This window comes from Cajanus cajan, chromosome 4 (assembly GCF_000230855.2).
Source record: "Cajanus cajan strain Asha chromosome 4, NIPB_CcT2T_4, whole genome shotgun sequence".
NCBI classification, from domain to species: Eukaryota; Viridiplantae; Streptophyta; class Magnoliopsida; order Fabales; family Fabaceae; genus Cajanus; species Cajanus cajan.
In genome coordinates, this window is record NC_138520.1 from 59,915,373 (window position 1) to 59,987,461 (window position 72,089).

The window sequence follows — 72,089 nt, forward strand, 5'->3', positions numbered from 1 at the left end:
TGAAATATATTTCATATGAGGACAGTGTAAGAGACAAGGGTACCAAAGGTGAGACTTGGCAAAATGGCAAGTGACTGAGGTGGGGTCTCCGGTTGTGTGCATATGCATGCTTCGTCCTTGGTGCTGACATTTTGAAAATTTAAGCATGGAACAGTTAAGAGTCCATAAATGCATGTTGCAGAGTGTCCAATGCCTTGTCTCTTTTGGACTTGTCATCTCTGTCAACATTCCTCTCCATCTCAACCGTTCATTTTCCAATTCCCTCACGTCATCAAATTCTGGATTCTGTTTCACTCACCCCCATCAAGTCAACCACAAATCTCATACCAAATTTTTATTTTTATTCTTTCATCAATCTCATATCCAATTATGAATCACTAAAAGGTGTGATATGATTGATATATGATCTGTTTCTTAAATATATTGTTAGATATTCTATTTATTTCTTACGCATGTTATTAGATATTTGATTTATTCATGTACATGAAATGTTTTAAAAATCAGATCGGTCATCGAACCGGTTAAGATACTGGGTTAATGGGTCAAAGGTTGAACCGGTGGGTCACTAGTTGAACCGCATGACTCAATTTTTATTTATTTTTATTAAAAAAATATCCATATTAAACATATTTTATACTTATAAATTTTAATAAATTCATATCTTATTTTAAATTTCAATTTTTCTATCTTATTTAAAATTATTTTTATTTTTATTTTGTAAAAAAATACATAAAAAATACATGTTAAATTATATATTAATACAAATTAAAAATATAAATAATATGTACATATATAATATGCTTGTAATATCTACATAGATATTATATTATTAAATATATAATTTAAAATTAATAATATATTATAAAAGTTATTTAAGTTGTATATATTACAAACAAATACATTAGAACAAGTAGTCATTGTTATATTTAATAAGACTCTTTGCTCTTTCATTAAGAGGTTCAATTTTCATTATTATTTTTGTGGTTTATGGTCCCTTAAAAAAATTAAAAAAAGAAAAAGAAAAAAAAGTGGTTGAACCGGTTTGACCCACCGGTTTACCTGTTGAACTGAAAAATTGACCGGTTCAATCCGGTTTGAAACGGGTCGACTGCATAACCGATCCAACTTAAGATTCGGACCGGCTGGACCACCGGTTCCCGGTCCAACCGGTCCGACCGGCCGATTCAATCCGGGTTTTAAATCATTGCATGAAACTATATTTGTTACGAGATGTTAACACTTAAATGAACCTAAGAATATATTTTGGTACACATTTAAATCTTGTAATCTTAATTAGCTGATCTTGAATGTAATATCTATTGTTTGACAATTTTATTTATTTTTTGTTGAATTTTTTTTAAAAAAAAATAAAATTTCATTCAACAAGTAAGAATTCTTTTAATCACAAGATCAAAGCATAATGAATAATACAAAAAAAGAATCACATCCCAAACTTTACAAATAGATGAACTACCAGAGATTAAGATCTCATTTCTTTTACTAGACTTTTATTACAGTAATCTGGTTGCATAAGCCCCTCATACAAAGAGAACGCTGAATTTTTGTAGAGACCTTATTAAACCCATGACCAAGATTTTTGCAAGGCTTCTTGTCATACTAACTCCATATGGAATGATCTTCCTTTGAATATAGCCGCATTTCTTGTTGAATCTAAATTATAAATAAACTTCAATCGAATAAAAAGTAAAAAAGATATTTTTTCCCTTTAAATTAGTTTGAAAAGCTAATTTCAACTCAACTTAATTTTTGAATTATAATCTAAATAACACTCAATAGGTCGAAAACTTAGTGTTTAACTTTCTGTCTCAGAATATAATGGTTAAAAAAAAAGGAAGAAGGCCACTCATGCTGTTGTTACGTATATCGTTACTCGTGCTATACAGTGTTTTTGTGTACTATAGTGTTATGAAATGTCAATGGTTTTTAATTAAGTACTATTTGGGGTTGGCTGAAGTTACACAGTATTATAGCTTTAAATCACCGTGATAAATCAATGTGGGCCATTAAATCTTGGATCAATTTTGAAAATGATTGATCATGCAAAAGTCTGTGCTTGTCCACTTGTGATGTTTTCATGTTTGTTGGATAAGATTGAAACATTTTGTTCCATGGTTTTACTTTTATTTGCATGTTGTTGTATGTGTTGTTTTTCTTACTATAATGTCTATTCTAATCGACTTTTTTATGTTGTTGCAAATTAGGTTTTACTAGTATTTATAACTTTACTCATTTAAGTTTTAGACTTTGATTTATTAGCTTTGATTTTTCTGAGATCAGTGTGTCAATAAGTAAAAAACTGTATAAATTAAAGATTTATTATTCATGAAAAATAAGAAGTCAAAATGAGTTAAAAAAATTCAAAAAGAGAGAGACGATAACCAAAGATATATATATATATATATATATATATATATATATATATATATATATATATATATATATATATAAATCAAAATTCAAGCGAATTAGAGTTATTGGACTAGAACGTCATTTGCTTTTTTAGTTTAATTTTGGCATATTTTCAGTGAAAAATAGTTTATGTTAGTATGTATTTTTAAATTAAACTATATTTAATGGAAATGTCAACTTTTATCAATATGTTTTACAAGAAAAAATTATCAATATTTATTTGTTGTTTTGAAGAGTTATATTGACTTACACTATATGTGTAATTAATTAGTTAGGAACTGTGCTGAGTGATGATGAACTATGGTTGTTCAGTTCCTATGTTATTTTTAGTTAAAGGACAATTTCCAATTTCAATGGTTCAATCAATTGTTTTTAAAATATTAAATAGTGGACCAATTTTAAGTTCTAAATAAGTAGAAGTACAATATGCTGGACAGTTATCAAGGTTTATGAGATTTGTCGTATAAAATAAAGAGTTTATTTTAAAAAATTATCAGAAATTTTAATTAATTAGAAATTAATAAAATGAAATTAATAAATTCACAATTTCGATGTATATTTGTTTTGTTTTATCTTAATGTCTTTCTAATATATAACAAATGACAAATAATGAAAGAAATAAAAAAAATAGAAAAAAAATAGAGAAAAAATAACTTCTCTCAATTAAAAAGTTTAATATAGATAAGAAGATAAAGAAGAGTCGAAGAGAATTTTTTTTTCCTACAAATAGTTTTTCTTTAAATGGGAGTAAAATAAAAGGAAAAAATAAATAAATACAACTTAAAATTACAAATAATTATATTTTATAGTTGTAGTTAATGTTAATTACACTTATATTCCATTTTCTTCTTGTTTTTTTAATTTTAAAAATTATTTTTTAAAACTGTTTCATATTATTCAACAATTAAGTCCTCATCTAAAATCTATTAAATTTTTTTTAAAAAATCAAAACAAATGCTTTAAAAACTTAACTAAAAATTAATATTGATTAACACAATGATGACAATTTATGTCTTTTAACTAAGTTGTTTAAGTTTTAAATTTTGACATTAGACATAGATCAGACTATGTTGCAAAGTAAATACACACCTTGTGAATGTTCAAAGTCTATCAAGAGAATTAGTCACCACTTTTATATTACTTTTAAAATTAAAATTAAAATAAAAAATAAATAAATAAAATAAACTAATAGCAGCTAAGAGATGTCTTCTCGTTTTGTTCAACATTTCCCACAAATCTACACTTTATTTTGTGCCTTCACAGCTATTCACTAGTAATTTAAGCGACCTTGTTTATTTACATTTTAAAAATTAAAAACAATTTACAAATAGAAGTCAAAATGCTTTAATACTTTTTTCCTTCACTGTTTATTAGAGGTATTTAAAATTGAATTAAACCAATTATAAAAGATCAAAGACCGATAAAAAAATTTGATCAAGAACTAAAAATTAACAGTTTTGTTTGATTTTTTATTTTACTAAAATGTGTAATTCAGTTCGGTTTGTAGTTTGACATTGTAAAACCAATCCAAACTGCAACTTATATATTTTAATATGTTTTTAAATATTTTTATTTTATTAATTTATCGAATTACTAATTATTTTCGCCCTCTAAAATATTAGTCAAAGTTATTTTCTTTGAAATGGGAAGTCACACGCAAAATCTTTGCCAGACTATCATAGAGTTTTTGTCTAAAATGGTTTGATCTTTCACATTATTTTATATATTATGTGGAATGACTCTAATAATGCCTCAAAACAATTTTTTATGTCCCGAGGTTCAAAATTTGCAATTGTGATATTAAATCGTTCAATAACCAATATTAATTGATATTAGCCGGTGAATCTCGAAGAATAAAGATTTTAATTTTCTTATATCTTCTTTTAGTATTTTTTTTAATAATACAAGTGAAAGTTATTAAACCGAATTTTAAGATGAAAAAATAAGTATCGATTATATATTACAAGATTTTAGCTAATTTTTTAAAAAAGAAAAACTCAGTACAAATCAAATTATAAAAGTTTAGTTTGTTTTGGCTTAAGTTTCATAATACATTTAGATCCAATTGTCACTAGTGTAGGGGAACATTCCATGATGGATGTTTTGGATATTTTATGATGACTTGAGACACGATATAAATTTCAACAACACAGAATGTTTAGATATTTTATGATAGGTCAATACCCGACATAAAATGCACAAACATTCTATGATAGGTCAACACTTAACATAAAATGTTCACTTTCTATGTCGAGTGGTCAACTTTGTCATAGTAAAGGTATAAAATATGTTCATATGGGGCTTTGGACCTCTGATACCCACATTCTATCACGGTATTGATGTTATCTATCATAGAATGTGAAATATTTTATGGTGGGTGTTTAATATCTGTCATAAAATGTTGATTTTTTTAAATGCAAGTCATTTTTTGAATTTTCCCACTACTATATATATATATATATATTTCAGTATATTCTAGGCAATTCAAATAAACAAATTATTGTCCATTTCAATACAAATGTATATAATATACAATATCTATCATTTAAATTGAAACAATGTATAAATTAAACTTCTCATAACAGTTCGTATAACGTATAAGTTAATAATAAGTGTCATTAATAAATAACAATGTACACAATTCAAACTAAAACAATGTATACTAATATATATAGATACCAATAGGATAAAAACAAAACATAGATATCTAATTAATGTACACAAATAAAAGTAAAACAATGTACAAAAACATAAATCATTCCTTTTGAATTTCCTCAAGAAAAAAGATGTTCATCTCTTGCGGATATCTTCCATGTCTTCATATAAAAATGGATAGGGATTTTTGAATACATACATAATTAATTCAAAATAGAGATAATTCAAACATTAGTCGATCATTACACTATTGTAGAATCATTTAAACTAAATTTGATTTAAAAATGTACTACCTCTCTCCATAAGTCACTAATGTAGTCGGTAATGATGGTGAGCATAACATGCACTAATACAATACATACAAACATTTTAAATTAAACACCTTACTGGTTTTAAGTCTAAATATTCTCCTACAATTCTTCATCGTTCTCATCACATGTAGCATGCATCATCATTTTCATTGTCTACATTCAACCTAGGCATGCGTGTGGAGAAGGAAATAGTCTGACAAATGTCAAGTGTTGAATCTTCATGGTCATTAATACTATGCAGGCTTTTCCCTTGTAGAAAAATTGACCAATTTTTGTTAGCAGGATTAATAACATAAAACACTTGTGTTTGCTTGGTTTGCCATGATGAATGACTCATCTTTAGAATCTTCCTTTTGTAAGTTAACCAAGGTAAAACCTAGATCATCAATCTTGAATCCAATCTTACTGTCAACCCATTTACACTTGAAAATTGACACCCTAAAACTTTTATAATTGACCAACCATATGTCTTGAATGATCCCAAAGTAACATAAAGAGGTTGTAACTAGGTTAGGGTCTTTAGAAGTTAAGAAATGTTGTGACTCAGCCACCACCATAACCCCACTATTGCATGGTACATTCTTCGATCTTCCTTTTGGGTAAAGAACACGTAGTTATTGATATCATACCCACTCTAACATATGAAATCAAAGTTAGGCTCTAGTGTTAGTCATTTCAATATTTTAGAAGTTGTATTGTCATTCTCAATTTGGTGTTTGAACCACTTTGAGAATGTTCTATTATGCTTGTTGGTCAACCATTTCTCATGCGTTTGTGGATAATTTTTTTTCACCAAGTCCTTATGAAAAGTTAAGTAAGGTACAATTTCATTGATGTTATTCAATATATACAAATGTGTTTGCAACACTTCTTATCATGTGTAACTCACAATTTTTGCACTTCTTAAACCCTTACCAAAAAATCTTCCATGATGATTATACTTAGGTACCCCTATAGATTCAACTTCCGATAGGTACTCGGTACAAAACTCAATAGCTTCCTCTATAATATATCTTTCAATAATTGATGCTTCTAAAAGGTGTTGGTTCTTTACATACCCTTTCAATATCTTCATGTATTGCTCAATTGGGCACTTCCATCGTAAGAACATGGGACCACAAAATCTAACTTCTGTGACTAAATGCACAATTAAGTGAACCATGATGTCAAAAACTGATGGAGGAAAATATATCTTCAATTGGCACAATATAAGAACTGCTTCATTTTGTAATTCATCCAACTTCTTAGGATCAATCACTTTACTAAAAATTGTGTTAAAGAAGAAACATAATATAGTAATGACATATCTAACATTTTTATCAACTACAAGAAATGCAGTCAACTGAAATCTTATTAAATTTAAAATGAGACATAACCTCTTTCTCTATATATTAATCAACTATAAAATATATATATCTTTCCAAATTGTCCAAACAAACAATTCAAGATTCAATATAATGATTATGTATTAATTGTGTAATCATTGTATTCAATATCAAATGACAAATTAAAGTTCACTAAAAATCAATCAATTAATAGTCCTAATAGAGCAATATAAATTATTTTAAATAAACCCAAATCATGTTATGACATTATTTAACTATGTACATTATGAGTATACACAAATAACATTTTTAAATTTTGTTAAATATAACTCAAATATACTCAAAAAGAGTAATATAAAAGTCCATTATAGCAAATAAATAAGTTCTCAAATGAGTCCCCAAAATATGTTCATTATCTTGCAAAAAAAATAGCCACATTAATAATCTATTATAATAAGCACCAAAAAAATCCAACACATGCAACAACCCCACAACAGTCCTGTAACGTAATTAGTAGATTGGAAAGGGACGTTCCAGATTTGGAACGGGCCGTTCCAAACTACTAAAACAAGGGTGATTTAGTAGCCTAGAACGGGTCATTCCCAAACTGGAACGAGCCGTTCCAAGCTACTAAATAGGCCTATGAAGCTTGGACTGGAACGGGTCGTTCCAAAATGGTCATTGTGAGTTAAATTTCCCTCTAGAACGGCCCGTTCCGATTTTAGAACGGGCCATTCTAGACGTGCCAGAACAGGTCGTTCTGGTTTTAGAACGGGCCGTTCTGGTTTTAGAACGGGCCGTTCTGGTTTTAGAACGGGCCGTTCTGCATGTGAATTTTACACATAATGAAGGAGCCTAGAACGAGCCGTTCTAGATTTGGAACGGGCCGTTCTGGCCAGTTCAGACTTCTATAAATAGAGGTGGTGGGCAGTTGAGGAAAATGGAGGGTTTTTAGAGAGAAGGACTCTGAATTTCGAAGCTTGCTTTGGGTGGATTGAAGTTTCGGGTTGAGCTTCGGAAACGGGATTCCGCTTCTTCTCAGTTCTTGGCTATTTTGAGCCAATCTTTAGGTAAGGAAAGCTAGATTGTAAAGTTGTTGGTTGTATGTTAGTTGGGAACTCATTTGGGTACTTAGGTTGATTAGTATGAGTTGTGTTATGTGATGAAAATATTGTGTGTTGCTAATATATGATTAAATATTTATTAATGATGTTGTTGGTGATGCTTTCATGACGAAAATGGAATGTAAATGAGATGCATGTTGTAGTTAAGTTGTGAAGTTGTTTACAAGTTGTGTGTTGATCTATGATATTGTTGAAGCTAGTTGAAATTAAGTTGATAAAGTTGCTATATGTTATGTGTGGACATGTATATGTTGTGAAGTGCATGATGATAATATTGTTAAGTTCTTAGAGAGGAGTTGTATGTTTCTATAAAGGTGTATGTTGTGCCATGTGTTGAAAATATATTATTTTATGATGATTGAGTTGATTGTACTGTTTAAAGTTGAAATGAGATGTTGTGTTGTTAAAATGTGTTGTTAAATAACGTTGATGAGTTGTTGTGCTGATATACCATGTTTAAGTTGAAAGTTGATTAAGATGATGAGTTGAAAAGTTATACGTTGTTTAAGTTGTTGAGTAGAGTTGTAAGTTGATTAAGCTGTGATGATAAGTTATTGATCACTAGGACTAGAGGAGATGTTTTCGAAGTTTCTAATCCCATTGTGCGGATTGAGATAGTTGTGGTGCTCTGAGAGCCCAATTTGTTGAAAACTCTCCTTGGGATGTTGTCCCTTGGAGTGGACGTTGTGTTGTTCTCCTCTAGGACTTAGTTGATCCTGTGTGTGGGCAAAGTTGAGACACACGTGTATAAAGCGACCACAGTATAGGGGCCAGGCCGAGCTATACCGATTACAAGCGGCCAGATGTCTATTGTTGTAAAGTTGGAAAGTTGGAGACATATGGTGAAGATATTTGTCCTATGTTGAGATACATAGTACTAAGGTAATAAGTTGAAAGTTGTTTTAAAGTTGAATCCCTTAGTACTGTGTAGGCGACATGGAAATAGTCGATCCATGTCATGGTTGAATGACCAATTTGAGTAAGGTATCTAGTTAGAGATATAGTCTTTGACTAGGTACTGGAGGGTGCGTGGTACTTGGAGGACAGTGGGTGGGCTAATTCCATATGTTAATTGGTGATGCTAGCCAAGGCCGTGGTAGGCTCATACCCAAACCCTTCTGTCTTGACAGTAGTACTGGACCTTCGAGTCTAAGTGGCACACCTGAGAAATCGTCTATTGTTGTCTATACCTGGTTCTCTTCGGAGTTCCTAATGTTGTTCTATACCTGACCTGGTTGAGATAGGGCAAACGTTGGATTTGGTAGGGTTTATGCCACCTAGACTGCTCAAACCTCAATTGTTAGAGATCTCCGAGTTGAAATGCGTGACGACGTATAAGTTGTTGATGAGTTGATTTGTTCTTGATATGAGTTGTATATTTGTTGTTGTGTTGTTAAGCTGTGATTGTGTTGTATGTTGACCTTGTTGAGGATGATGATAGTGTTGTTATGTTATAAATTGAAATGATGTTAAGATGTATAGTATATATGTTGTTTGTCTCATGTGTCGAATGCGAAGATGATTATATAGTTGTTATGTTGCATATTAAATTATTATGAGTTGTTTATTGTCTCTAGCTTACCCTTGCATGTTTCCATGTGGTTTAGACTGCGATGATCATACGTTGTATGGGAGTAAGGCAGGGATAGACTGGAGATAGCTGATATAGGCCACAGGAGGTGCCTGGAGATGGATTTTTTTTGTAGGCTACCTTATAGTAGTATATTTTGTTGTATATAATTGGTTGATGTTGGTTGCTTGATTAGCAACTTGTGTTGTAAATATTTTATTATACTATTTTAGTATATATATTTTAGTAGTGTGTAGTGTTGTTCGTAGTGTGACGGTCATGGCGGGTCGTTACACTTTTATGGTATCAGAGCAGTTCGAGTCTAGTGGACACTCTATGGGGGTGGTTCCTTTAGGCTTTTGTTGTGTTGAACTCTGTGTTGTGTTGAATGTTGTGCTGATTTGTGTTGAGTAGTTGAGATGTAATGTGTTGAATGAGTTGTTCATTTTGTAGAAAATGCTTAGAACATGAGCAGATAGCCCATGCCATGGAGATGATGGCTATGGCTATGCAACAACAGAATGCCTATTTTGCTAAGATGGATGCTGAGAGAGTTGTGACTAGTGTCGCAAGACCAGTTAGGTCATAGGAGAGTCGGGTTTTGGCTGAGTTCAGGAAGTGTAGTCCTCATTAGTTCAGAGGTGATGCAGATCCGGAGGTGGCTGACCACTGGATTTACGAGTTGGAGAAGATATTTCCAGTTCTAGGTTGTTCAGAGGAGCGAAAGTTCACCTATGTAGTGTATATGTTGACAAGGGAGGCACTGTATGGTTGGAGAGGTACTAGTCAGATGTTGATAGACCGTGGAGTGGTTTTGGACTGGGTGTGCTTCAAGAGGGCCTTCCTCGAGAAGTACTTCCTAGAGAGTGTCAGGCATGCTCGGGGGGTAGAGTTTATGAGATTACAGTAGGGGAGAATGTTGATGACCAAGTACGTCATAAGATTCGAGCACTTGACACACTTCTACACCCAAGCCACCTATGAGGCTTGGAAGTGTAGGAAGTTTGCTGAAGGCTTGAAGTCTGATTTGAGGAGAGTGGTGGTGCCTATGGCCATCACAGAGTTTCTAACCTTGGTAGAGAAGGCGAAGGTTGTAGAGCAGCTAGAGAGCATCGGCAAGCCGACGAAGATTGTTGGTGGGCCAGTTGGGTCCAAGAGTGATGGTGGTTCTCAGAGGAAGCCTTATGATAGGCCCCAATCAGAACAAGGGGGTCCTGTCACAAGGAAACCTATTGACACAGCTAGGAGTGGGGGGTCAGAGTGGAGCTACTACTCAGATGTTGCAGATGTGGTGGACCTCACTTCATTCGTGATTGCCCTCATACCGAGAGCAAGTGCTGTAGGTGTGGCCAGACGGGTCACATGTCGACTAGTTGTCCTGCAAGTGCCAAACAGACCAAGAGTGCCCGAGGGGTGATATATCTATTGCAGCTGGAAGGGTGTTTGCCTTGACCGGAGCCGAAGCTTCCACTTCATCTGATCTAGTGAAGGGGAAGGGTAAAGCTACTGGTAAGGATGTGATGATATTATTTGACTTAGGGCCTCCCATTCATTTATTTCATATGCATGTGTTGAAAAGTTGGGTTTGCTTGAATGCAATTTGGGGGTTGAGATTGCTTGTGTCTACGCCTGCTTATGTTTCTATTGTTGCCTCTAAGATGTGTGTTGGTTGTCCCTTGGAGGTGTGTGATAGGAAGTATAAGGTGAACTTGATCTGTTTGCCTTTAGTGGATATTAACATAATCTTAGGCATGGATTGGTCATCTGCCAATCACATTCTTATAGATTGTTCCAATAGGGAGTTGATTTTTCCCTTAGGGGGGAGGATGAATTATTGATTTCAGCCAGCCAAGCTGAAGTGATGTTGAGAGATGGAGCAAAGTGTTGTATTTTATTTGCTACTATGAGTGTGGAAACTGAGAAGGTGATCAATAGGTAGGAGTTGTGGGGGAATTTTTGAAGGTGTTTTTGGATGAGGTGTCTGGGTTACCTCCTACTAGGGAGATTGAGTTTAGCATTGATCTAGTCCTTGGTGTAGGGCTAGTGTTGGTTGCTCCCTATAGGATGGTCCCAACAGAGTTGGTTGAATTATAATGTCAGGTGGAAGAGTTGAAGAGAAAGATTGACTACTTCTCCTATGTTGGTGTTGCCTAATCCTAATGAGCCATTTGAGGTGTGTTGTGATGTTTCTCACCTAGGGTTGGGGTGTGTGTTGATGTAGAATAGGAGAGTAGTTGCATATGCTTTAAGGCAATTGAAGAGTTATGATAGGAATTACCCTACTCATGACTTAGAGTTGGCAGCAATTGTTTTGTCTTAAAGGTATGGATGCATTATTTTATAGTGCAGGGTTCAACGTCTTTGGTGATTATAAGAGTTGAAGTACTTGCTTAATCAGAAGGAGTTGAACATGAGAAAGAGACAGTGGATGGAATATTTTAAAAGATTATGAATTTCAGTTGATGTATCACCCTAGGAAGGCCAATGTAGTGGCAGACGCTTTGAGTAGGAAGTCCATCCACATGTCTAGTCTGATGGTAAAGGAGTTGGAGCTAGTTGAGAAATTCAGATATTTGAATCTGTATTTGAAGTTGGCTCAAGACCACATTAGCTGTGGCATGATTACCATTGCTAGTGAGTTCTTGTAGCAAGTTGGTATGAAGTAGTTGTAAGATTCAGAAGTTGTGAAGGTTCTTAATTTGTTGGATACAGAGAAAGTAGTTGGCTTTGAGATGAGTGAAGATGGGATTTGAGGTTTAAGGGTAAAATTTGCCTACCTCAAGATTCTGAGTGTAGAGAGACATTGTTGAATATATGGTGGCCTGTCTGACCTGTCAGAAGGCTAAGGTTGGGCACCAGAAGTCTGGTGGTTTAATTGTAGATGATGAAGATCCTGTAGTGGAAGTTGGATAATATCACTATGGATTTCATTGATGGATTGCCTAAGTCGATTAGGAATAGTGATGCTATTTGAGTTGTGGTTGACAGATTGACCAGTGTGCACATTTCTTGTCTGTCAATATCAAGTGATCCTTGGAGAAGTTGACACAGCTGTATGTGAAGAAAATAGTACAGTTGCACGGGGTGCCTTCCAGTATTATTTTAGATAGGGATCCGAGGTTCACTTCTAGATTTTTGGCAGAGTCTACACCAAGTCTTAGGTACGAGGTTGAGATTGGGTTCTGCTTATCATCCACATCGGATGGTCAGTCAGAGAGGACAATTCAGTCCTTGAAAGATTTGTTGAGGGCTTGTGTGCCAGACCACTTGGGGAGTTGGGAGGAAGTCCTACTACTGGTGGAGTTCATGTACAATAATAACTTTCATGCTAGTGTTGGGATTTGAAGCATTACATGGTAGGAAGTGTAGGACTCCTCTGTGTTAGTATCAAAGATGGTGAGTCGGTAGTTGCAGGGCTAGAGTTAGTTTATAAACTATTGAGGAGGTGAAGTTGATTCAAGAAAAGATGAGGTTTGCCTAGAGTAGGCAGAAATCATAAGTTGATAGAAGGCAAAGGCCTTTGGAGTTTTCTGGGAGGGGCATGTGTTTCATGTTTCTCAGTTAAGGAAGTATGTCCATGACCCAAGTCATGTAGTTGAGATGGGTGAGATTCAGGTCAAGGAGAACCTGACTTATGAGAAGAGACCGGTAGTTGTAATTGATTACAAGTTGAAGGAGTTGAGTGGCAAGTCCACGAGATTGGTGAAGATCTTGTGGGATGCAATTACTGGTGAGACTACTTGGGAGATTGAGTAACTGTGTAGAGAGTAGTATCCTTCTTTATTTTCAAGTAAGTCTATTTTCGGGGACGAAAATTCTTATTTGTTGGGGGGTATTGTAACGTAGTTAGTAGACTGGAACGGGGCGTTCCGGATTTGGAACGGGCCGTTCCAAACTACTAAAACAAGGGTGATTTAGTAGCCCAGAACGGGTCGTTTCCAAACTGGAACGGGCCGTTCCAAGCTACTAAATAGGCCTATGAAGCTTGGACTGGAACGGACCGTTCCAAAATGGTCATTGTGAGTTAAATTCTCCTCCAAAATGGCCCGTTCCGATTTTAGAACGGGCCGTTCTAGACGTGCCAGAACGGGCCGTTCTGATTTCAGAACAGGCCGTTTTGCATGTGAATTTTACACATAATGAAGGAGCCCAGAATGGGCCGTTCCGGATTTGGAACGGGCCATTCTGGCCAGTTCAGACTTCTATAAATAGAGGTGGTGGGCAGTTGAGGAATGTCGCCACCCGCCGAAACGGACCTTGGCAATCGCGACGATGGTTGGACTCTTTTTAATGTTTTTGAAAGTGGTGGATTGATAGAACGACTTATTCTCAAACTGAGACCTTGTCGAGCTACCAATTTTATTAAATGATTCACCAATCCATATTAATCCCAAGCGGGACCCTCTATGGATTAGTGGTTTTCGCAAAAATTAGGGTTCTTGGAGTCGCCACCAATGTTTTACTCAAAACATTGGAAAAAGATTTAAGGCAATTGATTTTTATAAATCAACTTTGGCCATTACAACCAGAGTTGGGTAAGGGAGTCGGTTACGTGCGGGGAAGGTGTTAGCACCCCCACAACGCCCCATTAGGGTTCCCTATGACGGATTATTTTATAAATAACAGCGTAAAATTACTAAATTACCCCTATTTATTATAAACGATTATAACTTAAATATCTACATGATGACAATTTTAAATATGCAGTAATCAGAAAGCAGTAAAAGAAGGGATTTTAGAAAAGAAACCTTTGAAGCGTGCTTTTATATATTTCAATGAAGTCTAGGAGGCTTTTTGGCGCTCCCTCCCTCTACAAGCTCGCTCGCTCCTTCCTAAAAAATAATTTTTGACTATGGAAATCCAAAAGATTTCCCTTCGACTAAGTTCGAGACTCAAGCAAATGGCTCGTGACTCAAGGACTTCGTCGAATTGACTCTCAGAGCGATTTCTAGGGCAGAACACTGCTCAAAAACCCCAGAATACTCAAGGAGAGAGTCAAAACTGCGTGGAAAAGTCAAATGACGTCCAAATGACGTCTTATTTATAGGGGTGAGGCGCGGTACGGTCCCTGGGGTCAATACGGCCCGTATTGAAGTTTTGAACTTCAATACGGCCGTATTGAATTCAATACGGCCGTATTGAGGTTCAAAAGCTTCAATACGGCCGTATTGGTTTCAGTACGGCCGTATTGCAGTTCAAAAATGCAATACGGGCCGTACTGAGCTCCAAAGAGGCCGTATTGAGCTCCACTCCTTCCACTTTCTTATTTTTTTGCTACTCTAAGACCTCTAAACCTACAGATTGTCATCCCACGGTCTTCTAAGAGTCCCTTTGGCTGACTTTCCTTTGATCTTTGAGAGTCTTCGAGTCTTATTTCCGACCCGGACAATTTTAGGGGTCTACAGCTGCCCCCCCTTTACTTAGTCAAACGGCCTTTTAGTGTACCGGTTGATAAGTAAAGGAGTTGACCCAATTGTCCGGGGAATAAGGCCATCCTTCCGACTTGTAGTGTCTTCCGGTGGAAAATTGCTGAGTAGCCTCTCCAGGTTTTGCTTCGCTCGTCGCCCGAGCTGGAAGCTGCATACCTCCGTGCTTCTGAATACTCTGGTAGCGTGAGTACCGCCTCTCCAGGCTCAACTTCACTCGACGCCCGAGCTGGAAGTTGTGAGTACTGCCTCTCCAGGCTTAGCTTCGCTTGCCGCCCAAGCTGGAAGCTGTGAGTACCGCCTCTCCAGGCTCTGCTTCGGTGCTTCTGACATCCTAGGCAGTTGAGTTTGCCCTCTCCAGGGTTAGCTTCGCTTGCCGCCCAAGCTGGAAGCAGTGAGTACCGCCTCTCCAGGCTCTGCTTCGGTGCTTCTGACATCCTAGGCAGTTGAGTTTGCCCTCTCCAGGGTTAGCTTCGCTTGCCGCCCAAGCTGGAAGCTGTGAGTACCGCCTCTCCAGGCTCAACTTCACTCGACGCCCGAGCTGGAAGTTGTGAGTACCGCCTCTCCAGGCTTTACCTCCGTGTTCTTGACAACCTCGGGGTAGTTGGATACCTCCGTGTTCCTGACAACCTCGGGGTAGCTGAGTACCGCCTCTCCAGGCTATACCTCCGTGTTCTTGACAACCTCGGGGTAGTTGAGTACCGCCTCTCCAGGCTATACCTCCGTGTTCTTGACAACCTCGGGGTAGTTGCATACCTCCGTGTTCCTGACAACCTCGGGGTAGCTGAGTACCGCCTCTCCAGGCTATACCAGCGTGTTCTTGACGACACTGGCAATGTGAGTTTGCCCTCTCCAGGGATCTGTGATGGTTTTGTCTCCACAGTCCACGATGCTGCTTTGACAGTTTGTTTTTGATATTGATGCCGCTGAGGGCTGGATAATGCAGGGATCCGTCTAGGGGATGTGCAGTTATTCATAGGTTCTTGTGTCCCAACTTTCCTTTGCGTAGTTGGTGCCCATTGAGGAATTTCTGTTTCCTTGGGGTGTAGACACGAAGATGCTCTTTCTGATGTGAGCGATGCCTTATGATTGGCTGACGTCCTTTCGACGATGGTGGAGTATCCCGGTTATCCTTATTCGGGTGACTCTTTTTGGTTTTCTGATCTTGTTGCCTCTGTGTAGGCTATCATCCGCTGGGGGATTTTGTCGTTTTGTTGTGATTAGCCTCTTCTGTTAGGCAGATCATCTCGACGCTTGATGTTTGGCTGAGAGCCGGATTCCACTTGGGGAATGATTATTTGTCTTTTGTTATTTTTCTTGAAGGGGTGCCTCTGAGTAGGCGAGTGAGGATTTAAAGTTTATATATCCCAGAGTATTATTTAGAAAGCCTCTTCAGGCTTAGCTTCACTCATCGCTTGAGTTGGAAAGCTATCCTCCACTGAGGAGGTCATAGTCCTTTCGACTCGGATATTCTGTTTAGACTATCAAGCCCTCCTTGGGGAATCTTGCTGATCTTGGTTTGATAGCTTTCACTGGGGAATTTGGCCCGTGAGTGGAAGCTGAGATATCTCTGGGGAGTATTATTTCGGCGAGCCTCTCCAGGCTCAATTATTCTGATGAGGGAGTATTATTTCGGCAAGCCTCTCCAGGCTCAGTTATTCTGAGAGAGTATTATTTCGGCAAGCCTCTCCAGGCTCAATTATTCTGTGGGAGTATTATTTCGGCAAGCCTCTCCAGGCTCAATTATTCTGTGGGAGTATTATTTCGGCAAGCCTCTCCAGGCTCAGTTATTCTGTACGAGTATTATTTCGGCAAGCCTCTCCAGGCTCAATTATTCTGTACGAGTATTATTTCGGCAAGCCTCTCCAGGCTCAGTTATTCTGTACGATGCGATTGATTTTCTAAATCTTTTGCCTTTTTTGTCGTTTTTGGCTTTTTCTGTATTTTTGCCTTTTTTGTCATTTTTTGGCTTTTTCTGTATTTTTACCTTTTTGTCGTTTTTTGGCCTTTTCTGTTGACTGTTGTCATACACAAGCAATTTTTCTATTTTTCTATTTTATGCAATTGCCTCATGATAAGGTCTTTGAATGTGCAACTAATGTGTGTGTGATGCAAAAATGCAAGTTTGATTATTTTTATTAATGTTTTTTAGAAAAATGAATGGCTCTCCCTATCTTCCTTTTCTTGGAGGAATTTCTGTCGTCGACGTGAGGGAATATTTTTGTGAGCCTTTTATGCAGGAGATTACGGATTTTATAGGAACCCCTCCAATTTTTCTTTATTGACCGATTATTAAAGGAATTTCGTACAATTTTTATGAAATACCAATTTAGAGGCATAATCACATGGTCAAGAGAGAAGAGAAATGAATAGATATTTTATTGATATTCACAAGTGTTTTTACGGAAAGATATACAGAAGGAATTTCTGAAGAATGGCTGGCCAGGGTAAGCTATATACATTGGGCTTAACAATTATATCTGTAATTGTTGCTCTTTACGTTCCCCTAGTCGCTTCGGGTGAGATGCCTGAGCCAGGAGTGTAGATGTTGCAAGACGCTTGCTTCTAGAAGATAATCACTTGAACTGCCTTTCGGTTTTCGGTTCAAGTGATCGTTGCTTGCTTTGTTTTTGTGTCTTATTCTTTTGCCCCTGATTTTTGCCTAGGACGTATCCTAGCGGGGATAAATTCGCCTTTGTTTTGCCTAGTACCCTTGTACTGGCGGGCTTTTTATGTTGCCCTAACTTTTGCCTAGGACGCCCTTTTCGGGTTTTCATCCTAGCGGGCCTATGCAAGCAACGTCTTCAAGCATAGTACTTCTTTACTACGTCAGCGTTGACTAGGTATTGAAGTTCTTCTCCATCCATGTTTGTGAGGATCAATGCTCCTCCTGAGAAAGCTCGCTTTACCACGTATGGTCCTTCGTGATTTAGGGCCCACTTTCCGATTTTGTCCTTTTGAGTTGGTAGCAATTTCTTCATTACCAACTCTCCCTCATGGTAGACTCGAGGGTGGACTTTCTTGTCAAAAACCTTTTTGATCTTCCTCTGATAGGCTTGACCATGGCATATGGCGTTCAGCCGTTTTTCTTCAATGAGGTTCAACTGGTCATACCGGCTTTGAACCCATTCTGCTTCGGAAAGTTTTGCTTCCATGATTACCCTTAGGGAAGGTATTTCGACTTCGACGGGTAGAACTGCCTCCATCCCATAGACGAGGGAGAATGGAGTAGCTCCTGTAGATGTGCGTACAGAAGTCCTATAACCATGGAGAGCGAAGGGTAGCATCTCGTGCCAGTCTTTAAATGATACAACCATCTTTTGCACTATTTTCTTGATGTTCTTATTGGTTGCCTCGACTGCCCCATTCATCTTCGGCCGATATGGGGAAGAGTTGTGGTGTTGGATCTTGAATTCTTGGCACAGTTCTTCCACCATTTTATTATTCAGATTAGATCCATTTTCAGTGATGATTTATTTCTCCATGCTTCCACTAGATTATTCTAAAATCGTTTGGGACAAGAGAGAAAAGAAAGGAAAGATATTTTTGTTCTGAAGTTTGTGTTTTAGAGGGGATTTATTTTTCAAAAATGGTTTTTGTAAGAATGGTTGGCCAATGTAGGCTTATGTGTTTAGGCTTGTTTGATTAAACGCTTATGAAGTTAATAAAATCTTGTTTATTGACGTTGTGATTTTGACAACTTGGATAGCTTCTCTTGAACCTTTCTTTTTGAATTCGGTTCATGGTACCATCATGGATTTCTTTTGTTTTTTGATTGTCCTTATTTTTGCCTAAAACACCCTTTTGTGGCGTTTTAGCGGACTTTTGTTTTTATTCATTTTTGCAACCCTAACTTTTGCCTAGGTCACCCTTTTGTGGGATTCCTAGCGGGTCTTTTGCTCTTATTTTTGCGCAGCCCCCCTTTTTGGGTTTCCTGCCGAGCTTCTTTTATTTTAAAAGATTTCTTGTTACCCATGATGGCACTTGTCGAGGCCAAGGGAAGGTGCTCCAAGTTGTCACACTCACTTCCACATAAAAATGATGCGGGTTTATTATTATTAAGATGATTTTAACCTCATTCATGTTTATTCAAACAGGGTTAAAAATAATGTGGTTTAGAATTTTATTATAAGCAAGAAAAGAAGCAATGAATGATTTTATTATAATCATAGCGGAAACATGTGTCCTTATTTCATCACTGATATGGGTCCCAATGTTGACTCTTTTTTTTTTTATCTCTCGGCCCTGCCCCCAAATTCACAGTCTCCAATTTCTCTTGACACGGTTGGAGTATACGAGCTTTTTGATCTAACAGTCTTTGCAGATCCGGAGAGATGGCCTCCTCATCACTGTCCAGCTCAACCCATTCATCCTCAACTTCCGGATCCCGGTCAGAGCGAACAATTACAGACATAATTATTTTATTGGTTCTGTTTTGGTTTAGAATTATTAATATTAATAAGAGAAAGAGAGAAAAGAACAAAAGAGAGAATGATATGTGAAAAATGCCTCTTTATTGATATGTATTAAAATTTGTACGAAGACCCTTATTTACATGAAAAGGTTCTCATGATCTCGGGTACTGATCATGAGTCCCTAAAAGAAGAATATGGAGGGGCCCTATCGTGGCTTGATCTTCTCTTTACTCCTGCTTCGGCAGAGGATTCTTGCTCACGTCGGGCGCTGTCGAATCGAAGGTGACCCACCCGGCATCAATAAGGTCTTGGACCTTGTATTTGAGAGCTTTACAGTTCTCCGTTGAATGCCCTGGTGCCCCCGAGTGGTATAGACATTTATCTTGTGGTTTGTACCACTCGGGGTAAGGTGGATCCATCTTCCTTGGCGGAACATAAGCTAGAAGATGGGCTTCTACTAGCTTCGACAAGAGGTCGCTATATGTGGTCGGAAGTTTGTCAAGCTTCCTCACAGGGTTATATTGCGACTTTCCTGACTTCGAAGTGGAAGAAGATGAAGAAACGGTTATGGCGTTGACTCCTCCTTCTTTCTTCTTCCCGAAGGTCTTCTTAGCTTCAAATGGTTGGGAAGGCTTAGCTAGCTTCCCACTTTTCAGCCCTTGTTCCACCCTTTCTCCAATGGTGATGATGTCCGAGAAGAGCGTTGTCGTATTCCCTATCATTTTGTCATAATAGGGACCGGTCAACGAATTTATGAATAAGGACACTGTCTCCTTATCCGACAGCGAGGGCTCTATTTGTGCCGCCAACTCCCTCCACCGTTGGGCGTACACCTTGAAAGATTCATCATTTGTTTTACTCAAGGCTTGAAGATCAGACCTATCGGGTGTTAGGTCGATGTTATATTTATAGCGCTTGAGAAAGGCGTCGGCCAACTGTCTCCATGTGCACACTTGATTTCCATCCAGCTGCATATACCAATTGAGTGCGGTTTCAGCCAAGCTCTCTTGAAAGCAATGAATTAAGAGCTTTTCATTGGTAGCATATGCAGCCATTTTTCGGCAATACATGGTGAGATGACTTTTGGTGCAAGTCGATCCCACATATTTTAGGAAATCTGGCACTTTAAATTTGGGAGGGAATTGGATGTCCCTCACCAAGCACATGTCGGCGGCATCTTTGATGTCAAAATCATGCCCCTCCATAGCTCTTAGCCGATCCTCAAGAGCATGGAATTGTTCCTTTGAAACCTCGGGCTCTTTAATCATGATCCCCGCCCCAAGGGGTACAGCTCGTGGAGGTTCTTCCTCGTGCTCCTCTTCCTCATGATGATGGGACTCATGGTCACTGTGGTGAGACCCATGTACATTATGGTGACGCATGAGTTCCATCATTTGCGCCATTTGTTCTTTGAGCTGTGAGAGCTCGGCTGTAAGCTTCTTATTTTGGTCCTCCAGCGCTTCCATCTTCTTGATTTTCTGCGCGCGTGTGAGGACAGAGAGATGACCAGCCACTTTCTAAAATGAATGTTTAATTAGTTTATTTATGGGATGAATACGCTCTTGACATGGGCTTGATAACCCTCCATTTTTAAGGCGCTGCCTTTTTAAAACAGAGTGTTACCACCCTCCTTGACTTATGATCCCTCCCCAACGGAGAATCTCGATAATTATGGGTCTCTTTTACTCATGTCAAGAGGTATTGGTGAACCTAAAATGCATGGTTTATGAGGATGCATGATGTCTTATTGGTAATGATGTACATGTTCCTTACTTTTATTATATTTTCACACATGGTTTTTCCTCTCATGTCATGGTATTTTCATGCATGGGGATTATTCTTAGACCTTATCACGAGGTTTTATTAATGCACAAACAATATCACATAAACCTATACACAAACAATTTACTCATCCACGAACAGTCACGAGCGAATCACGAGGTAGGGGTATCCTGCAGAAAAGTGCATATTCAAGGAGGTTCTAACTGTTCTCACTGGTCTGAGGCCCCCAAGGTGCCCCCATTATAGGGACCCAATCCCTCTCGTCGTAAGTCGATGGAAAGTTCCAACGCACTGTCGGACTTGAGTTCATGGTTATCACCTTGAGTGATGTTTTCCGACAACGGTCTACGGGCACCTATAGACCCATTCGACAACCGGCCGTACTAACATCCACTCCCTATGGCTTTCCACTCATGCCCCCGGGTATAGAGGGAACTGTTGTGTGCAAAGGTTTGTGTGCAGTTTTTATTTCAAACAATTGCGAAAATTTAAACATACAACAGTTATTAAAGCCAAATAGGTAAAACGTATTATCATACAAGTAAGGGGTAATGAAGTAATTTTAATAACTATTATTTTGAAAAGAATCCATCACTAAATGGGACTGACTCTCGAGGCTTCCCCAGTGGAGTCGCCATCTGTCGCCACCCGCCGAAACGGACCTTGGCAATCGCGACGATGGTTGGACTCTTTTTAATGTTTTTGAAAGTGGTGGATTGATAGAATGACTTATTCTCAAACTGAGACCTTGTCGAGCTACCAATTTTATTAAATGATTCACCAATCCATATTAATCCCAAGCGGGACCCTCTATGGATTAGTGGTTTTCGCAAAAATTAGGGTTCTTGGAGTCGCCACCAATGTTTTACTCAAAACATTGGAAAAAGATTTAAGGCAATTGATTTTTATAAATCAACTTTGGCCATTACAACCAGAGTTGGGTAAGGGAGTCGGTTACGTGCAGGGAAGGTGTTAGCACTCCCACAACGCCCCATTAGGGTTCCCTATGACGGATTATTTTATAAATAACAGCGTAAAATTACTAAATTACCCCTATTTATTATAAACGATTATAACTTAAATATCTACATGATGACAATTTTAAATATGCAGTAATCAGAAAGCAGTAAAAGAAGGGATTTTAGAAAAGAAACCTTTGAAGCGTGCTTTTATATATTTCAATGAAGTCTAGGAGGCTTTTTGGCGCTCCCTCCCTCTACAAGCTCGCTCGCTCCTTCCTAAAAAATAATTTTTGACTATGGAAATCTAAAAGATTTCCCTTCGACTAAGTTTGAGACTCAAGCAAATGGCTCGTGACTCAAGGACTTCGTCGGATTGACTCTCAGAGCGATTTCTAGGGCAGAACACTGCTCAAAAACCCCAGAATACTCAAGGAGAGAGTCAAAACTGCGTGGAAAAGTCAAATGACGTCCAAATGACGTCTTATTTATAGGGGTGAGGCGCGGTACGGTCCCTGGGGTCAATACGGCCCGTATTGAAGTTTTGAACTTCAATACGGCCGTATTGAATTCAATACGGCCGTATTGAGGTTCAAAAGCTTCAATACGGCCGTATTGGTTTCAGTACGGCCGTATTGCAGTTCAAAAATGCAATACGGGCCGTACTGAGCTCCAAAAAGGCCGTATTGAGCTCCACTCCTTCCACTTTCTTATTTTTTTGCTACTCTAAGACCTCTAAACCTACAGATTGTCATCCCACGGTCTTCTAAGAGTCCCTTTGGCTGACTTTCCTTTGATCTTTGAGAGTCTTCGAGTCTTATTTCCGACCCGGACAATTTTAGGGGTCTACAAGGAAAATGGAGGGTTTTTAGAGAGAGGTTTTAGAGAGAAGGACTCTGGATTAGGAAGCTTGCTTTGGGTGGATTGAAGTCCCGGGTTGAGCTTCGGAAAGGGGATTCCGCTTCTTCTCAGTTCTTGGCTATTTTGAGCCAATCTTCAGGTAAGGGAAGCTAGATTGTAAAGTTGTTGGTTGTATGTTAGTTGGGAACTCATTTGGGTACTTAGGTTGATTAGTATGAGTTGTGTTATGTGATGAAAATATTGTGTTGCTAATATATGATTAAATATTTATTAATGATGTTGTTGGTGATGCTTTCATGATGAAAATGGAATGTAAATGAGATGCATGTTATAGTTAAGTTGTGAAGTTGTTTACAAGTTGTGTGTTGATCTATGATATTGTTGAAGCTAGTTGAAATTAAGTTGATAAAGTTGTTATATGTTATGTGTGGACATGTATATGTTGTGAAGTGCATGATGATAATATTGCTAAGTTGTTAGAGAGGAGTTGTATGTTGCTATAAAGTTGTATGTTGTGCCATGTGTTGAAAATATATTATTTTATGATGATTGAGTTGATTGTGCTGTTTAAAGTTGAAATGAGATGTTGTGTTGTTAAAATGTGTTGTTAAATAACGTTGATGAGTTGTTGTGCTGATATACCATGTTGTTCAAGTTGAAAGTTGATTAAGATGATGAGTTGAAAAGTTATACGTTGTTTAAGTTGTTGAGTCGATTTGTAAGTTGATTAAGCTGTGATGATAAGTTGTTGATCACTAGGACTAGAGGAAATGTTTTCGAAGTTGCTAATCCCATTGTGCGGATTGAGATAGTTGTGGTGCTCTGAGAGCCCAATTTGTTGAAAACTCTCCTTGGGAAGTTGTTCCTTGGAGTGGACGTTGTGTTGTTCTCCTCTAGGACTTAGTTGATCCCGTGTGTGGGCAAGGTCGAGGGACACGTGTATAAAGCGACCACAGTATAGGGGCCAGACTGAGCTATACCGATTACAAGCGGCCAGATGTCTATTGTTGTAAAGTTGGAAAGTCGGGGACATATGGTGAAGATATATGTCCTATGTTGAGATACATAGTACTAAGGTGATAAGTTGAAAGTTGTTTTAAAGTTGAATCTCTTAGTACTGTGTATGCGACATGGAAATAGTCGATCCATGTCATGGTTGAATGACCAATTTGAGTAAGGTATCTAGTTAGAGATGTAGTCTTTGACTAGGTACTGGAGGGTGCGTGGTACTTGGAGGACAGTGGGCGAGCTAATTCCATATGTGGATTGGTGATGCTAGCCAAGGCTGTGGTAGGCTTATACCCAAACCCTTCTGTCCTGACAGTAATACTGGACCTCCGAGTCTAAGTGGCACACCTGAGAAATCGTCTATTGTTGTCTATACCTGGTTCTCTTTGGAGTTCCTAACATTGTTCTATACCTGACCTGGTTGAGATAGGTCAAACGTTGGATTCGGTAGAGTTTATGCCACCTAGACTGCTCAAACCTCAATTGTTAGAGATCTCCGAGTTAAAATGCGTGACAACGCATAAGTTGTTGATGAGCTGATTTGTTGTTGATATGAGTTGTATATTTGTTGTTGTGTTGTTAAGCTGTGATTGTGTTGTATGTTGACCTTGTTGAGGATGATGATAGTGTTGTTATGTTGTAAATTGAAATGATGTTAAGATGTATAGTATATATGTTGTTTGTCTCATGTGTCGAATGCGAAGATGATTATATAGTTGTTATGTTGCATATTAAATTATTATGAGTTGTTTATTGTCTCTAGCTTACCCTTGCATGTTTCCATGTGGTTTGGACTGCGATGATCATGCGTTGTATGGGAGCAGGGCAGGGATAGACTGGAGATGGCTGCTAGAGGCCACAGGAGGTGCCTGGAGATGGATTTTTTTTTGTAGGCTACCTTATAGTAGTATATTTTGTTGTATATAATTGGCTGACGTTGGTTGCTTGATTAGCAACTTGTGTTGTAAATATTTTATTATACTATTTTAGTATATATATTTCAGTAGTGTGTAGTGTTGTTCGTAGTGTGACAGCCATGGCGGGTCGTTACAAGTCCTAAACCAACACATTATATGGAACACCCATTGCACAATATTAACAAATTATGCACCCAAACCATGTCAACAACATCTCAACAATACTTGGTAGCACAAGAAAAATCATACAAATAATACCAACAACACAAACCTAGAGTCAACAACACTTAGTAGCATAGAGTGACTAAGCAAACAAGAGAACAAACTTCGGAGTGTGGCATTGGCTGCACAAACAAACCTGAATCGAGCAAGCACATACTAAATGACTAGAACAAAGGGAAAATAAACAAGAACAAAATGCATCACATTACATTTGAACAACATGATGAAACCCTAAAATAAGCAGAAAAAGAAGAAGAAGATGAACTTAAATGGAGCTCGCGTTAGCTGTGTCAAACTGGGTTGGGAGAGAAAAAGAAAACAAGCGGGCTTGCGATGGTTTCCAAAAATAGAGAGCTTAAAGCTTCCAATGGTCGTCGAAAACATGGAGAAGACTACAACAGTATGCACAAATAGGTTCATCGGAGAGAATGAAGAAGATGAATAATGAGAGCGCAAATGGGTTCGCACTCTTGTTATAAAATGTATGAGGTCAAAGGCTAACTAACAAATTCTATGGAGTGTTGACTTACTCATCATAAAATGTTTTCGTATATTTACAAAAACGGCTCAACACCATTTTCTACGTCGTGTGGAAGGACACTTGACATAGAAAGGGCGTTAGAGAAGTCCATTTTTACACTAGTGTGTATTTAGTTTTCTTGTTTAATTTGGATAATTTTTAAGTCAAAAATCGAATCAAACCACGTAACAAACTACTTTTTATATACTTTATTATGTAAAATGTTAGAACAATATACCCTTTTTTTTATTACTTCTTTATGATTAGAAAAAAAATTATTTAAAATGATAAAAGTTCATGATTTCACTTGAAAATCTTATAATTGTCAAGAAATTTTAATCAACGATAAAGAATATGTTAGAAGTGTTCTAAAAAATTTATTACTAACACTCTTAATAATAATAATAATAATAATAATAATAATAATATTATTATTATTATTATTTATTTTTGTTTGGCATATGTTATAATATGTTATTTTTATCACTATAAGGAACATGACTTATTTATCTAGATATTTTATTTTTACATACATAATAATTATGAATAAGATTAAAAATTATTTTTACTTATAAATATTTTGTTTGATAAGCTGGCTAAAGCTTATAAACTATAACTTAAAAGTTAAAAATTAGAAACTAACTTATTCAATTAAAATATTTAATAAAATTAGTATATATATAAAAAAGATAATAACCTTAAAATTAACCATAAAATCTAGTGAAAGGAACTACAGGTTGATTAGGCCAAATTAGGCTAAGGTAATAGATACTTATTTAAAAGGAGATAAAAACTTTTTAATGCCTAGAAAATATTGACATAAGTCTCTTGATAAAGTTTAATCCAACTTTTTTTTTTTAAACAAAATTCAACTTTTCAAAGTTTGATATGTTGAAAGACAAACTAAGTTAAGCCTGGTAAATAAATTAAAGGATCTTTCAATATGCTAATGAACCAAATAATTAAAATCAAACAAACAATAAAACAGTTATATTTACAGAAAGACACTTTTTAGAATTAAACACTTGTGTATCTTATCTAAATTTTATATTATTATTTTAATATATTTATACATGTTTTTACCTCAAGTTCATGTTATCATTAAAATTATTATATAAAATATTGTCCACTTTGTTATTTATTAAATTGTTAGAATTTTGTTTATGAAAAGGTACTTGAGTAAAATAGAGAAAGAAAAACTTTTATAAACTATCTTTGACTTTGATAAATATTTTATGTAACACTAAAATATGTGTAATCAAATTAAAAAAAGACCTATAAAAGTTTAATTTATCTAAATCTTCTTTTAAAATGTGGTCAAAATAATATCCAATTTAACACTTATTATAAATTTGGATTATGTTTGTGCATAATGAATGCATTCTAACGAATCAAATCATATCAAATGACCAAGATACATAAAAGCTATTTATTGTTTCTCATAAATGCGGATCCAATTCAACATTACATGTAAGTGACACTTAAATTATCTAAAATAACGTTGAAATATTAGTTAGTGTGATGTGATGTTGACTAAATGTTTATATATTTGTTTAAACACCATGATTTTTAGTTAAAGCAACTTTAAATAGCTTTATTTTAGATGAGTAAATTACATTGATACTCTTGAGCTATTGTGATATTAAATACATTTTTTTATTGTTTCAATGTTTACAATAACTTCTTTTATAAAGAGTCACAATGTATTTTTTTTAAACAATTAAGAGTGTGTTTGAGACTAAATCATACATCTTTAATCTTTATATAAGAGAAACAGTCTAGGTTTATTTATAGGTCTTTTAATTTTATTTAACATGAAATTAAGGAGCAATATGAATTTAAGACACCAAAACAAACACACGCTAAATAGTGTCTATTACTCAAAGTAAGAGATGTATGTACAATCTCACCGAACTTTAAAGAATGTTTGTTACTCAAAGTTTTACAAAGAATTTTATCACTAAATTTCTTCTAAATTACTTCCTTTAAAAATTAATTTTAATTATAATAAATTTTACAAATACCTATTTAAACAAATTAATTTTTTAAATTTATATTTTTATATAAAAAGTTAAATAGAGTAAAATCCAGAGTTTAAAACACTTTCTGAAAATCCTAAACACTATATTATTTAACTAAATAGTTTCTCAATAAAGTCTTCATTTATCCTTTTTAAGGAGTAAGTTAATTTTTTAAGAGTAAATAGTATAAATAATGTTTACAATTAAATCTAATTATAAATTAAAAATTGATATATATATATATATATATATATAATAATAATAATAATAATAATAATAATAATAATAATAATAAATTTATTGATTGTTATAAAAATATTTAAAATCACATTACATATATATATATATATATATATATATATTAAAAAAACTTTTAATTGGTGAATTTTCTCAATTTCAGGACTTAATAAGTTATTTTTTATCTGTAAGATTTAACAAATCTTGAATAGATAATATGTCTTATTTTGAAAGAAAATAAATATATTTTTTAATTAAAAAGTTTAATTACAATTAATATCAACTTCAAAGGAGATAATAAGTGAATTATTTCTTAAATATTTTATAGGCATTTTTTTAAACATAATTTTGTTCCTTAGTTTTATACAAATAAAGTTAATTAAACAAGTTCACAATTTAAATCAGTTAAAAAAATTAAAATTGTGTCTTACACTTAAATTGAAAATAATTATTATTTTAAAAAATTAGATTAATCTAAATTTAGAAGTTAAATATCAAAATGAATGTTAAAAGTAAGATAAAAATATATTTTTTTTATACAAAAATATAATTTAACCATTTTGTTCTATTATGTTCCTGTGAGCCGGGAAACCCAAATCCCAGAATTGCGAACAGTGAACAATATTCTTAATTTTCAAAACATTTCAAACTATCCAACTTCAATTCAACTACCCCTTCAAATTTGGCTCAAAGGGGTTTCTTTCTCTCTTTACGTCACCACTTTCCTTCGTCGTGGATCACAGTGTGCGCTTCCGCAGTATCCGCTTCTCTTTGCCATTCTACATGTATTGGGTTGGTACCCTTTTGGTATGCTTTGTTGGAGCTTGATTTGCTTTTTTGCCCCTTCTTTTATGACCCTTTATCTCACATTTATGTTTTACAACAACCCTTTTGTGGATTTTGCCTCTATGTATAGAAAGCACTACTGTTTTTACAAATGGGTTTAATAGGGTATGAGTACGTTTTGGAGGAAAAATGGGTACTCCAATAAATTGTCAATTTGCGTTTTTTATTTAAGGGAATGCACAGTGGAGCCTTTGATTGGAGGGTGTAAACCTTTTATTAGGTTAATTGATTGGGAAGATGAGGAATGTGGTAACTTGCTTATGGATGCAGTGAGAAGTTAGCTTTTTTAAGTTTTTTGTTCTTAACATCAAATTATGGACTGGTTAACATGATTTATGATGAGAAGTTAAACATTGTTATCGATGGGTAGGATGAGATGTTATAAAAGTTGGAGTTTGAGAAATTCTTGGGAAAAATAAAATAAAAGAAAACTTGTCTTTGGAGGGTTTATAAGGAATTCAGGGCTATATGATATGATACATGGTTCTGTGTAAGGTTGTTGGACTTTCACTCTTTTTTTTGTGTTGATTTTCTGTACTGTTGCAATAAGCTAAGGGACCGAGACTTACCACGCTGGCAGATGTGAACTTTCTGCTGATTATAATGATTTACGTGGCAGTTGGTTTATTTGGACTTTTCATGGCCCCGAATTCCCTAACCAGCTGCTATATTATCTGCATGTAACACAGCCAACTTAGACTCTACAGCTTTTATCCCCCAATTCTATTTACTTCCCAAAAACTTCTTATTATCACTGTGACTTGGTCAGAAGCAAATTATAACTTGCATAGAAGGCTTGTCATTCAATGGAATAATTTTGTACTAACTAGAAATTGATTTTGGGGTTTGGGCTGATTTTGAATGCCTATTTGTTATCTGGAGATTGGATGTTTCTTTTGCCTTTGAAATATGCATGTTTTTAGTTTTGACAAGGCAAAGCACCCTATTATGGGTCTATTGTGATTGTCATGTGGTAGATATGTAAATGTCACTGCAGTATTCCCTGTTTAGGTATTTCAATTTTGTTCTCACGACAATGATTTCTACATCAGTTATACAGTTCATATAGCTTCTTCAGTTTGGTTATTCAGGGAAACTTTACGGTGACAATTAAGCATGAGCGTGCAGAATCATAGCTGTTGCAGTTGACATTGATATACACTTTTTGACATCTGGAAATATAGTTGCCATCGTGGTCCTCTGTCATTATTGAAGATAGAGAGGGAAATGGGAAAAATAGCTCTTGCAGCAATAGTGAGCTTATGGGTTATTCCTACCACCATAATGGTTAATCGCATAGTTCCTGAGCCATATATGGTAAGAAAAAGTTTATTAAACTGGGAGCAGACAGTTGTTGATACTTAAATTCATACTGAAGAAATTTACCCTTTATTCAATATGATTGAGATCCATGATTTGCAGGATGAGATATTTCATATACCACAGGCACAGCAGTACTGCAAAGGAAATTTTGGTAGTTGGGACCCTATGATTACTACTCCTCCTGGCCTGTATGTTTTCTTTTCTCTTTGGTACCTTTACCTCCAGTCCCATCTTCAGGAAAAATTTGATCCCACTAGTTTATATGCAACTACTTATTTGTTATGCCAAAGGAGGTTAGTTCAGCTACAAATGGTTGAAGCACTTTGCCTGAAAGGCTTAGTCTCAGCTTTCACTGACAACAATCTCCCTTGGCTCTGGTTGTATTATCCTCGTTGGAACATGTGGCATGCCTTGTCCTTGGAATGTGGCAGCCTCTCCTCCCCCAAACTTTTACTAATTTTACTAACCATAAAAAAAGAACTGCATATGTCTGATGAAATGAAAACAAATGGAAAAAGGAATAATGTAGGATGAAGAACAAAAAGTATGAAATCATTCATAAATAATAAATTAGATATCAATATTTAGGGTATGTTGAACTTTCAGTGCAATATTTGTATTATATTACTATTTTTTTTTATTTTATTGTGGCACACCTACTATGTTTCATGTGCATTTGACAAAGCAGTTATTACTTATAGGAATATGGGATCAATTTGGATATTTTCCAGACAAGATGGGAACCATGGGGTGTTTTTAGTGTTTTCTAGGCACAGTTCTAAATTTTTTGGTCTGCTTCTGTGCTTGAGCTGGAATTGCAGTTGGTGACAGTTGACATATATATAGAGAAAGCTTTTTCTGGTCTGAGCATTCTTCTTAATGATTATGATTAAGCACACTTGAAGCATCATCCATGTATTCAAGATAATAAAAAATTCCAAATATAGCAATTTATAACTTTGCACTGTTTAATTAACTGTAGTATGATTGAGAAATGATAACCATACTCCTGGAAGGAAACATGAGATTATGCAATGATTTTTCCACTTGAGTGAATGAATCCTAAAATCTTACGGAAAAGAACTTGGGCCACTTTGAATAATTGAAAACTGTATACCATACAATTTATACTCTTTGTAACTATCTGGTCACTAGAAGATAATATTTCAAGTGCTGCTAAAATCTCTGGATCAGAAGATTGAGCAAACTTAAACAGTTATGCCAAGATAAAATATCAAAATTTGGAAGTATAATGTAGTATGAATTATGAAATATCAAGAATGATCCTTACAATTTAATATCTTTTGCAGGTACTATCTTTCACTTGCCCATGTTACTTCTTTATTTCCAGGCTTTTACTATTTAGAAGCTGCTTCATCATTTTTTGACATGTGCTCCACTGCAATTCTTCGATCAGTTAATGGTGTCTTAGCAGTTGTCTGCAGTGTAATTCTATATGACATAGTTACTCACTTGAAGCCAACCCTTAATGATAGGAAGGTGATGCTTCATGCAGTGGTCCTATCCCTGTACCCCCTTCACTGGTTCTTCACTTTTCTCTATTATACAGATGTTGCATCTGTTACTGCAGTGCTGGCTATGTATCTTGCAAGTTTGAAGAAAAATTACTGGTTTAGTGCATTGGTAAGGTATATTTAGATTTTAACGTTGTAAACAAATATATAAATTGATCTTTTTTTATTTGTGTATATTATTTTTATCCAAGTTCCTTTATTTTATTATCTTGTGGCACTTCTAAAACAGTTGGACCTACGTTTTTTAACACAATGAATATAGATACAGATGCCTACTTTTTGTTGTTATTGGACATATTAACTGCAAAGACCCAATTTGTTTCTCCTTATGATCCTCTGTACTTATAACTAAGAATATATATGTATGTGTGCTCATTCCAGAACTAAGTTAAAAAATTACTATATCAATTCTTCTTTATAGTTTGATTTCATTAAAGAAACAACTTTTATAGGATTAGTTCCTTCATTATAGCTATTCTGAGTTAAAATGGATCCTTGTTATCCCTTATCTCTTGGATGTTTGCTTTTAGATCACAAACTTCTTAGGGCCTGTTTGAATCCTATTTTTGAAATCTATTTTCTGTTTTTATAAATAAATTATTTGAGAAGAGTAGTTTTTGAACTGTTTTAAAATATAATATCTAGGAGAAATTTTAGGAACACACACTTTAATTGGTTGAATTTTACTGGAAAACACAAGGTTGGTGGGTCATATACCCTATTTAATGACTGTCTTTCCTGATTTTGTGATTTTTAATAAATTTTAACCAATAAGAGAGAGTGTATTAAGATGAGTGTGTTGGAGAGTTCAGTGTGTTGCTGGCACTCCTCAATATCTATTTTTTAGTTTATAAAATCAAAAAACCAGAACATCTCTTAATTGTTTTGGTTTGCACTTTCAGTTTTCTATTGTTTATGTTCTTTCTTACACTATCACAACTTTTCCCTCACTTTATTCTCTAAATATTAGTTTTTGAAATTCTTTTATTAAATAGTTTTTAAACCTCAAAAAACAAAACACAATCAAACACACCCTTAGTCTCTTGGTTTTCTGACTTCAGCCTCTACAACACAACACAACTCTTGGTGAATAGGTTCACAGATACTTCCTGTATACGGATACTTTTAACAGAATACATAGATAATTATATTTGTCATTCTATTTTATAGTGGTGGTAATGCATCCAATTTTATTTATATAGATTGGAGCGTTTGCAGTTGTTATTCGACAAACAAATATTATATGGGTGCTTTTTGTTGCATGCACTGGGATCATAAATATTTCTGCAACTCATGGAAAGCACGATACAAAAACTGCTGCGTCATATGTATCTATCAAGCATGGTTGGGCATATGCTACTGGTAGTACAAGTACAGAGGGTGTCAATCTGAGAAAGCGAAAAATTGTTAAATCTGGGGATACCATTGAACAGTCATCTAGTTCACATGCTTCTTATCCTTCCTTTTCTTCAGGTTTGGTTTCACGTGTTTAAGAAAACCATGAGGTCTATTTTATGCTCCTAAGAAAATAATTATAACTATATAACTACAGATAGCAAAAAGTTAATCCCCTACCACACCTACCATTTTCTGCAATATATAGAATACCTTTATTGATATTATTTTTCAGGTTTTGCTGATGAAATATGGTCCATCCTTGTAACATTATGGCACATGAAGTGGGAGCTTTTAATTTCATTTAGCCCCTTTTTTATGGTGTTGATGGCCTTTCTTTTATTTGTCTATTGGAATGGAAGTGTTGTTCTGGGTAACATTCTTTCTTGTTTACCCTATTGATCTTTTGGGCCCCTAAGACCCTTTTTTCTCACACATCCTACTGACACTGCAGGTGCAAAAGAAGCACACGCAGTTACCCCACATTTTGCTCAGATGCTTTATTTTAGTTTGGTTTCTGTACTGGCTCAAGCTCCTATGCATTTCACTATCACCCAGGCTGTGGACCTGTTTCAGATGTTGTTTCGGAAGAGTAGGCCCCTTCTTTTCTTTCAGATGTCTCTGGCCCTTGTTGTTGGCATTCTCTCAGTACACTTTTTCAGGTTATGTCAGACTCAGATCACTAAGTAAACTAGCAAGCAGAATCTGTCTTTTGATTGTCAACAAATAATTGCATGTTCTGGTGAATTTACAGTTTTTGCTCCCATACTGTGAAATCTGAAGCTCATCTTTCCAACTTATTACTTATGGAGAATGCTAATCAAAAGTGGGAAACTTTTATAGGAAAATCTAACAATTTATTATTACTAAGGCACCACCACCATGATTTCTGATAAAACATTCTATTTATTAATTCCTTAACCAATGTCCTAAAGGTGCTCATTATCAGGACCCTTTATTTATTCTCTTAATACCGTTTTCCAGCATTTCTATCTATTTCAAGTGATAACTTTTCCACTTGTGTTGCATGAATGTCACGCTTTCCCATAAAGTCCAACTCATTCTAAATCTCCACTACAAGAATATTAAATCAACTTTTATTATATCTGATGCATTCTCTAAAACATGTTTAACATTAACTTTTTGGCTGACTTGTGTCTCTAAATTTTTGCAGTGTAGCTCATCCATACCTCCTTGCCGATAATCGGCACTACCCTTTTTACCTTTGGAGGAAAGTTATCATGGCTCACTGGTCAATTAAATATCTTCTAGTTCCAGTTTACACATGTTCATGGCTTTCCATCATCCACATGCTGGGTTAGTACATAGACATACTATGCATTCTTGTTTGATTCAATTGCTTGTGGGATTAACTATTATCCTTTGTCAAACAGGAAAAATTAAAAGTAAAATATGGGTATTGGCATACTTCTTGGCTACTGCAGCTGTTCTTGTACCAGCTCCACTAATAGAGTTCAGATACTACACTATACCATTCTATTTTCTGGTGCTTCATTGTAACAATAGGGATGATCATAGTTGGATTCTCACAGGCACACTATATATTGGTGTCAATATCTTTACAATGGTGGTGTTTCTATTTCGTCCATTTCATTGGGATCATGAGCCTGGAATTCAAAGGTTTATATGGTGACTCAATTCATCAGAAAAACAAGATTTGTAACACAGCAAAACTGCCCTTTTTAGGCTTTTACCACCAATTTTACAAGAGAAATTTTTTAAATCTCCTTAATTAATATGATAATCCTTTTAATTACTTAAAGAAAAGTATTAGTTTTTCTTTTTAATTTTCGAGTTCTAATGATTACTACCTTTCATTTTATATTTTATGTATAATCTAAAGAGGATTTTAGATTGACTATATACTCTGAAGTACGGATATTCTAACGCTCTGTTTGGTTGCAATGAAGTAGATGAGAAATAGGAAGGAAGGGATGGAAATGGGTGTGTGGAAATAAGTTAGTTTGTTTGGTAAGAATGAAATAAAGAGAGAAGAAATTAAAAAAGGGAGGGTCCCTTGTGAATATTGTTTCTTTGCTGGAGACCGTGGAAATAGAAAAGAAATTCTTGTGCGTGTTTTGAGGAGCACTCCGTCAAAATTGCCCTTATCGTTGTTTCTAAACCCACCCGAAGAAGCTATTGCTTGAAGCCACAAAGGTGTCGTGTCCACCCACTCAAGAAGTTGCTAGTTCCACCCCCCAATCCCCCACCTCCAAAGCTTCTTGTTTGCCTACCAGGTAAGAACCCGATCTAGTTACTCTTATCGTAAAATGAGCTTCATGCATGTTTAAAAACTCTTGGGTTTGTTTTGTTTTTTTTTTGGTATTTGGTTTGATGTGGTTCGATTTGTTTGACCTAATAATAGTTGATGGAAGTTAGAATGTGTTGGATTTGGGCATATTAGGGAGTTTGTATGCAAATTTGTGAGTTTTGTGAAACCATAATCGATTAAACATAACATTTAATCAATTATGGTTGTGCCCAACACTTGAAAAGAGAGAATGATTTTATTATTTCATTCATACGAATTACATTTTCATTATATCTGTGTAACAATCTAATCATCCAAAATAAGGAAATAAGAAACTATAATATGTTGAAAAATAAATAGGAAGATTCTATAGATATTTTCTCTAATTAGGAAGATTCTACAAATATTTTTTCTAATTAGGATATTTACAACACTCCCCTCAAGTTGGTAAATGAATATCAACCATTTCTAAGTTGCCTACAAGATCTTGAAATCTACCCTAAGGGAGCCCTTTTGTAAAAATGTTTGTTATTTGAAGTTCTGTAGGAACATGAGTGGTAACCTCAGCCTCTATCTAGATTATTTTTGATGAAGTGTCTGTTAATCTCAATGTGTTTAGTCCTATTATGTTGTTATGGATAATGGACAATTCTCATGACAGATTTATTGTCACAATACAACTACACGAGGTTGTCCACCTTGACTTTAAGGTCATCCAAAATGATTTTCATCCAGAGTCCTTCACACATTCTTTGAGAAAGGGCTCGAAATTTAGCTTTTACACTAGAACGAGATATTTTATCTTGCTTTTTGCTCCTCCATGTTACCAGACTATTTCCAAGAAACATATAGTACCTAGAAGTATATTTTCTATCAATGATAGAACATGCATAGTCAACATCACTATATATTTTCATAGTTAAAGTGTCGTCCTTTTTGAACAATAGTCCCTTTCTTGGACTTGACTTCAAGTACTGGAGAATTTTATCAATTGCTTGCAGGTGTCTCTCTCTTGTGTCATGCATACTGACTCACTACACTAATTGCATAAGCAATGTCCGGTCTTGTATGTGATAGATAAATCAAGGTTAAAAACCTATTTTGGTCCCTTATAATAATTGTTTGTTTCAATTTAGTCCCACTTTTATTTTTGGTTTCAATTTGGTCCCAAACTAATTAATTGGTTTTAATTTGGTCCCTAATAAATTAATTGGTTTTAATGTGAGACTTCCGTCCAAATTATTTAAACGGAGTTAACTGTTTGCCACGTGGATGCCACGTAGATGCATAGGTAGATGGTAATTTTTTTTGAAAACAACTGGAACCAGAACGGCCCGTTCTGAAACCAGAACGGGCCGTTCTGGTTGAACTTTTGATGTGTTAATTTTGCATCCGGAATGACCCATTCCAGTTGCAAAATTAACACACTAAAAGTGCAACCAGAACGGCCCGTTCTGGTTTCAGAATGGGCCGTTCTGGTTTCAGAACGGGTCGTTCTGGTTCCAGGTATTTTCAAAAAAATTGGCATCCACGTGTCATCTACGTGGCATCCATGTGGCCAAAAGTTAACACCGTTAAAGAAATTTGGACAAAAGTCCCACATTGAAACCAATTAATTTATTAGGGACCTAATTGAAACCAGTAAAGGATGAAATGACATGGTATTTTTCCTTGAAGTCATTAACGATGTACCCTAACAACAACCTGTTCTTGAAGAGGTAGAACCTGAAGTAAAGGAAGAGGATACGCAGGACTAACATTTCACCACACAACCATATGCGGGGACAGATCTAAGTTAATCATAGCGAGGGCACTTGCCCCCACTAAAATTTTTTTCATTCTTTTTTTTTTATATATATAAATATTAATAATTTTATAAAATATATATTATTAATTATATTTTAATTATGTTGTTATATCTAATATAATAAATATATTAATATTTTTTATATATTTTATTTTATTGTTTAATTGTTTTTTATTTTATGGTAAAATTATCTTCATTTTTAATGAAGAAAAAATTTACTTACTTCAAGAATAAGTCTTGATAGATTTATTCTATTTAATAATTAATGTTCTATATCAAAATTTTAAGAATTTAATTGTTAAATTAAAAAGTTTTTCATGTATAGATCAAATTTATAAAATTTTTAAAAAAATTAAAAATCATATGATACTTCGTTAAATTAATTCAAATTAACATACAAAATATTTTTGTTTTAAATGAATGTAAAAATTTAGAGGACACTAAAAGAAAATAAATTAATAATTTTATTATGTTTATCTTATTAATTTTTATCATTTTATTCCTCTAATTTTAAATAAGTTACAAAAAATTATAAAGTGACACTTAAATATTTATTCAGATAGAAAGAGAAAAATAAAAAGTTATTACTCTATTTATAAGATAATTGTATTTTATAAAAATAAGTAATTTTAAAATTTTTACCATAAAAAAATATTTTTCAAAATTATATTTTTTAATAAAATTAACAAATAATATTCTATTCTCAGTTTTGGAACGGGCCGTTCTGAATCTAGAAGGCTCGTTCTGCTATATTCTTGGTGTGTTAATTTTGCATCTGGAACGGTCCGTTTCAAATGCAAAATTAACACACCAAGAGTGCATCCAGAACGGCCCATTCTGGTTTCAGAACGGGCCGTTCTGGTTTCAGGTATTTTCAAAAAAATTGGCATCCACGTGACATCCACTTATGCATCTATGTGACATCCATGTGGCTAACAGTTAACACCGTTAAAGAAATTTGGACGCAAGTCCCACATTGAAACCAATTAATTTATTAGGGACCTAATTGAAACCAATTAATTAGTTTGGGACCAAATTGAAACCGAAAATAAAAGTGGGACTAAATTGAAACAAACAATTATTATAAAGGACCAAAATAGGTTTTTAGCCATAAATCAATTTCCCTACCAATCTCTGATATTTGATCTTTTCTATAAGAGAATTGTCTTTACTTTCAATTCTATGATTCTGTTATATAAGAACTATTGAGGTTCTACATCCAAGCTTTTCTGTTTCTTTGAAGAGATCAAGTACATACTTCCTTTGGGAGATGAAAATTTCGTTCTTGGAGTAAGCAACCTCTATTCCAAGAAGCAAGATTTCAAGTAATAACTAGATAAGTCTTGACTACTTAGCTTAATATGTAAAATGAACTTTTAGAATTTTCAAATTTTACTTGGCCATTAAAATAAGGATTTCAAGAAAACCTAAACTTAATCTCTTTGCATGTAAAAATAAGTTGTTTGAAAAGAAAGCAAAAAGAGTATTCAAAAGATTAAACAAAAATATTTTAATTGGAAAATAGAAGTTTTCTATATCTTAAGTTTTCATAAGCTAATTCAGTAATATCTATCGGATAATCGATTACCAGAGAAAGAAAACTTTTGTTCAAATGTTAAAATATGCTCTAGTAATCGATTACCAGTGATTGTAATTGATTACTAGAAGATGAAACTTCAAAATTTGAATTTAAATGATACAACGTTTCAAACATTTTGAACTTAAAAATCGTTGTAATCGATTACCAAGTCTTGTAATCGATTACCGGAGTATCTTTTCTGAAAAATTATAAAGAGTTACAACTCTTCATGAAAAGACACAACCTAAGAATAATTGTCTATAAATACCTACAATTTTTCAGAAAAAGGTTTCGAACTCTATTGTGAAAATCATTTACAAAAATTACTTGACCAAAGACATTTGTAAAATCTCTAAAGAGTTCTTTAAGATCATCAAAGTGTAAAATCTACTCTTCAAAAAGAGTTACTACATCATACTCAATTGATCATTGGATCTCTGTAAAGGAGAAAGGGTTTTCTCCTTGTTGGTTTTTGAATCTCAACACAAGGAAAGGGAGTTCCAAGGTGTTGGAGGATTCAAGTCTTGTAAGAGTTACAAGAATAGTGGAAATCTCAAGTGGGAGACTTGAGGACCGGATGTAGGCAAGGTTGGTCGAACTAATATAAAATCAACTTTGCAATTCTCTTTTTCTTAATTACTTTTTATTTCATTGTGTTTGAGTATTTCTACATCATTAATCTTTACATACAATTTGTCTAAGAAATTGAATTTATGAGAAAGCATCTCTAAAACTTAAAAAGGAGGAAAAATTGGATAACTTAATTCACCCCCATCTTAAGTTATACAAGGCTACGTGACTAACAAGTGGTATCAAGAGCATGTATCTTGTATAAGGCTTAAAAGCTTCAACATTAAAAATGGCCTCATCAAACTTTCTTTTTCCCGAAGGAAATTCTATTAGTAGACCTCCTATATTTAATGGTGAAGGATATAACTATTGAAAATCCCATATGCAAATTTTTATTGAATCAATTGACTTAAATATATGGGATGTAGTTGAAAATGGTCCTTATATCTCTTCAACTAAGGTAGGAGAAGAAACTAGGATTTTATCCAAAGATTAATGGAATGAAAATGATAGAAGAAAGGTCTAATATAACTTAAAAGCCAAAAATATAATTACTTCTACTTTAGGAATTGATGAATATTTTAGAATTTAAAATTGTAAAAATGCTAAAGAAATGTGGGATACACTTGAAGTAACACATGAAGACACTAATGATGTTAAAAGATTTAGGACAAATACTCTCACTCATGAATATGAACTATTTAGAATGAATCCTCATGAAAATATATAAGATATGCAAAAGAGATTTACACATAATTAATCATCTTGCATCCTTAAGAAAAGTATTTTCAAATGAAGATCTTATTAACAAAGTTTTGAGATGCTTAAGTAGGGAATGACCACCAAAAGTGATCGCTATTACAGATTCAAAGAATTTGTCTACCATGTCTCTTGCATCTCTGTTTGGAAAACTTCAAGAGCATTAAATGAAATTGATGAGACTAAGTCAAAATAAAGATAGTGACAAAAAGAAGAAAAGTATAGCACTTAAAGCATCTTCATCCTCTCATGAAGAAAATGAAAAAGATGACAACATTGAGGAAGATGATGATAATGATGAAGAAGATTTCAGTCCCTTTGTAAAAAGATTCAACAAATTCCTTAGGAATAAAGGAAATAGAAGTAAATTCAACTTCAACAAAAAGAAGAAAGGAGAAGAATCTTCTTCAACTCTAAGATGCTATGAATGCAATCAACTAGGTCATTTAAAAATACAATGTCCATTCTACAAAAAGAAGATGGAGAAGTCAAATAAGAAAAACTTCAAGGATAAGAACAACAAGAAAGTATATATCACTTGGAAAGAAATTGACATGGACTCTACAAGTGATTCAGATAATGAAGTTGTGAATTTGGGACTAATAGCTAAAGACTATGGTAGTGGTGAAGAGGTAACTTCTTCAAACAATGACATCTCTATTACCTTTGATGAATTGCAAGATGCATTTGATGATTTACACAAGGAATCTTTAAAACTTGCAAAACTAGTATCATCCTATAAGAAATTTCAAATATGGAAAAGGAAATTACTAAATTAAATGAAGAGTTAGATAGTCTTAAATCAGAAGTTAAAGTGTTAAATTCCAAGAATGAAAATCATTTCTCTACAAGTAACTTGGAAATTACCAACGTTACACAACATCATGTCATGAATTTAAAGAAGAAATTAATAACTTAAGAAGTATCCTTTCAAAATTTACCTTTGGTAGAAATAATTTAGATATACTTATAGGAAAACAAAGATTTGTATTTGACAAAGTAGGATTAGGATACAACCCACAAAAACAACAATTACAAGAATTTCTTTACAAGTTCTCAAGTTTCTACCTCTCTTTTTATAACATGTTTTTATTGTGGTAAGAAAGGTCATAGTGTATATGCTATGTTAAAAAGAAAATTAACAATCTCAAGAATATGGTTTGGATTCCAAAAGGTTCTTCTATTAATACTAATATTAAGGACCCAAAGAAAACTTGGGTACTAAAATCAAACCATTCTTTGTCTTGATGGATTCCAAAGACCAAACATGGTACATTGATAGTGGATGTTCCAAGCACATGATATGAGATACTTCAAAATTTATTGACATTACTCTTAAGAAAAGTGAACATGTAACCTATGGAGACAACAACAAAGGAAAAATATTTGACATTGGAAAAATAGGACAAGAAAGATGAAGAAAATGAGGATTCAATAATCCAAGAAGATCAACCAAACATGAATCCTCAAAGAGAGTGGAGAATCTCAAGAAATCATCCTCTTGAAAATATTATTGGAGACATATCAAAAGAGGTAACTAATAGATACTCTCTCAAAGAAGCATGCGATAATTTGGCTTTTGTTTCTAAAATAAAGTTAAAAACATTGATGAAGCCTTAAATGATGAACATTGGATAAATGCTATGCAAGAAGAGTTAAATCAATTTGAGAGAAATCAAGTATGGAAATTAGTCCCTAGACCAAATAATCTTCCAATTATTGGAACCAAATGAGTATTTAGAAATAAATTAGATGAACATGGTATAGTCAAAAGAAACAAAGCTAGACTAGTTGCTAAAGGATATAGATTATGAAGAAACATATGCACTTGTAGCAAGACTAGAAGTCATTAGAATGTTAATAGCGTATGCATTTATAATGGATTTCAAACTATATCAAATGGATGTCAAAAATGCATTTCTAAATGGTTTTATTCATGTTAATAAACTTATAAAAACTCTTTATGGTTTAAAATAAGCTCCTAGGGCTTGATATGAAAGATTGAGAAAATTTCTCTTAGGGAAAGGATTTACAAGAGGAAAAGTCGATACAACACTATTTATCAAAAGAAAAATGGATAACATTCTTTTAGTGCAATTCTATATTGATAACATATATTTATGGAGCTACTAATGATTACTTGTGCAAAGAGTTTTCTAATGATATACAAAGTGAATTTGAAATGTCCATGATGAGAAAATTAAATTTTTTCCTTGGATTATAAATAAGACAAATTAAAAATGGAATTTTCATCAATCAAAGTAAATATTGTAAGGAATTACTCAAAAGATTTGGAATGGAAAAAGCTAAACCAATGGCCACACCTATGAACTCTACTTGCTATTTGGACAAAGATGAAGGTGGTAAATCCATAGAGATTAAACAATATAGAGGTATTATCGGATCCATTCTCTATTTATCTACAAGTAGGCCTGACATCAAGTTTAACTTGGTTAACATTGGTTAATATGTTGGCTTTCTCTTTACCTTTGAATAATTTTGTTATTAGATTCCTTTTGATGTTGCCAAAGGGGGAGAGAAAGGATCACAAAAGGAAAAAAATAAATAACATTTTTTCTTAATTATCTACTTGGCTTTTTGATGTTGTCAAAGGAGAGAGATAGATAAGATTGCAAAGAAAAAGAAATTTTTTATTTTGATGCTCAACTTGATACTTATGTTTTATAATATAAACATTAATCTCTGCAATCTTTTTCAAAACATAAGTACATCTTCTTTTATAAAAGTAAAAGTAACATCAATCAATGTTTTACTAAAGGGGAGTTTAAGGGGGGAGTAATTGGAATATACTGTTTTATTTTCTTTCTCTTTACAATGAATTGTCATCATCAAAAAGGGGGAGAATGTGGAAGAACATATGCATAAAGTTTTGATGATGCCAAAGTATTGAAGAAAATAAAAGGTCAAGTTAAAACAAGTTGATTAAGAAGCAAGATCTCAAGTAATAACTAGATAAGTCTTGACTACTTAGCTTAGTATGTAAAATCAACTTTTAAAATTTGCAAATTTTACTTGGCCATTAAAATAAGGATTTCAAGAAAACCTAAACTTAATCTTTTTGAATATAAGAATAAGTTGTTTAAAAAGAAAGCAAAAAGAGTATTCAAAATATTAAACAAAAATATTTTAATTGGAAAATAGAAGTTTTCTATATCTTAAGTTTTCATAAGCTAATTCAGTAATATCTATCTGGTAATCGATTACCAGAGAAAGAAAACTTCCGTTCAAATGTTAAAATATGCTCTAGTAATCGATTACCAATGATTGTAATTGATTACTAGAAGATGAAACTTCAAAATTTGAATTTAAATGATACAACGTTTCAAACATTTTGAACTTAAAAACCGTTGTAATCGATTACCAAGTATTGTAATCGATTACCAGTGTATCTTTTATGAAAAATTTAAAGAGTTACAACTCTTCATGAAAAGACACAACCTAAGAATAATTGTCTATAAATACCTACAATTTTTCAGAAAAAGGTTACGAACTCTATTGTGAAAATAATTTACAAAAATTACTTGACCAAAGACATTTGAAAAATCTCTAAAGAGTTCTTTAAGATCATCAAAGTGTAAAATCTACTCTTCAAAGAGAGTTACTACATCATACTCAATTGATCATTGGATCTGTAAAGGAGAAAGAGTTTTTTCCTTGTTGGTTTTTGAATCTCAACACAAGGAAAGGGAGTTCCAAGGTGTTGGAGGATTCAAGTCTTGTAAGAGTTACAAGAATAGTGGAAATCTCAAGTGGGAGACTTGAGGACTGGATGTAGGCAAGGTTGGTCGAATCAATATAAAATCAAGTTTGCAATTCTCTTTTCCTACATTTTTAATTACTTGTTATTTCATTGTATTTGAGTAGTTCTACATCATTAATCTTTACATACAATTTGTCTAAGAAATTGAATTTATGAGAAAACATCTCTAAAACTTAAAAAGGAGGAAAATTTGGATAACTTAATTTATCCTCCCTCTTAAGTTATACGAGGCTACGTGACTAACATCTGTATCCCAAGGAAACTATTGCTTTTGTAAATCTTCCAAACCATGCTCTAGGGGATTACTTAAGATTATATAATGCTTTTTTTAGGAGGGATACCTTGTTTTTTTCATTATGCACTTCAAAACCTGAGGGAATCTTCATGTATACTTCTTCTTCCAGATCTCCTTGAAGAAAGGCATTCTTCACATCCAATTAGTGTAAGTCCTAACCAAAATGAGTAACTAAGCAAGAACAACTCGAACTACATTCATCTTTGTCACTAGGGAAAATGTCTTCTCATAGCCAATCCTATAAGTTTGGGTGTAACCTTTTGCCACCAATCTAGTTTTATATCTTTCTATTGTTCCATTTGTCTTATGTTTCATTATGAATATCCATCTGCACCCTACAACCTTTTTGTCTCTTGGTTTATCACTAATCTCCCAAGTTAAGTTTCTTTTTAATGCATTCATCTTTTCTCTCATGGCTTGAGTCCAATGTTCAATTTTCATGGCTTCCTAGACTGAGTTAGGAATTTATGTTGCATCAATGATAGTGATAAAGCTTCGATGCTTATCAGAGAGATTGTTAGTGCAAACATATTAAGAAATGAATATTTAACACATGACCTTCTTTCCTTTCTCAATGTAATGAGTAAATCCTTAGTAATGCTTACCTCCTCATTATTATCTTCAGGGATCCTCACTTCCCGGTTTAGACAATTCTTTTTGCATTAGAGCCAAAGTGGGTTGTTTTCTTCTTTCATATTTTTTACCAGAAAATTTGTCGTCTTCCGCATTGTGGACCATGGTAGCTTCATTGCTTAGATCTTGAGCATCTTGCAAAAACAAATATGGTAATGACAAGGAGAACTCCTCCATTTCAAGTGCTTTCTCCCCTTGAAGTGGAGGGCTGACATAAAAGACTTGTGTTTCATGAGAGGTGACATCCATGGTGATAAAGACATGATGACTCTGAGGATGATAACATTTGGATCTTTTTTTATTAGAAGGATACCCAATAAAGACACATTTAAGAGCTTTAAGATCTAGTTTAATACGATTAGGATGATGAGAGTGAACAAAAATAATACATCCAAAGACTTAACTAGGTAGACTTGATACTAGGGGGGAAGAGGGAACAAAAGACATTAGAGACTCTATAGGACTAAAGCCATTTAAGATACGAGTGGGTAACTTGTTAATGAGATATGTGGCAATTAACACAGCTTCTTCCCAGTAAGTTTTGGAAACAAATATTTGAAAAAGAAGAGCTCTAGCTACTTCAAGAAGATGACAATTATTTTTTTCTACAACCTCATTTTGTTGGGGGTGTTTACATATGTTAGTTCATGAATAATACCATTGTGAGACAAAAAATTGATAAATTTATGATTTACATATTCAATACCATTATTAGACCTGATTCTTTTGATATTTTTTTTTTCAAATTGATTTTGGACAAGACGGAAAAAATTAACAAAGATTTGAAAAAATTTTGATTTATTTTTCATAAGGTATGTCCATGTGACACGAGTACAATCGTCAATAAAAGTAACGAACCATTTGGCTCCAAAAACAGATTCTACAGCAGGTTCCCAAACATCAGAATGAATTAAATCAAAAAGAGAAGTACTCTTTTTATTACTAATAGAATAAGAAGCACGATGATGTTTTGAAAATTGGCAAATATCACAATTAAAAGACTCAATAGACTCCCTAGTAAACAAATGAGGAAACAAGGATTTGATAAGGTTGAATGAAGGATGCCTAAGCCTTTTATGATATTGCCATATTTGAGAATTTGCCCACGTCTCAGATGTAGCTTCTTGACTTATGATCTTTGTTTTGTTTTGGTCATTAGACTCCAACAGATACAACCCACTTTGCTACTTAGTAGTTAAAATCATCTTCCCCGTAGCAAGGTCCAGAAAAACACAATGAGATGAGAAAAATGTTACTGAACAATTTAAATCTTTAGTGAGTTTTTGCACAAAGATAAGACTATTGGCTAGTTGTGAAATATGTAAAACATCCTTTAATACAATAGATGGTTCCAAAATTATATTCCTAGAGCCGTATATGGGTACACCCCGACCATTTGCATCTGTAATAAGTTGTTCTCTATTCCTTTTAATATATGATTTGAAGATCATACGAAAAGGTGTCATGATCGGTTGCTCTTGAATTAAGAATCCAAATACCTTGAGACAGATGACCAATAGTATGGAGAGAACTCTTACGTTTCATGGACATAGTACATGGTCCAGATAGCTTACTTATTGATTCAATCATTGCTTGCAAACGATCTAATTTCTCCTTAAAAGCTTTCATATCAAGATCTAATAGTGGTGAAGTAATGGATTGATTGGTGTCTTCCTATTCTGAGGTAGTATGATTTGTCCATCTTTGAGTAGACCCTTTGTTGTTTCCCATGCACCCGAGAACGTTATTTCCTCCATGGAGTTTGAAGCACCTTTCCTTGGTATGTCCAGATCTTTACAGTATGAACAATAGTCTCTGCGATTACCTTTTTCGAATGACTTTCCTCTATCATTTGATCCCTTGTGGACCCCCTTTCCAATTGTCATGGCAGACATCCCTTGAAATGTAATCAGGTGTCTTCAGTGACTCTGTGGTGACGACGATGAGTGGATTGCATCGAAAAAGGAGCAAAAACTCAAAACTCAGATCTACTAAAATCTAAGTCAAATAGGACGTCACTAACTCGTGGAACGGACTTAGGAGGCTCCAAGGATCAGTTCTATGATGACAATGACAAGTAGGTCTCGTTGGAGCTAGATGCATGGACTACACGCATCGACAACAATGATGACGCGTGGCAACATTTTTCATGGAACGACTAAATCAAATCATATTAGATTAATTAAAACCTTCTTATGTATATAATTATCTAATATAATCTTACCATTAAGATTAGTCTAATAATTAGAAAGAAAAGAGTGAAATAGAAACGATAGCATATAAATGTGATCCTCGTCCATGTAAATCTTTTCCATGAATTAAAACAAAAATAGTTTGAATTGGAGACTAAATAATGAAGAAACAAAAACTAAATCAACTAAAATTCCTTCAATTTGTGCTCACCTTAATTTAAAGTATAAATCGTCCTTAGTTAATTAAAATTAGGAGTCAGCGTTTAGTTCATTAAAATTGCCCAGCAATTTTTCTTCGCTTTTACAACTGCAATTTAAAAATAAGATCACAATCGAGGAAAGATAATGGAAAAATTGATTTTATTTTTACTTCCTATATTTTTAAAATATATTATCCAAACATACCCTCGATAAAAAAGAACAAAAAAATAATTTATCCTTAAATCAATTAATTGACGTCTAACCTAGGGATGACAAATAAACCCGTACCTGTGAGTAATACCTGAATCTGTCTCAATTTTGACGAGAAATACCCGATTTGACAGGGTACAGGTACGATTAAAATCCGATAAATTAAACTGGGTATGGGTATCTGCATACTCGCCCCGTACCTGTACCCGATTTAATTATATTAAAAAAATTTAATATTTTATTATATGTAATGTGAAATATTTATAGTCGTGTAATTATTAAGAAATTTCTTGATTAAAATATGAGATAAAAAAATAATCTAATTATAATTATAATATAATAAAAAAATAATTTTAAAATATTATATTTTTTTGCAAAAAAAAAATAAAATTACGAGTACGGGTACGAGTATACCCGATACCCAACGGGGATAGGAATGAGAATGAAAATCACATAGCCGACAGGTACGGTACAAGGATGAGTTTGTGTCGCAGGGACGGGGACGGGTATCATAAAACCCGTACCCGACCCGCCCGATGCCATCCCTAGTCTAACCTAAAACTACTATAAGTATCTTCTACATTTTTTACATTTGATGAGAAAATATTTAGAAACACGAGTTGAAATCGTGCATCCAAACACAATAAAAATCAAACTTTATATTTGATATTGAAATGCAGCACAAGGATCTTTTTCCTATCTCATTTTTCTAATCCTTAAAGAAACTAAGAAAAAAAGACAAAAAAGTCAGCGAAGATTAAGAAAATATCAAAAGCCCGCTTGAAAAGCTTTTCTATCTATCCTTGCCATTCGTTCTTACACTCTAAGCAACAATATGTTATAGTTGCTGGCTCATCAGCTGATCGAGTCTGAAATTCCCTGAAACCAGCTTTACCATGACCGCATTTGGGGCATCTCGCTACAAGAAAAGGGAATCAGTGAGAGAAAGAACAACGAAATCATAAAGTAGAAACAAAGATCACATAATTAGTCACGATTCTTTATTTTTTACATCAATCATGATCACTTAAAAATATCATAACAAGATATTGGTAGAAGTAAAAATTAAAAAAAAAAATCGGAAGAATGGAAGCTGTTAGTCATTATTACCACTTAATGTACAAGTCTCAAGCAAAGCCTATTAACCAAAATCTTTAAAAAAAAATGGAGAAAAAATCTTAAACTTTTGACAGACTAAACCCTATAAAAAGGAATAAAAATCATAATGAAAGTCCATGATGAACAACAAAACAAGCTTAGCCCAAAGAACGTAAACTTAGAAAATTGCAGTTTATAAGTTGACAAGCAAAACTGCAATACACAAATTGACATAACCAAACGTGGCCAGTATGGTTCAACGACCCGGTGAATTACTCGAGAATCGAGATTGGTTCAAGTTCAATCCATGCTCAAGTATCAAACTGAACCAGATCTAAGCTTCAATTCCCATTGTCTAGTCAAACATCAAACCATACAAATTTTGACGAGTATAGGCAACAGGAAAATATGCTATATGAGCAACCAAAAATTGTGATAGAATATTTGTTGTTGGCCTAGATTTGGCTTCAAGTTTTGACACTTAAAACATCCGACCTGTACCAGGTGTCCACAAAATTTGAACAGAGGCTAAAGAAATAACTATGTTCACACTAAAGAACTTTATGCAAGTGTTCCAATTCTTATTTCTCTCTGCTTACTCATCCTTTAGCTTTGGACCACATTCAACACAAAAAATATCCTTAGTTGTAATCAAATGCACAACACGAGTCTCTCACCAAGAGGGGTTTCAAGAGGGTAGGTATACGTAGCTTTATCCCTGAAAACATAGGTTGATTCCATGATTTGATCCCATGACCAGGACACAAGGCAGCATCACTAACCATTGGATCGTGGCTCACCCTCCCTCAATATTATTAGTACCCCAAATTTATCATCAAAGCTAAATTATATTGGAATATTAACAGACCATATCATCTTCAACGATCAATGACCAGTTCAAACAAAAGGCATCTTTGTTTTATAAATAACCAAAACTGCTATCGATTATCAAAGTAAACAAGCCCACAAAAAGGGCTGAAGAACAAACTAATGGAATTATTACAGTTTAAAATATCCAAGTATACATATTTACAACTAAGATTATTAACCTAAAAAATGTTTGCTACTATCTTATGGTAATTGTATCATACTCATCTTCCCAATTCCCATTATCCACAAAATGCATAGGTTCCAAGTCTAGTTCATTAAAAGATAACTCAACTAATTCAAGAAATCCAGCACCATCAAGTGTATCACATACATCTCCACTAATGCCAAACAATCTCATTTCCCCTTCAGTAAAACCTTCACCTTTCCTAGAAAAAAACCATATTGATAGATTTGAATGCACAAAAATCAAATCCTCTCTAACCTTTTTGGATCAATTTGTTCCCCTTCGAAGAACGAATAAAGGAGTATGTATTCCAATTCCTCTCACAATATAATGAAGAGCAAGGTTGTACAAGAAGCTTTAAGCCATGTTTTTGAGTAGGTGGGTTACGTGGGTAAAATATCCATGCATCACCCACCAAGATTTTGGGCCCAATGTCTATCTATCTTCAATAGAATCAAAAGCAAAGTCACCAGTACAAATTGAGAAACTACAGCATATAACAAGAACTTTGTTTTCTCTCTAGAGTTTTTTTACTCCATCAACAAACTCAACCATTATAACAAGCGGAGCATGATCATCTTGAGCTTCCAACGAAGCAAATTTACTAATTCTAGAATTAGACCAAATACTAGATCCTTCTTCCCCATTTGTTCTAACCATTTTCTATGCTTATACTCAATAAGAATTGTAAAGAGTAAACGCTTGGTAAATTCCTCTTACCACAGTTATTATCAAAGGGATGGGACAAAGGAGGAAGATACTGCTGCAATAGAGTGAAGACTTAAAAAAGATGCAACAGAATCAGGAATAACAGAACATGAGATGTGTGACCAAGACCCGGGAGTGACAAGAGAAGTGAGGTGCGAGACCCAGTAACAAGAACCATGAGACTAGCAATGAGAACCAGGATGTGAGACCAGCGCCCAACATGTCCCCTTATGCAATTGCATGTGTGAAAGACTATGAAAAGCTTTAAGTTCATACTGAAACACTAATCTTCCTGCTCTAGGTCATATCTTCATTTGTATACCTCAGCATCATATAAGTGTAGGACATTATATTCAAAGATGGATACTCTATACCTTCATTAGTCATTTTTGTGCTTTTAATATATCGTGAATTCTGAATACATTAAAGCAACATCCAAAACTAAAATTCTCTAAATGATAATTTCTATCCAAATAAGAAAGAATGGAAATGTACCGTCAGTTATTGGTGCAATCACTTTGTCACCATCAATGACTATGTCCTCCGTCTCTTTTCTCACCAACCTTTGCTTTCTTTTGATCTAAACATGTGAAGTAAAAATATAAAAACCATGCACGAGCAGCTAAAAACATATTAAATAAGCATGAAATGGTCAAAGATAATTCCTACTTTATTGTCAATGGGACAAACGTATGGACAAGCAGAACAAAAAAATCTTGAATGGCAACCCATATAAGGCAATTCATACTGTAGCATGCTACCACAAGTAGGGCAAAACTCCATCTTCTATATCTGCAAAATCACAATGACTGCCATCAAAATGAAGAAATATCTACTTTATTTATCTCATTAAGGTTCCAATTTAAGCCAAATTCCAGAATCCAGGGAATGTTACCAGGAATGTGCTTTGCTTTTTTGTGGCAAGAAGAAATTGAAATTAAAAAAAAAATGATTCTCCTATAGGAAACACAGCAACAGAAACACCCACTTCCCAACAAAGTATTCCCTTCATGCTTTGCTTTCTTTAGAATCAATGTATGCTCAGTAAAAGATGATAAAAAATTTTGAAAATACAAAAATAACCAATCACCATTAAAATTTTAAAGGACAGGAAATGAAAGAAAAATGAATGTGCCGCAACAGAATAGAAGCAAATCTTCCTTCATTGACAGGTCATTTAAAATGAGTAATGTGCATTGATTCAGTTGGGTTGTAAGCCACACATAACAAGCAAACCGTTATCTCAGTAAGACAAATCATATAGCACTGGCAAAAAGCATAAACTAAAATCAGCATGAATTGAGTTAAAATATTTAAAAGGAAGAAATATATGCCTAATGGTGTGTAATAAAATGGATGCAGTATTACGTAGCATTACTGCACCTAAGCAGAACAGTTTATGACTCAATAGACTTCATACCACATATGCTCATCTAATTAGGTGATAGGTGCACTACATACAAACATACATAGTTTAATTCTATAATTCCTGATTTGAAGTACCAATTCACCCTAATCTTGATTTGAATTCTTAAAAACTGCAACTCCTTTGCGTTTGTAACTCACGTTTTCTAATGAGCTAAACAAGCATCTGTCAGGAAACTCTTTCTCAACAGGACCCAATTTGGAGTTATTAATTATTATAATTTGGTTGATCAGGAACCTCTTTCTTAAAAATTGAGTTTTTTTTTTCTTAAAAATATTTCTTTTGATAAACCAATTGTGAAAATCTGATTTTTTAAAAATAACAAAACTTATTTATCAGCGGCACGCAAGGAGAAAATCTCTGGGTATACAATTCATCAAACAACTTATGCTTGTCACACTATAGTTTGGAACTTTCATCAAACACCTAGCATCCACCTAGTATCTCATATGAAGAAAAACGAACAATCCAAAGAGTGAGCCCTATTGATTCATCCACGCGCATTGCTCAAGAATTCGACTGAAATCGGAAAATGCGCGGGTGTGGAGAAGTCACAGGATAATATCGTCACGTTTTTAGCATGAAATTGACACAAATAAAGAATAAAACTAGGAGGGGTATAAGAAGAAATTGCTCGTTGTTACCGCTATGATCGATGGTGTTTTTGGAGCTATTCCACTTTCTCGATCGTTCCACTCCACACTCTCTCACTCGATTTGCGACGCCAACGAAGAGATTAGGTAGAAGAGGATGGTGATTAAATCGGAAACGCGCCTGAGATTTTGAATGGAATGAGTGAATTAGGGATTTTTTTGCGAGCCTTTTTCAGCGGGGAATTGTTCGTAATTTTTTTTATAATAGTAAATATTATATTATATTATAATAATATTAAAAAATTTAAATTTAATAAAGTAGAAATTTAATTTAATATAAAATGTATTTTTAAAACTAAAAAAATAGCTGTAACGATTCGTCATGGTCTCTACATTTAGTGAAATCGCACTACTAGTAATGAACTAAGAGAAATATTAAGTTGGATAACTCATACATACAGATATAAATAAGAATGAAAATAACTAAGTTTCTGATTATAAAATAGAACACCACATATATATACAGTCATCCCAAAAATAATATGACTCTAGTGCCGGTCAAGCACAGAAGAAATCGTTACCCAAAATGGTAACTCTAACACGAGGATCAAACTTCTCGTCTCGCAGCGGTCACCTCAACTCCGAGCTAGCCCTGACCTGCTCCTATACCAAGTATGATCATCGTAGTCCCACCACATGAAAATAGAAGGATAAGCTAGAGTTCAAAAATCAATCATACAAGTATAGAACAATAACCTATACTACACAATCATCCAACTATCAATCATATTCATAGAGTCACACCATACACTCTATCCAATACTACTCAAGCATAAAATACAATTCATCAATCATGAAGTCAAACAACACACTTCATCATATTAACAATCATGCAATAAATGCATCTCATGACAAATATCAATGCATATCAATCATCTAATACGTCATCACGCATACACCTAGGAGATCTCCCTAACAACAGAGCTGTATAAGTGACATCTCATCCTACCGAAACCACCCCAACCATTTTCACGCCCAATGTGCCCGCTCGGTCACAGCTAAACAAGATATAATCCTCACTCGGGTTTACTCGAATGATGTCACTTACACAATTGGAAGTCCAGACCCACTGTCAGGTATAGCACAGCTGGGTATGGGCTTACCACGACCTTGGCATGCATAACCAAGTCAATTGTGGAGTTTGCCCATCAACTATCCGCAAGGATCCACGCACCTTCCCGAGTACTTGGTTAAGGGAATAACCCTCGACCTCATACCCTGCTCCAACACTAGCTAAGGACTTAGAGGAGACTCACCCAACCCAGTGGTCTACCTAAGCACCACTCCCAAATCCAGTGGCCTACCTGAGCACCACTCCCATATATTAGTGGCCTATCCAAGCACCACTCTCAAGAGACTCTATGTGAGCTCTTCCAGTTCGAAAATATTTTTCCTCTCCTCAAGTCCTAGGCTAGACTCATACCATAAGGCATCACATGCAATTATGCATCATACATCATACATGGTCTGCCCACCATCATGATCAACAATCATACACATGTAATAAGATATCACATGCAATAATGCATCATACATCATACATGGTCTACCCACTATTATGATCAATAATCACACACATGTCATATCATATTTAAACATTCATATATATCATTACTATGCATACATATGAATCACACCTCACCATACATCATATATCATACATACATGATCCAAAACTTCAACTTAACATGCATTAGCATCATTTCATTCATAAACATGTTCACGCCCGGCGCAACCTGAGCTCGCCCAGCCTAATCCCAACCTGAGAGTCCTAAAACTCATCCACACCCGGTGCGTTCAACTAAGCTCAGTGTCCTTGAGACAGAGACTCCTAAGAGTCTCCACGCCTGACGCAACCAAATCACGCCTGGCCCAACATCCAACCCGAGAGCCCTAAGCTCTTCCACACCTGGCGCGCTCAACCTGCGCCTAGCCTAATCCCGGTCATAGAGCTCAAAACTCTCATCCAACTAACAAATTCAACCATATGCAAACACAAAAACACATTGCATAGGCTCCATACAACACAAAACAAACTCAAAATCAACATGCACCCGTCTGATGCATCAAATTCACCAAAAACCCCATTTTTTCCCAAAACCCCGAAAAATGAGCGAATTCTCCGATCCAGCCATGGATCCTCAACTTTCATGCATCAATTGAGTTTCTAAACTCACATGCAACTTAAACAACAAACATTCTAGCTTCCCTCACCTGAAGATTGGCTCAAAATAGCCAATAACTGAGAAGAAGTAGAATTCCCTTCCGAAACTCAACCCGGAACTTCAATCCTCCCAAAGTAAGCTTCCTAATCTGAATTTCAATGAATTTTACTCATCAATGAATAAAGTGTTAGACAAAATATTTAATATTGCTTAAATTTTATTGAAAAAAATAAATCTTAGTGAGATGTTGAAGTCACTGAGATTTGTAATTTTCAATGAATTTTAGTTAGAAATGAATAAAGTGTTAGACAAAATATTTGATATTGCTTGAATTTTATTGAAAATAATAAATCTTAGTGAGTTGAAGGAGACACCAAGATTTGTAATTTTAAGAAAATTTGAGCCAATAATAGTGTTAGACAAAAAGTATTAGAGATTGCTTAAAATTTATTGAAAATAATAAATTTTAGTGAGATGCGGGAGATCACCGAGATTTATAATTTTTAATGAATTTTAGCCATAAATAGTGATAGACAAAGTATTTGATATTGTTTGAATTTTATTGAAAATAACAAATCTTAGTGAGTTGATGGAAACACCGAGATTTGTAATTTTCAACAAATTACAGGCAATAAAGAGTGTTAGGCACAAAAATTGATTGAAATATATTGAACATAATAAATCTTAGTGACTTGTGATAGTCAGAGAGATTTTTTATTTTCAATAAATTTCATCTGTTAATTGTGTTAGAGAAAAAATATTGGATATTGCTTGAAATTTATTAGAAATAATAAATCTTAGTGAGATGCAGGAGATCACCGAGATTTGTAATTTTCAATGAATTTTAGCTATTAATAGCGAAAGACAAAATATTTGATATTGCTTGAATTTTATTGAAAATAATAAATCTCAGTGAGATGCGGGAGTCACCAAGATTTGTAATTTTCAATAAATTTCAGGTAATAGTCTTAGGCACAAAATTTGTTTGAAATTTATTGAAAATAATAAATCTTAGTGAGATGCGGGAGATTACCGAGATTTGTAATTTTTAATGAATTTCATCCATTAATAGCGATAGACAAAGTATTTGATAAATATTGTTTGAATTTTATTGAAAAAAACAAATCTCAGTGAGATGATGGAAACACCGAGATTTGTAATTTTTAACAAATTTCAGGCAATAAAGAGTGTTAAGCACAAAAATTGTTTGAAATTTATTGAACATAATAAATCTTAGTGACTTGTGATAGTCACAGAGATTTTTTATTTTCAATAAGTTTCATTTGTTAACTGTGTTAGAGAAAAAATATTGGATATTGCTTGAAATTTATTGGAAATAATAAATCTTAGTGAGATGCGGGAGATCACTGAGATTTGGAATTTTCAATGAATTTCAGCTATTAATAGCGATAGAAAAAATATTTGATATTGCTTGAATTTTATTGAAAATAATAAATCTTAGTGAGATGCGGGAGTCACCAAGATTTGTGATTTTCAATAAATTTCAAGTAACAGTCTTAGGCACAAAATTTGTTTGAAATTTATTGAAAATAATAAATCTTAGTGAGATGCGGGAGATCACCGAGATTTGTGATTTTCAACAAATTTCAAGAAATAGTGTTAGGCACAAATTTTTTTTGAAATTTATTGAACATAATAAATCTCAGTGAGATGCGGGAGTCACCTAGATTTGTGATTTTCAACAAATTTCAGGTAATAGTGTTAGGCACAAAATTTGTTTGAAATTTATTGAACATAATAAATTTTAGTGAGTTGTGGGAGTCATTGAAATTTTTTATTTTCAATAAATTTCATCTATTAATAAAGTTAGAGAACAAATATTTGATGTTGCTTCAAATTTATTGGAAATAATAAATCTTAGTGAGATGCGGGAGATCACTGAGATTTGTAAATTTCAATGAATTTCAGCCATTATTAGCGTTAGAAAAAATATTTGATATTGCTTGAATTTTATTAAAAATAACAAATCTTAGTGAGATGATGAAAACACCGAGATTTGTAATTTTCAACAAATTTTAGGCAATAAAGAGTGTTAGGCACAAAAATTGTTTAAAATATATTGAACATAATAAATCTGAGTGACATGTGATAGTCATAGAGATTTTTTATTTTCAATAAATTTCATTTGTTAAGTGTGTTAGAGAAAAAATATTGGATATTGCTTGAAATTTATTAGAAATAATAAATCTTAGTAAGATGCGAGAGTCAATAAGATTTGTGATTTTTAATAAATTTCAGGTAACAGTCTTAGTCACAAAATTTGTTCGAAATTTATTAAAAATAATAAATCTTAGTGAGATGCATGAGATCAACGAGATTTGTGATTTTTAACAAATTTCATGTAATAGTGCTAGGCACAAAATTTGTTTGAAAATTATTGAACATAATAAATCTAAGTGAGATGCGGGAGTCACCTAGATTTGTGATTTTCAAGAAATTTCAAGTAATAGTGTTAGACACAAAATTTGTTTGAAATTTATTGAACATAATAAATCTTAATGAGTTGTGTGAGTCATTGAAATTTTTTATTTTCAATAAATTTCATCGATTAATAAAGTTAGAGAACAAATATTTGATATTGCTTCAAATTTATTGGAAATAATAAATCTTAGTGAGATGCGGGATTCACCAAGATTTGTGATTTTCAATAAATTTCAGGTAATAGTCTTAGGCACAAAATTTGTTTGAAATTTATTGAAAATAATGATGATAGTGAGATGCGATAAATGACGAGAGACAAAATATTTGATATTGTTTGAATTTTATTGAAATAACAAATCTCAGTGAGATGCGGGAATCACCGAGATTTGTAATTTTTAACAAATTTCAGGGTATAAAGAGTGTTAGACACAAAAATTGTTTGAAAGTTATTGAACATAATAAATCTTAGTGACTTTTGATAGTCACAGAGATTTTTTATTTTCAATAAATTTCATCTGTTAATTGTGTTAAAGAAAAAATATTGGATATTGCTTGAAAATTATTAAAAATAATAAATCTTAGTGAGATGCGGGAGTACCAAGATTTGTGATTTTCGATAAATTTTTGGTAATAGTCTTAGGCTTTAAATTTGTTGGAAATTTATTGAAAATAATAAATCTTAGTGAGATGTGAGAGATTATCGAGATTTGTAATTTTCAACGAATTTCAGCTATAAATAGCGATAGACAATATTTGATATTGTTTGAATTTTATTGAAAATAACAAATCTCAGTGAGATGCAGTAATCACCGAGATTTTCAATTTTTCACAAATTTCAGGCAATAAAGAGTGTTAGGCACAAAAATTGTTTGAAATTTATTAAACATAATAAATTTTAGTGAGTTATGGGAGTCATTGAAATTTTTTATTTTCAAAAAATTTCATCTGTTAATTGTGTTAGAGAAAAAATGTTGGATATTGCTTGAAATTTATTGGAAATAATAAATCTTAGTGAGATGCCGGAGATTACCGAGATTTGTAATTTTCAATGAATTTTAACTATTAATAGTGAGAAAAAATATTTGATATTTCTTGAATTTTATTGAAAATAATAAATCTCTGTGAGATGCGGGAGTCACCAAGATTTGTGATTTTAAATAAATTTCAAGTAATAGTCTTAGGCACAAAATTTGTTTAAAATTTATTGAAAATAATAAATCTTAGTGAGATGCGGGAGATCACCGAGATTTGTAATTTTCAATGAATTTCAGCCATTAATAGTGATAGAGAAAGTATTTGATAATTATTGTTTTAATTTTATTGAAAATAACAAATCTCATTGAGATGATGGAACACCGAGATTTGTAATTTTCAACAAATTTCAGGCAATAAAGGATGTTAAGCACAAATATTGTTTGAAATTTATTGAACATAATAAATCTTAGTGACTTGTGATAGTCACAGAGATTTTTTATTTTCAATAAGTTTCATCTGTTAATTGTGTTAGAGAAAACATATTGGATATTTCTTGAAATTTATTGGAAATAATAAATCTTAGTGAGATGAGGGAGATCACCGAGATTTGGAATTTTCAATGAATTTCAGCTATTAATAGCGATAGAAAAAATATTTGATATTGCTTGAATTTTATTGAAAATAATAAATCTTAGTGAGATGCGGGAGTCACCAAGATTTGTGATTTTCAATAAATTTCATGTAACAGTCTTAGGCACAAAATTTGTTTGAAATTTACTGAAAATAATAAATCTTAGTGAGGCGGGAGATCACCGAGATTTGTGAGTTTCAACAAATTTCAGGTAATAGTGTTAGGCACAAAATTTGTTTGAAATTTATTGAACATAATAAATCTTAGTGAGTTGTAGGAGTCATTGAAATTTTTTATTTTCAATGAATTTCATCTATTAATAAAGTTAGAGAACAAATATTTGATATTGCTTCAAATTTATTGAAAATAATAAATCTTAGTGAGATGCGGGAGATCACTGAGATTTGTAAATTTCAATGAATTTCAGCTATTAATAGCGATAGAAAAAATATTTGATGTTGTTTGAATTTTATTTAAAATACTAAATCTTAGTGAGATGTTGAAGTCACCGAGATTTGTAATTTTCAATGAATTTTAGTCAGCAATGAATAAAGTGTTAGACAAAATATTTGATATTGCTTGAATTTTATTGAAAATAATAAATCTTAGTGAGTTGAAGGTGTCACTAAGATTTGTAATTTTCAGAAAATTCGAGTCAATAATAGTGTTAGACAAAAAGTATTAGAGATTGCTTAAAATATATTGAAAATAATAAATCTTAGTGAGATGCGGGAGATCACTGAGATTTGTAATTTTCAATGAATTTCAACCATTAATAGCGATAGACAAAGTATTTGATAAATATTGTTTGAATTTTATTGAAAAAAACAAATCTCAGTGAGATGATGGAAACACCGAGATTTGTAATTTTTAACAAATTTCAGGCAATAAAGAGTGTTAGGCACAAAAATTATTTGAAATTTATTGAACATAATAAATCTTAGTGACTTGTGATAGTCACAGAGATTTTTTATTTTCAATAAGTTTCATCTGTTAATTGTGTTAGAGAAAAAATATTGGATATTGCTTGAAATTTATTGGAAATAATAAATCTTAGTGATATGTGGGAGATCACCGATATTTAGAATTTTCAATGAATTTCAGCTATTAATAGCGATAGAAAAAATATTTTTTATTACTTGAATTTTATTGAAAATATTAAATCTTAGTGAGATGCGGGTGTCACTAAGATTTGTGATTTTCAATAAATTTCAGGTAACAGTCTTCGGCACAAAATTTGTTTGAAATTTATTGGAAATAATAAATCTTAGTGAGATGCGGGAGATCATCGAGATTTGTAATTTTCAATGAATTTCAGCTATAAATAGTGATAGACATAATATTTGATATAGTTTGAATTTTATTAAAAATAATAAATCCTAGTGAGATACGGGAGTCACCAAGATTTGTGATTTTCAATAAATTTCAGGTAATAGTCTTAGGCACAAAATTTGTTTGAAATTTATTGAAAATAATAATGTTAGTGAGATGTGGTAGATCTCCAAGATTTGTAATTTTCAACGAATTTCAGCTATAAATAGCGATAGACAAAATATTTGATATTGTTTAAATTTTATTGAAATAACAATTCTCAGTGAGATGTGGGAATCACCGAGATTTGTAATTTTCAGCAAATTTCAGGTAATAAAGAGTGTTATACACAAAAATTATTTGAAATTTATTGAACATAATAAATCTTAGTGACCTGTGATAGTCACAAATATTTTTTATTTTGAATAAATTTCATCTGTTAATTGTGTTAAAGAAAAAATATTGGATATTGCTTGAAATTTATTGGAAATAATAAATCTTAGTGAGATGCGGGAGATCACTGAGATTTGTAATTTTCAATGAATTTTAGCTATTAATAGTGAAAGACAAAATATTTGATATTGCTTGAATTTTATTAAAAATAATAAATCTCAGTGAGATGCGGGAGTGACCTGTCGCAACCTGAAAATTTCCGATCTTGCGACTAATGGTTTAGACATCCTTTTAAAGTCTCATCAATTAAGGAATGCCCGGACACCAGACTAATCCTTAATTAATGGTTTTGAAAATACGTTCATGGAGTCGCCACCAATGTTTTACTCAAAACATTGGAAAAAGAAAAGGTTTTTAAAGGTCTAATAATGGTCTTGATAACCAAAATTGAGTTTGGGGGTCGGTTACGTATAGGGAAGGTATTAAGCACCCCTACAACGCCCTTAAACGGTACCCTATGACGAAGTTAACATTATAAACAATAATAATATAAATATTGAATCCCCTTTTATTGATAATATTTACATGCTTGAAATTTAAATTAAACAATTAACTTTAAAATATTTACATGATTGCTTTTATTATAATAATATTTATAAAAGATAAGAAATAAAAGAGAGAGAAGAAGATTGATTAAAATACCTCGTAGCAAGCTTTGTTAGATCTTCTAATATGGAAATTGTAGGTGCTTTGTGGCAACCTTTCACACTACACAAATGCCTCACAATACTCAAGAAATACAATAGGAGAGAGAGAGAGAGAAAAATAGAGAAATTTCGAGCTCTAGAGAGTGCTAAACGAAATTTTTGGGGTCCTCTAGAAATGAGCCCAAGCTGCCTATTTATAGCCTTCAGAAGGGGTCCAGAACGGCCCGTTCTGAAATCGGAACGGCCCGTTCTGGATCTAGCCGTTACGTGTTAATTTAGTGTATCGGAACGGCCCGTTCCAGAGGCGAGTTTAACACATAATTGCCATTCCGGAACGGCCCGTTCCAATTTACAAATTCAAGGCTTTTTTGTTATTTGGAACGGCCCATTCCAAAATGTAAATTTTATCCTTTTTAAAAGAGCTTGGAACGGCCCGTTATGGTACTGGAACGACCCGTTCTGGTATTGGAACGACCCGTTCTAGTATTGGATCTTTAGGTGCTTTCGCACATTGGAACAACCTTATTTAGCCTTTAGGCCTTCCGATGTCTTATCTTGTTGTTTGCCTGCTTCGGGAGCTCCTTCCCTTCATGACAGAGGTCCATTTTCTTGTTTGTGTGCCCCCCAGACGAAATTGGGTGTCTACAGCTGCCCCTCTTTACTTGTCCTTTGGAGTAGCTATGTGTTGCTTTTTCAAAGGCAAGTAAAGACGTAGACATTTCGTCCGGGTCTCCTCCTCGTCTCGTTGGTGTTGGCGCTTCTACGTTTTTTCTTTTGGATAGGTGTATTTGCTCGTGTCCTCACCTTTTAGAGCAGTTGAGTGTTGGTTGCATACTCTATTGGGTAACAAGGCTGACGAACTGTACACCTGATCTTCGATCTTCAAGTAGATGCTCCATTGTTTCTCTTGTGATAGTGCGTTCTTTTATTTGTAGCTTTGTTGAAGAGGGAGTATATTCTGAGCTCAGCCTCTCCAGGCTGGACTGATATTTAGGGCTTCAGCCGGCCCATGGTGAAGGTAGGTAACCCTCTTTGTTGTTGTAGTATTTTCGTAGCCTCTGCAGGCCGTAGTATTTTCGTAGCCTCTGCAGGCCGTAGTATTTTCGTAGCCTCTGCAGGCCGTAGTATTTTCATAGCCTCTACAGGCCGTAGTATTTTCTTAGCCTCTGCAGGCCGTAGTATTTTCGTAGCCTCTGTAGGCCGTAGTATTTTCGTAGTCTCTGCAGGCCGTAGTATTTTCGTAGCCTCTTCAGGCCATAGTATTTTCGTAGCCTCTCCAGGCCGTAGTATTTTCATAGCCTTTTCAGGCCGTAGTATTTTCATAGCCTCTCCAGGCCGTAACTGGTGCTGATGATGTGATTGCCCCTTGATGAGGATTGTTGATAAGTGGTGCCCTTGTGTTGGTGGGCAAAGGAGTAGATGGTTGACAGAGATTCTGGTGTTGCCCCTGCCATGTGAGTATTGTGATGCCTCTCCAGACGTCTCTTATGGTAAGTTTCTTTTTTTGAATTTCATTTTTATTTAGCTTCGGCTTTTTCATATTTGAAGCTTGCCTTTTTCTGCTATTTTCTTAAATGCTTCGGCTTTTTCAACATGTACGAAGCTTGCCTTTTTCTGCTATTTTCTTAAATGCTTCGGCTTTTTCAACATGTACGAAGCTTGCCTTTTTCTCATGTTGTTGCTTTTGCTCTTTATTGTCATCATTGGTGGAGGGCTCCATTCCCATGATGTTATTTGCTCAATCTTTATTGATGAGTATTATTTTGGAAGCCACTCCTAGCTTTGGTTAGGAATTCATTCCTAGTTTTGGCATTCTCTTGGATTATCCTTCATTTGGTGAAGAGCAGGGCGCGATGGCCTCTTCATGCTTATAGGCTTGCTTGTTTGGTCTTTGAGCTTTTACGAATGCTTTGTCCTGATGACTCCCTTTGACCATGGAAAGTATAATGCATGGATGCATGGATGCACATAAAAACGCAAGATAGGAATGATTTTTTTTATTATTTGTTCTTTTTTTATTTTGTGTAACGCCCTTCCATATGCCCATACCTCATATGCATGCGATGCAGTTTATGCTCATGTATTTGTTCCTAAACATGCAATTCAATTTTTTTTTTATGTCGGGAAATTAACCTGTACGCATTAAGGTTAATGTTAACGATTTCTTTCTATCCATGTCAGTCTTGATTACTGTCGGGATATGTTCTTTTGAGCCCAAGCTTCAGTGGCTCCTTGACTATCCAGTCGATGTGTGGTCAAGCGTCTCTAACCTCTATTTGAGGACATCTCAGCCTTCTCTCTGTGAGTATTCACTGTGCATTTTCCGTGTATCTTTTCAGTGCTATTTAAATGCCATAAGGGTCAAGAGAAAAGAAGGGAGGAATGTTATTATTATTATTATTATTATTTTTTCAAAAGGGTTACTAGAAGGGATTTTTTGAAAAGGGTTTTTTAGAAGAAGGGTTGGCCAAGGTAGGCCTTTGTGTTTAGGGTTATTAAACAAAATGTATTTGTTGCAAGGAAGTTATCATTGTGTTTTAGCCTTATTGGAAAGTGGAGTGATGACTTGGGGTCGCGCTCTGATTGAATGATTCTCCTGAGCTGTCTTTCGATTTTCAACTCAAGTTGCTGCTTTAACGTCTTAACTTTTGCCTAGGTCACTCGGGATGTGTTTCCTAGCAGACATTTTTCTTTTGATCTTTTTCTTTTGCCTAGATTACCCATTTTTACTTGGGGATTGCCTAGCAGATCTTGCCCTAACTTTTGCGCAGCCCCCTTAGTGGGTTTCCTGCCGGACCTTCATTTTTTTTTTGCAGCACTCATGAGGTATGGGATGACTTTATTTTATCAAACCCTAGTCATGTTTGAATTCCTGATTGTTCCTTTATTATCCTTTCCATGCTATTATCGAGTAACATCTTTGTCGCAAATACATTTTGTTTATTAAGGGTTGATGGATGAGGCCTAGAGTGAATATTTAAAGGGAGAAGAGAAACGAAAGAGTGTTATGGCATTTAAAATAGTACTTTTAATTTACACGTTCCCCTTTAGCAAAGCTCGAAGGCCCGGGCATGCCCCGAGTTCGTGATTCATACACAGAGAGATAGACAGAGGTTGCCCCCTAGAGAGTCATGAATGATTTGATAATTTCCAAAAGAAAACCTTTCCACTTGCTTGAACGTCAGTGTTTTGCATTTGGAGTGAAACCTTTGTGAATTCTTGCTTTCGAAGGGAATACTCGAGCCACCTTTCGATTCCAACTCAGATAGACATTTCTTATTTTTATATATCCCTACTTTTGCATAGGACGTATCCTGTCGGGATTTTGATTTTTTTTTCACCCTAATTTTTGCCTAGGACGCCCTTTACTGGTTTTCATCCTAACGAATTTTTTGTATGCAATGTCTTTATTCTTCAATTGGGTTTTGTCATGTAATTCCCTAAAAAGCAAGGATTCGTCCATTCTTGACCATTCCTCTTATCCCGAAAATTGTTGTTTCCGCATGAGAAAGTCTCGATGTTTAAATCGTCAATTTGGGCGTGTGATGCCCCCAATTACTGATAAGTGTTTCCCGATTTGATGTGTCAGGTTCGCATTTGATTACAGTAATTTCCATTATCCGGCTAACACGCACAAATTAGATTTCCCTTTTTATTCTTATTTATTATTTACAAGGAAGGCGTGTTATCTATATGAAAGGTAAAATAGGATGCAAAGACATGAGAAATTCGACGGATATCATTCTCATTGATTTTTGTTTAGAGAACATTCTTTGCATACTATTATATGTGCCTTCCATTTCTAATGAATGTATGCTAATGCACTATCCTAGGAGATGCATGATATTTATTTTTTACCTAAATTTTATCATGTTTTTTTTTACTAAGGGTTATGATGCATGATTTTTTTTTTATATTTTTTTGTTTTTTTTTAGATAGACTACCCTATATGATGCTTTAGAGTTAGGGTATATAGAAGGGAGTTAAATTTTTATAATATTTTTTTATTAATATCTATTTGTTTATAATTCTTTTCTATTTGAAATAAATAAACACAAACAAATGCAACACACATATGCTCAAACAAATGTACACCTGCGAACAGTCACATTTAAATCCTTGGTCTGTGGTCCCTGCAAGAAAAGTGCATTGTATAGGAAAGTTCTAATCTCACTGGTCTTAAGGCCCCCAAGGTGCCCCCATTATAGGGACCCAGTATCTCTGTCGCCGTCACCTGGCAAACTCTAAGGTCTGTCGTAGTATTTCGGGCTAGAGTAACCGGTTATCACCTTGAGTGTGATTTCCGACAAGGCTCGCAGGCTCCAAGGCCAAAATTGGGTCGGTCGTACGTCAACCACTCCCTATGTTTATTACCCTCATGCCCCCCGGGTGTAGGGGGAACTGTTGTGTGCAAAGGTTTGTGTACAATTTTTACCTCAAAAAGTGTAGAATTTAAATAAGCAAATAGATATTAAAGCCAAACAAATAAAACAAACAAAGTAAAGGGGAAAAATATTTAAATTATTATTTTTATTTTATTAACTTCATCAATTAAATGGGCCTGACCCTCTTAAAACGTCCCCAGTGGAGTCGCCATCTGTCGCAACCCAAAAATTTCCGATCTTGCGACTAATGGTTTAGACATCCTTTTAAAGTCTCATCAATTAAGGAAAGCCCGGACACCAGACTAATCCTTAATTAATGGTTTTGAAAATAGGTTCATGTAGTCGCCACCAATGTTTTACTCAAAACATTGGAAAAAGAAAAGGTTTTTAAAGGTCCAATAATGGTCTTGATAACCAAAATTAAGTTCGGGGGTCGGTTACGTATAGGGAAGGTATTAAGCACTCCTACAACGCCCTTAATCGGTACCCTATGACGAAGTTAACATTATAAACAATAATAATATAAATATTGAATCCCCTTTTATTGATAATATTTACATGCTTGAAATTTAAATTAAACAATTAACTTTAAAATATTTACATGATTGCTTTTATTATAATAATATTTATAAAAAATAAGAAATAAAAGAGAGAGAAGAAGATTGATTAAAATACCTCGTAGCAAGCTTTGTTAGATCTTATAATATGGAAATTGTAGGTGCTTTGTGGCAACCTTTCACACTACACAAATGCCTCACAATACTCAAGAAATACAATAGGAGAGAGAGAGAGAAAAATAGAGAAATTTCGAGCTCTAGAGAGTGCTGGACGAAATTTTTGGGGTCCTCTAGAAATGAGCCCAAGCTGCCTATTTATAGCCTTCAGAAGGGGTCTAGAACGGCCCGTTCCGAAATCGGAACGGCCCGTTCTGGATCTAGTCGTTACGTGTTAATTAGTGTATCGGAATGGGCCGTTCTAAAATCGGAATGGCCCGTTCCAAAGGCGAGTTTAACACATAATTGCCATTCCGGAACGGCCCGTTCCAATTTACAAATTCAAGCCTTTTTTGTTATTTGGAACGGCCCGTTCCAAAATGTAAATTTTAGCCATTTTAAAAGAGCCTGGAACGGCCCGTTCTGGTATTGGAACGACCCGTTTCAGTATTGGATCTTTAGGTGCTTTCATCACATTGGAACGACCCGTTCTGATATTGGAACGGCCCGTTCCGAGGTTCGGAACGGCCCGTTCCGGGCTACTAAAACAACTTTATTTGGCCTTTAGGCCTTCTGATGTCCTATCTTGTTGTTTGCGTGCTTCGGGAGCTCCTTCCCTTCATGACAGAGGTCCATTTTCTTGTTTGTGTGCCCCCCGGACGAAATTGGGTGTCTACATGACCAAGATTTGTGATTTTCAATAAATTTTAGGCAACAGTCTTGGGCACAAAATTTGTTTGAAATTTATTGAAAATAATAAATCTTTGTGAGATGCGGGAGATCACCGAGATTTGTGAGTTTCAATAAATTTTAGGTAATAGTGTTAGGCACAAAATTTGTTTGAAATTTATTGAACATAATAAATCTGAGTGAGATGCAGGAGTCACCTAGATTTGTGATTTTCAACAAATTTCAGGGAATAGTGTTAGGCACAAATTTTTTTTGAAATTTATTGAACATAATAAATCTTAGTGAGTTGTGGGAGTCATTGAAATTTTTTATTTTCAATAAACTTCATCTATTAATAAAGTTAGAGAACAAATATTTGATATTGGTTCAAATTTAATAGAAATAATAAATCTTCGAGAGATGCGGGAGATCAATGTGATTTGTAAATTTTGAATGAATTTCAGCTATTAATAGCGATAGACAAAATATTTGATATTGTTTGAATTTTATTTAAAATAATAAATCTTAGTGAGATGTTGAAGTCTCTAAGATTTGTAATTTTCAATGAATTTTAGTCAGCAATGAATAAGGTGTTTGTACTATCCGTACTGCCATGCCGAGCTCGAGCTCGATATCACAGCGTGGAATAACCTCGGGCACGGCCTAAGCGAGATCCGTAATCTAATCAGATCATAACTGATCTCGGAGATCTCGCTCTAGATGAGATCTGCAATCTAATCAGATCATAACTGATCTCGGAGATCTCGCTCAAGATGAGATCCGCAATCTAATCAGATCATAATTGAGCTCGGGGATCTCGCTCCAGACGAAATCTACTATCTAATCAGATCATAACAGATCTCAAGCCCAGAGCCCAAAGCAAACCTAATTCACTCCAAGGTACGTGCATTACATATACGAGACTATTACTCATACAAACCCTAACTTTAGCATCGAAGTCTCTTTTGCAGGTACCACCCCCATCTTGGAACACTAGCGTACCCGTGAAGGAGGCTCACCGATCTTACCTGGCAAATCACCTCTACGACAGATTTCCGGTAAGAACAGTGTTAAACAAAATATTTGATATTGGTTGAATTTTATTGAAAATAGTAAATCTCTTGCGGGAGTGACCAAGATTTGTGATTTTTAATAAATTTTAGGCAACATTCTTGGGCACAAAATTTGTTTCAAATTTATTGAAAATAATAAATCTTAGTGAGATGTGGGAGATCACCGAGATTTATGATTTTCAACAAATATCAGGTAATAGTGTTAGGCACAAAATTTTTCTGAAATTTATTGAACATAATAAATCTCAGTGAGATGCGAGAGTCACCTAGATTTGTGATTTTCAACAAATTTCAGGTAATAGTGTTAGACACAAAATTTGTTTGAAATTTATTCAACATAATAAATTTTAGTAAGTTGTGGGAGTAATTGAAATTTTTTATTTTCAATAAACTTCATCTATTAATAAAGTTAGAGAACAAATATTTGATATTGCTTCAAATTTATTGCAGATAATAAATCTTAGTGAGATGCGTGAGATCATTGAGATTTGAAAATTTTAATGAATTTCAGCTATTAATAGCGATAGACAAAATATTTGATATTGCTTGAATTTTATTTAAAATAATAAATGTTAGTGACATGTTGAAGTCATTGAGATTTGTAATTTTCAATGAATTTTAGTCAACAATGAATAAAGTGTTAGACAAAATATTTGATATTGCTTGAATTTTATTGAAAATAATAAATCTTAGTGAGTTGAAGGAGTCACCAAGATTTGTAATTTTTAGAAAATTTGAGCCAATAATAGTATTGGACAAAAAGTATTAGAGATTGCTTAAAATTTATTGAAAATAATAAATCTTAGTGAGATGCGGGAGATCATCGAGATTTGTAATTTTCAATGAATTTAAGTCATAAATAGCGATAGACAAAGTATTTGATAAATATTGTTTGAATTTTATTGAAAATAACAAATCTCAGTGAGATGATGGAAACACCGAGAATTGTAATTTTCAACAAATTGCAGGCAATAAAGAGTGTTAGGCACAAAAATTGTTTGAAATATATTGAACATAATAAATCTTAGTGACTTGTGATAGTCACATAGATTTTTTATTTTCAATAAATTTAATATGTTAATTGTGTTAGAGAAAAAATATTGGATATTGCTTCAAATTTATTGGAAATAATAAATCTTAGTGATATGCGGGAGATCACCGAGATTTGTAATTTTCAATGAATTCTAGCTATTAATAGGAAAAACAAAATATTTGATATTGCTTGAATTTTATTGAAAATAATAAATCTCAGTGAGATGCGAGAGTCACCAAGATTTGTGATTTTCAATAAATTTCAGGTAACAGTCTTAGGCACAAAATTTGTTTGTAATTTATTGAAAATAATAAATTTTAGTAAGATGCTGGAGATCACCGAGATTTGAGATATTCAACTAATTTCAGATAATAGTGTTAGGCACAAAATTTGTTTGAAATTTGTTGAAGGTAATAAATTTCAGTGAGATGCGAGAGTCATTTAGATTTGTGATTTTCAACAAATTTCAGGTAATAGTGTTAGGGACAAAATTTATTTGAAATTTATTGAACATAATAAATCTTAGTAAGTTGTGGGAGTCATTAAAATTTTTTTATTTTCAATAAATTTCATCTATTAATAAAGTTAGAGAACAAATATTTGATATTACTTCAAATTTATTGGAAATAATAAATCTTAGTGAGATGCGGGAGATCACTGAGATTTGTAAATTTCAATGAATTTCAGCTATTAATAGCAATAGACAAAATATTTGATATTGACTGAATTTTATTTAAAATAATAAATCTTAGTGAGATGCTAAAGTCACTAAAATTTGTAATTTTCAATGAATTTTAGTCAGCAATGAATAAAGTGTTAGACAAAATATTTGATATTGCTTGAATTTTACTGAAAATAATAAATCTTAGTGAGTTGAAGGAGACACCGAGATTTGTAATTTTAAGAAAATTTGAGCCAATAATATTTTTAGACAAAAAGTATTAGAGATTACTTAAAATTTATTAAAAATAATAAATCTTAGTGAGATGCGGAAGATCACCGAGATTTATAATTTTCAATGAATTTCAGCCATAAATAACGATAGGCAAAGTATTTGATATTGTTTGAATTTTATTGAAAATAACAAATCTCAGTGAGATGATGGAATCACTGAGATTTGTAATTTTCAACAAATTTCAGGCAATAAAGAGTGTTAGGCACGAAAATTGTTTGAAATATATTGAACATAATAAATCTTAATGACTTGTGATAGTCACAGAGATTTTTTATTTTCAATAAATTTCATATGTTAATTGTGTTAGAGAAAAAAATATTGGATATTGCTTGAAATTTATTGGAAATAATAAATCTTAGTGAGATGCGGAAGATCACCGAGATTTGTAATTTTCAATGAATTTCAGCTATTATTATTGAAAGACAAAATATTTGATATAACTTGAATTTTATTTAAAATAATAAATCTCAGTGAGATGCAGTAGTCACCAAGATTTGTTATTTTCAATAAATTTCAGGTAATAGTCTTAGGCACAAAACTTGTTTCAAATTTATTGAAAATAATAAATCTTAGTGAGATGCGGGAAATCACCGAGATTTGTAATTTTAAACGAATTTCACCTATAAATAGCGATAGACAAAATATTTGATATTGTTAGAATTTTATTGAAAATAACAAATCACTGTGAGACGCGCGAATCACCGAGATTTGTAATTTTCAACAAATTTCAGGCAATAAAGATTGCTAGGCACAAAAATTATTTGAAATTTATTGAACATAATAAATCTTAGTGACTTGTGATAGTCACAGAGATTTTTTATTTTCAATAAGTTTCATCTGTTAACTGTGTTAGAGAAAAAATATTGGATATTGCTTGAAATTTATTGGAAATAACAAATCTTAGTGAGATGCGGGAGATCACCGAGATTTGGAATTTTCAATGAATTTTAGCTTTTAATAGAAATAGAAAAAATATTTGATATTTGCTTGAATTTTGTTGAAAATAATAAATCTCAGTGAGATGCGGGAATCTCCAGGATTTGTGATTTTCAATAAATTTCAGGTAACAGTCTTCGACACAAAATTTGTTTGAAATTTATTAAAAATAATAAATCTTAGTGAGATGCGGGAGATCATCGAGATTTGTAATTTTCAATGAATTTCAACTATAAATAACGATAGACAAAATATTTGATATTGTTTAAATTTTATTGAAAATAATAAATCTTAGTGAGATGCGGGAGTCACCAACATTTGTGACTTTTAATAAATTTCAGGTAATAGTCTTAGGCACAAAATTTGTTTGAAATTTATTAAAAATAATAAATCTTAGCAAGATGCGGGAGATCACCGAGATTTGTAATTTTCAACAAATTTCAGCTATAAATAGCGATAGACAAAATATTTGATATTGTTTGAATTTTATTGAAAATAACAAATCTTAGTGAGATGCGGGAATCATCGAGATTTGTAATTTTCAACAAGTTTCAGGCAATAAAGAGTGTTAGGCACAAAAGTTGTTTAAAATTTATTGAACATAATAAATCTTAGTGACTTGTATAGTCACATTGTTAGGCCTACTTGAAGACCACGTGAGTCGAAATTTACATACATGAAACTACTCGAAAAGAATATAAAGATAACACCTACCATTAACAGGGAAGAAACTTTACGCATTCATGCTCGAGATCGAAAAGAATTGGTTTCGAGTAATAAGTAGAATAATGACGTTCTTGGAGAAATTGAGAGGTTATCGAAGATTTCTTATGGTTGCACCGAGGTAGTCATTAAAGTGCGGATCAAGGAAATAAAACACGTGGGAAGAACGGTTAGAGGAAGTTACTTTCTAAGCCACGTATTTTACGTAGTGGATAGCGGTTACGTGCCCACGACACATGCATACGAAAGATAATTGCTCTCGAGAGTCTTTATAAATAGGAGAAGCATAGCCTTTCACAGGGGTCGAAAAAACTCATACTAGAACTGAACTCTCAAGCACTCTCCGCCTGCGCATATGGCTTTCGTGCAAGGAATTGTTTTTGGGTATGACTACTTCTCGGCCATTTTTCTTTTCTCTTTTTAGGATTAGGATTAGTGTAGCTTTTCTTTCTTAATCACGTAGCGTAGTTGTATAATTTTACTTCAGTCTGATCAACATGCTTCACTATTTTAATTGTATTTGATCATTATGCGAATTGAATGATGATTTGCATTGCCAATGTATGTTTTAATCACACTGTTCGTTTAAGTGTTTACATGCATGCAAATTGTTGGTTGATTATAATTCATGAAGATTTGGAAACCAACTTTTGGTGAGTTTTTGTTGTCCACTTCCACTCTTAATAACGCAAATGCTTTGAAATACCTAAAATACCTAAATTGAAACACTTTGGTGCTAGTTCGAGTAAAAAGGACTCATAAACGAATTCCACCATAAACAAATTGGCACGCCCGGTGGGACGTGTTTAAATTACAAACATAATTGGACTAGTTTTAGGTATGCATGTTGTATGAGAC

General features: G+C 33.9%; 2 protein-coding genes across 6 annotated transcripts; one reads left to right on the forward strand and one right to left on the reverse strand.

The window, feature by feature from the left end:
- Positions 1-28,348: 28,348 nt before the first annotated feature.
- On the forward strand, positions 28,349-34,670 carry ALG10 (DIE2/ALG10 family). 5 transcript variants are annotated; one of them, XM_020350456.3, is made up of 9 exons: positions 28,351-28,590; positions 29,708-29,946; positions 30,052-30,140; positions 31,263-31,596; positions 32,690-32,960; positions 33,118-33,255; positions 33,337-33,544; positions 34,057-34,199; positions 34,277-34,670. In XM_020350456.3, exons 2-9 carry the CDS (start codon positions 29,857-29,859, stop codon positions 34,534-34,536), a joined length of 1,533 nt encoding a protein of 510 aa, XP_020206045.1. In that variant the 5' UTR covers positions 28,351-28,590; positions 29,708-29,856; the 3' UTR covers positions 34,537-34,670. The 5 variants fall into 5 exon arrangements, with proteins under 5 accessions (XP_020206047.1, XP_020206045.1, XP_020206043.1 ...); XM_020350454.3 differs by having other exon boundaries at positions 29,721-29,946; XM_020350457.3 differs by having other exon boundaries at positions 28,351-28,575.
- A 13,144-nt stretch (positions 34,671-47,814) lies between these two features.
- LOC109791187 (uncharacterized) lies at positions 47,815-52,306 on the reverse strand. Its single transcript, XM_020350452.3, has 4 exons — positions 52,112-52,306; positions 50,711-50,833; positions 50,537-50,621; positions 47,815-48,100 (listed from the first exon to the last, which is right to left on the reverse strand). Exons 2-4 carry the CDS (start codon positions 50,822-50,824, stop codon positions 47,979-47,981), a joined length of 321 nt encoding a protein of 106 aa, XP_020206041.1. The 5' UTR covers positions 50,825-50,833; positions 52,112-52,306; the 3' UTR covers positions 47,815-47,978.
- Positions 52,307-72,089: the final 19,783 nt, after the last annotated feature.

Bases quoted from the DNA above. Each gene is read 5' to 3' on its own strand.
- LOC109791187 (XM_020350452.3), bottom strand. From the start codon at position 50,824: ATGGAGTTTTGCCCTACTTGTGGTAGCATGCTACAGTATGAATTGCCT. The intron at 50,622-50,710 runs GTAGGAATTATC...TCACATGTTTAG, and splicing joins TTTGTCCCATTGACAATAAA to ATCAAAAGAAAGCAAAGGTT. The intron at 48,101-50,536 runs GTACATTTCCAT...CTTTTCTTGTAG, and splicing joins GATTGCACCAATAACTGACG to CGAGATGCCCCAAATGCGGT.
- ALG10 (XM_020350456.3), top strand. From the start codon at position 29,857: ATGGGAAAAATAGCTCTTGCAGCAATAGTGAGCTTATGGGTTATTCCT. The intron at 29,947-30,051 runs GTAAGAAAAAGT...CATGATTTGCAG, and splicing joins TAGTTCCTGAGCCATATATG to GATGAGATATTTCATATACC. The intron at 34,200-34,276 runs GTTAGTACATAG...TTTGTCAAACAG, and splicing joins TTCCATCATCCACATGCTGG to GAAAAATTAAAAGTAAAATA.